This window comes from Ziziphus jujuba, chromosome 9 (assembly GCF_031755915.1).
Source record: "Ziziphus jujuba cultivar Dongzao chromosome 9, ASM3175591v1".
Lineage (NCBI taxonomy): Eukaryota > Viridiplantae > Streptophyta > Magnoliopsida > Rosales > Rhamnaceae > Ziziphus > Ziziphus jujuba.
The window spans coordinates 3,890,052-3,962,140 of record NC_083387.1 but is presented as its reverse complement, the minus strand read 5'-3'; the positions used below and the strand labels follow the sequence as shown (position 1 = coordinate 3,962,140).

The 72,089-nt window shown below is 35.5% G+C and overlaps 4 protein-coding genes and 1 pseudogene across 4 annotated transcripts in view; all 5 read right to left on the bottom strand.

Annotated features, from left to right (window-relative positions):
• Window positions 1–990: 990 nt before the first annotated feature.
• On the bottom strand, window positions 991–2,338 carry LOC112492799 (uncharacterized). The gene is made up of 2 exons (XM_060811634.1): window positions 1,957–2,338; window positions 991–1,682 (listed from the first exon to the last, which is right to left on the bottom strand). The coding sequence occupies exons 1-2, from the start codon at window positions 2,152–2,154 to the stop codon at window positions 1,092–1,094; spliced, it is 789 nt and encodes a 262-aa protein (XP_060667617.1). The 5' UTR covers window positions 2,155–2,338; the 3' UTR covers window positions 991–1,091.
• Window positions 2,339–5,149: 2,811 nt separating this feature from the next.
• LOC132805417 (probable 26S proteasome regulatory subunit p28) lies at window positions 5,150–5,698 on the bottom strand. Its single transcript, XM_060820342.1, has one exon. It carries the CDS (start codon window positions 5,696–5,698, stop codon window positions 5,150–5,152), a length of 549 nt encoding a protein of 182 aa, XP_060676325.1.
• A 31,587-nt stretch (window positions 5,699–37,285) lies between these two features.
• On the bottom strand, window positions 37,286–51,853 carry LOC107425861 (uncharacterized; annotated as a pseudogene).
• Window positions 51,854–56,347: 4,494 nt separating this feature from the next.
• LOC107434288 (ankyrin repeat-containing protein ITN1) lies at window positions 56,348–57,327 on the bottom strand. Its single transcript, XM_048467090.2, has 2 exons — window positions 57,282–57,327; window positions 56,348–57,102 (listed from the first exon to the last, which is right to left on the bottom strand). The coding sequence occupies exons 1-2, from the start codon at window positions 57,306–57,308 to the stop codon at window positions 56,494–56,496; spliced, it is 636 nt and encodes a 211-aa protein (XP_048323047.2). The 5' UTR covers window positions 57,309–57,327; the 3' UTR covers window positions 56,348–56,493.
• Window positions 57,328–71,529: 14,202 nt separating this feature from the next.
• Window positions 71,530–72,089, bottom strand: part of LOC107425936 (ETO1-like protein 1) — a 4,935-nt gene continuing 4,375 nt past the window's right edge. The window contains 1 exon segment of the mRNA XM_048467210.2: window positions 71,530–72,089. This exon segment is cut by the window's right edge and continues 561 nt beyond it. The gene's annotated coding sequence lies outside the window, so the exon portion shown is untranslated.

Genomic DNA, 72,089 nt, shown 5'->3' with positions numbered 1-72,089 from the left:
TTCCTGAAAAAAGTTTCGAACGAGCTTTAGATCTGCAATCGTTTTACATAATTGAAAATTCTGTTTCAATCGCCTTTTTTTTTTTTTTTTTTGGTCCCCCCGCTCTCTTTAATTACTTAACAATGTTCGAATTCAACTTTTATTATCTCAGTTAACCTCTAGGTAAGTTTTCTTGTTTTATCCATTATTAATTTGAAATGTCCAATTGAATTCAATAACTTAGAGAGAAAGCACAGCAAAAAAAAAAAAAAAAAAAAAAAGTTAGATGGTAAACAGATCAAGTGCTAAATCATTCACATTGATGTTGATAAAGTAGAAGTTAGTTTACCTTTTTATTTACAGCATAGCTATACTTAGCTCACCTCATCAAAGTTTCGAGATCCAAGTACTTTTTGACTGAAGAACCAGAGAAGTGAGAAGAACTGTTTAGCAACTACCAAAAAAAAAAAAAAAAAAAAAAATTGTTCAATTTAAAAATATCATTTATTTTAAAAAATATAAAACAATTTTATTCGAAATGAGCTTGATTTACATTGTTGAGTTCTATTCCTATCCGCAACAGTATATGGGATAGAGGATGATTTTACATATTATTAGTCTCATGACCAAAGGGACTTGTCCTCCATTGTTTGGATTAAGTTGAATTGTTTTTTTTTTTGAATTATTTGGCTCCTGTAACGCCCAGTTTCTAGCTAATGGTCAAACTAAAGCTATACTTGCTAGAAAAGATTTCAGAGCTATTTGCCTAATATACTAACTCAAATTTCTTTCAACTGAATTCCTTGCAGATATGTGCTATCTAAATATTGATAATATTGAAAAAGTGGAAAATGAAATTCATCTGAAACTATCGCAACATAGCATAAAACTATTGAATCATAAAACTCTGTTTCAAAATACATCAAAACACAAATCTTAGACTATAATCTTTGTTTTCTCTTTTTTTTTTTTTTGAGATCATTTTAGAAAATAACTTATTTGGTAAAAAATTTCACCCAAAAAAAAAAAAAAAAAGAACAACTTATTTGGTAACAAATTAACTTATTCCTCTGCATGTTTAAGCTTGCAGCTGGTGCATTTAATATTTTGAACTAACGGTAATCAAACCGACTCTTGAAATTAGTCCGGAGAAGATCAAGATACAACGGAAGCTGGGCAACGGCGAAGATGGAAATGGGAAGGCAAGTCGCAGCATAAACTGGAAAGATGGCATATCTGAATTTATCTTCTGTCACCAAAGAATATCCAGATGAAAATGAAACCAAGACCGCTCCAATGGAAATGAAAAGCGAAGTCAATCCTAGTAAGAGCTTCACCGGAAGGTCTCTGGCGAAATCCCTTTGTTGGAACCGAGATGTGAGGATGGCCAAGAACATTGTTAACGCCGTGACCGAGAAGCAGAGGGCCACCAACGAAGAGATGGCGAAAATTTCAAAAGCTGTATGTTGTTGCAGTTTTGGTTTGCCAGTCATCTCGTCGATACCGCCTGGGATGGAAGCAGAGGTAGCTAAAGCAACAGCGGCAATAAGAGCCGCCACAACGGAGCACGACTCTGAGGTTTTGACAAGCCATTCCGCACCTTCTTTCACCAGGGTTGTGTGGGTTTCAGTGAAGATCTCCTCTGCACTTTTTTCTTTATTGTTGCGTCGAAAGGAGACGCGAGGCATGGAGTATTTCACATACTAAAATGTAACGACACAATATGTTAAAATAACACATCAAAAAATATACACCTTAATGAAATTTTGATGTAAATTCACGCTTTTATTTTATTTTTTTAAATATTATGAAAACAACTTCTATCCTTAAAGAATACATGTGAATCCGCACCAAAAAACTCTATTAACATATCCTGATGATGAGCGATTAACCGTAAAAGAATATGTATTTGTATTATATTTATATATATATATATAAATATGATATTTTGTTAAAAATTAATGAATTATTAATTACCTCGAACCATTTGATTTCCCACTGCATTTGTGCTGCAGCACCAGGAATTGGCCAAAGTTTATCTTTAGAATAGACTGCGGCTACGTGCAAAGCACTGTTCCCTTCATCATCTATTTTCCGAACAGTGCTTTCTCTCAGGAAATTTTTCCTTCTCAAGAAGTTAAATAAATTCACATGCCTATTCGCCGCTGCCAACATTATTATATTCTTCCTAGATGCATCCCTGTCATTAATGGCCACCGGATATTCTTTAAGGATTTCCTCCACTATTTCTATTATCCCGTGTTTGGCTGCAACTATTATTGCTGATTCACTTGCTGCTGATTTCCTCCGTTTGAGCTGAATCACCTCCTCCTCCTCTGTGTTAAACTTTTTTTTTGGATTTCACCTCCTCTTCTATGAGGACTGCATATATAATATTATCATTATCAAAGCCAAAAGTTATTGGTGTATATATATATATATATATTGATCAGCAGTAATTGTGAATTTTAATTACCACCTTTTTGAATAGCTTCAAATGGGATGCCTTCGTTTTCATCGAGTACTTGTTCGGGGTCCCATTTGGACCTGCAGTGTCTACGTACTCATAGATAGTAGCCTTACTTAGGATCTTTTTCATGATTTCAACACTCCATTTATGCTTCTTTTTAATTTCTCATTTATCATTGTATATGTAGTTCCTACTCAGACATTAATTAACAAAGTAAAATGAGGAAGATTGTTTATATGTTCTAGTTATATTTATAGTTATTTATATTAATATAAAAATGCTTATAAGGCGCATCTATATCCTTACCTAGTCCAATGAGGTTCAATGTTGATTTGGTACAAAGATCGATAAAGTCGCAAAAGATGGAAGTCTGTGCCTTGAGTCTAGAAATATCTGTGCACAGAAGATACATTATAATTTCCACTAGTTTCATGTTAATAAAATACCAAATTCTAAACAGAGTAGGAAGAGTTACGAAACAGAGGACTGGAATTGTTGAGCTTTACCATGTTTACCGCTTCCATTATCGGATTCTTGGAACCTCTTTACATCATCTGTGCAAACAGATAATCAATTAATATGAGTAAAAAATCATCTCTAAAAGCATCTCCAACCATGCAAATAAAGAGCATAATTTTCAAAATAAAGATTATCTTCAAAAAAATTTAAAAATAAAGAATAATTTTTTTTTATTCAACTTTAATAGCACTTTCTATAATTAGTTTTTGTTTTGCATTTACCATAAACAATTATGATTTACGTTTTCTCATTTTTTTTCCCTCAGTATTTAAGGAAAATTAAATAAATAATTACTATTAATAAATATAATTATAATTGTGTATAGAAAATTGTAGATTAATAAAAAAAAATATGTTAAACGATTTATATAGACAGTTTGTTTGGCTCTTTAAATATAAAGAGCCAAATCCCATTCTTTAGTTAATTTTTTTAATTTAAAGAGTTATCAAAATAATGCATGATATTCTGAAATATAGAATATAAGGGTTTTAAAGAGTTTGTTGGGTATATATTCTGATCACATTATATATATATATATATATATATTTTTTTTTTGACAATAAATCACATTATATAGTTAAAATGATCCTCATTTTTCTTTTATTATTTTTATAAAAAAAGGCCAGAAGTTACATCCAAAAATAGATAAATAAATAAATTACTCTATGATTTCTCACACGTTTGGACTGTTATTTACTTATTTATTTATTTTGTGAAAGCACTGTTAATTTAATTGTTCCCTGAGATTATTTTTTTCTTTTATTATTATCAAGGTGAGAGATTATTATTTTGGAAAAACAGTGCCTCTCGCACTAAAATATGTCTAATTAGTTTTTGGACACGACTGTTTATAACTATTTGTGAGCATTTCTTATTAAAAAAAAAAAACTATTTCTTGGTCGTCGTGAGATTAATGTGTGAAATTTAATATAACTCCAGCATCATTAAAAAGATTATGTTCAACTATCATATTTACATTCCTAATTCAGGAAAAAAAAAAAAAATCATACTTACCTTCGTAAGATCTGATCTCCACCTGTAGTTCCAGCTCATCCGTCGAAAGAACTTTCCAATAATCATAAAAAATTATGATGTGATATAGGTGTAAAAATTAAAAATGTTAATTGTATAAAGCCTGCCAAATAGTGTGTATAGATGGCTAAAATTACAATAATGTATGACCACAAGTTTTATACTTGTTAGCTAGTCTTCATATGTACTTTTTATAATGCTCTTTTATCTCTCCGTTGGCAAAGATACAACTCAATTGGGAATAATCATTGGTGATTTGAAAAAAAAAAAAAAAAAAGAATCTCAAAAAAATAATATTCTTAAAAGAAACACATATTCCTCTTATTAAATTTGAATTTTTATGCATTTACACATTTCTGTTGTTCAAATTACCATCATTACTTTTTGGTGTGTTGATTATTTTTCAAAACCACAAACTACCATTCATGTTTGTGTATTTTCAAAAATTTTATGATATTGGAAATCAAATATCATATGGTATTTTTTTAATTGCAAACAAATCTTTCAATATAGTAATAAGTTTGTAATTTAGCGAAACTAAGGGTGAAATTGATAATATTGTATTGGAATTGGAAAACTAAAAAAATTTAAGAGTTTGGTTAATTGTTTTGACTTTTGACTTTGATTGACCAAAAGATATCAAATATTCAAAAGAAAATTTCAAAATGTTTTAAATATAACTATGTCCTTCAATTTAAGACATAAAATAGGCAAAATTGATTCAGATCATGAGTCATTTAATTACTTACAGCGATAAATAAATCTATTCAACCATCCAAGTTTGTTACCACTTGGGAAAGCAGCAGGCTTAGTGGCCAGAATATGGAGGGGAGTATAACCTTTCTCATTTACAGCTCCAACAAGCTCTTCATAATTATCAATTATCTTATCTGCCAAATCTGCATTTCAACATTAATATGCTTTCAACTTATCATATGTAGTTTTCCAAAATTTTGCTATGTATAAAGGGCAACCTTGGTGGAAATCTAACTCATAACGGATTACATGTTATTGATTTAGATTATATATCTTATAAATTAGACCATGCAAATAAATAATTATTTTCTAAGTTGAATTAAGTAATTAATTCGTCCGTTATAATAGAATTATATATATAAAATAACAGATAGCGAATTAAATTGGATTAAATTAAACAGTGCTAGAGTCGTTACCCAGATGTTCCCCTGCTATTGCAGCGTGCAGAAAAGTGTCACCATCTTTCCTTCTGGCATAGGAATAGCCATAACTAGTGCCACAGACATAGTGTAAGTAGAGAAAAATGCTAGCTTTTCCATGTAAAGCGGCCAAGAAGAGAGGGGTTTCTCCTTTCTTGTTCCGAACACCGATTAGAGAAGGGTCAGCGTTCACCATCAAACGGCAAATAACCTCATTTCCCGTCGATGCTGCCACATGGAGAGGCGCATAGCCTGCATCGTTTTGAATTGCGAGCACTTCTTTTGGTAAATTCTTTTCGGTAATCAGCTGCACAAATTCTTTAACAGTGTAAACTTGATTTTCACCGACCGCTACATGCAGCGCTGTGGCACCTGATTTTGTGATCTTCAATTTTAGACGTCGGATATCTTCCTTGCAAAGATTCTCGACTTCTTTCCATTCACCTTTCATGGCAATTGTGAACAGATTTTTGTTGTTGCTGCTCGTCTCCTTCTTCTTACTCTCATTGGAAGGTGCTGCCATTATTGTTTTTTCCATCTATTCTATTCTTTGCTAATAGTGCATTAATCTGTAATATTTATAAGCGATTTTTTTTCTGCTGGTACAATTTGAAAGTGAAACCCTAGCTATTTATTGTTGAGGACATTCGACTATGCATGCTTGCTGATTAAATCATTTGATTTAATTTTCAGGTGCCATTGCCTAATTTCTCGCTAAATGTAATTTATATTTTTAGCAATTTTTGTTCACTAAATTTATATGACCTTATTTATTTCCCCAAAAAAGAAAAGAAAAAAAGAAAGTTAGAGAGGCTTTGATTTATATATAACGTTAATTTATGTCCTTTTTTTCATTTAAAATATGTTATAAAGTTTCACAAACTTAAATCCTACTCCAAAGCCGTTCTATGCTTAGATTAGATGACAATTATTCGATTTTAAACTCCACATGTTTGACGACTATATATATTCTTATAAAAATAAAAAGAAGAAAAAAAGAAAAACTAAGAGAGGGTATATCTTTTATTTTAATTTTTCTAAGAGGAAGATAGCAAGCGCATGCAATATTGACTTTGCTTAATGGTTGATATAAGCATATTGCAATCATTACTTTTTTATTTTTTATTTTCCATTTTATTTACTTTTTAATTACTATTTTATTATTTTTTTCCATTTGATTTGTTTTTAAATTATTTGTTCCTTTCCTCCAGCATGTGAAAAGTTAATGAAAATCAGACTATTTGGGAATGTAATCAATATTAGGTTAATTAAGAGGGAAAAGAATAATTACTATGCATGGAACATATATATGGAACTTTTGGGTTGAAGGGGAAAGGGATAATTTTGCACTCTAATAACAAAGAATTAATTATTGTTGCATATGTACAAATGAGTTTTCATTCATTAATTAATTAGTGGATGGAGACGGGGCCATGGAGACAAGAGGATCCCCATTCTTTATTAAGTTTTTATTTTAGTGTTTTTAATACTTTAATTTGTTTAACATTTTGTTTTTGGGTGGCCTTATTGTCACGGCATTTTGTCTTTTGCCACGGTATTTTACTTTGCAATCTCAATTTTACCCTTTTAAAAGTTAAATAATAATAACAAAACGATAAAACTTTATTGGTCACTGACTCTGTTGCCTATCGGGACAGAGCTTTTTATAAAAGAAAATTTGAGATCTGCTACTCTTCCATGCCAAAGTTTTGGCAATCTGTATGCGATTTATTGGGTTTTTCATCTCATCTCCTCTCCTCTCCTCTCCTCATCTTTTTGTTTTTATTTCTCAGTTATCTCTACTGGTTTGCAACCAAACTCTCTATTTATTTTTACTCGGTGATAAGGCTGACATGAAATAGAAAGAGAAAAAAATAAATAAATAAAAGTTAAATGTTAAAAGTGCCAAGTAGAGATGAAGATGGAGGTACGATTTAATTTATGTGGGTTGGGATATTTTTGGTATGTGAAGAAACAGTCGCGTATTTGGTTTTATTTGATTATTGTACTTGTGTTTTGACTTTGTTTTTTTTTCCTTTCGTGTTTTTGGTACTTTTGATGCCTTGGCTGGCTATGGCTGCTGAAAAAATGGGAAAGTTCAAAAGCTGGATAAATCAGTTTTTGGCCTTTCAGAATTCAGTTAGATGGGTCATGGGGTGGTAAGTTTAAAAAAAAAGAAAAAGAAAAAAAAAAAGGTTAAAATTGTGATTGCAAAATAAAATACCGAGGAAACAGACAAAATCCTCGCCAACTGTTGTTTAATCAAACTTCAGGGTCATAGACCTAAAACAGAACGATATCAATATAATCATTGCAAATTAACTAATGCTGTCAGATCGAATAATCATCTTATAATCCTTTTTCAAGCACGTATGACTTCTTAATTTTCACTCTGCGCACAGGGAGACATTAATTACTATTAAAATTTGGTCAACATTTTTGTTTTAATCAAACTTGGGGATAAAAGACCCAAAAACAGAAAACATTATTATATTCAACGCAAATAACTAACTAATGCCCTACATCTTTTTTGAATGCCAGGCCTCACCTTCAAGACGAATAAGAAAAGAAAGGAATGGGGGAAATTGGCTGCTTGGTGGCTAGGCTTTGCCGGAAGTGAGCTTAGAACTTAGAGGAAGGAAGATCCTGACATCGATAATTAAATTGCATTCTTAAGTTTAGTCTAGGCAGCTGAAGGGCGGTGAGTCCTAAGGGATCTAACGGATGAGGAAGGATTAGAACCAAGTTCAGTTGAAAAATAAATCAAACGATCCATAGTATTTTAATTTCTCGTTATAGATTCAACTAAGATCCGATGCTTTTAGCAGAAGAAACCAAAAAAAAAAAAAAAAAAAAAAAAAATAGCACCCAGAGCTATGGCAATATTTTTTTAAAAAAATAATTTTTTTCCCTTTTGATCTTTGAATAAAAGAAAAGCGTTTGGTTGAATGGAAATGAACGGAAGAAACTAACGGCAAAAGAAATTAAATGAGCTGTAGAATTTTTATATGATATGGCAAACATTCATTGGAGGCACCGGCAATTATTATTATTATTATTGTTTGTAGGGAAAAAAGAAGAAGAAGAAGAAGACAAGAGTACATATTGATGTTTATAATAAATTTCGGAATCAAAAGAATATACATCATAATTAATCAAGTGGCTGTAGGCAAACAATTATTTACTTAATAATGCTATCCATCCGCAAGTAAACTAAACAATTTAATTACTTGTATTGTTGCAAGTGGTGAAAAGGATTCTTGAAAGCAACCCAAACAAGATCAAATTAGAGTGGAAACTGAGCTGCAGCGAAAATGGAAGCAGGAAGACATGTGAGGGCATATACTGGAAAAGCTGCGTATTTAAGTCTATCTTCAGCCATTAAGAAGTGGCCTGCGCAAAAATAAAGCAGCATGGAGCCGATGGAGACGAAGAGGAAGGTTAAGCCCAGCAAAAGCTTCCCCGGCAGGTCGTTATTGAAATCTTTTTCCTGGAAGCGAGACGTGATAATGGCCAGTAACATGACCAAGGCAGTGCATGAGAAGCAGAGGGCGATCAGAGATGCCATGGAGAAGATTTCGAAAGCCGGTCGTGTTTCGAAGATTGGTTTGCCACTGGTGTGCACGATACCTCCTGGTATGACCGCCGACGTGGCAAAAGCGACACCGGTGATTAATGCAGCCACCACAGAGCAAGATTCCAAGGTTTTTATCAGCCACTCTCTTCCTTCTTTGATGAATTCCTCGTGGGTTCTTGAGAAAACTTCTTCTGCGGTTTCATGTTTGTTGTTGCGGCGAAGAGAGACATTCGATATAGTCTTTCACAAACGGCAATGCATATATGTACTTACATATAATATTCCATATTTATAAATATATGCATACATTTTCTAAGATATACGCACACATACATGGTTATTCTCTCATTTACAAGATTCAGATAAATTTTGTCCGGAAGACTTCGGTTTTCATGTAATCAAGCACCAATTATATGTAACAAGGCACCTAGTTACATGTCGACTGAGGCCTTTCCGGACAAAACTTGTCCAGGTTTCCATTAAAATGTTTACTATATGTAAATGAGAATGGAAGTTGCTAGTTCTCTTTTTGTTTACTTGTTGATTAATCTATTGCCTTCCTCCCAGCAAGTATCTTTAGTATCTGTAGCTTTAGCGTTCACAAAGTCTAGTTACTTAACATGTACTATAAAAAAGTAACAAAGTACGTATGTTTCAAAATGTAAAAATACTGCTTGTGAATGATAGAACACTTATCATCTAGTGATAAAATATTGTCCTAATAATGTTAGTTGTTGTATGTATATCTTATTTTACGTGTAACTTATCTGCTATTAAGATTGTGTACAGCAAGTTGTTAGGAGTTGTGTATTTATCTCTTGTAACTGCACCTTATGTAAATTGTATTTAAACACTGGCTTTTGTCATTAATAATATTGCTTTTTTTTTTTTTCCCTCTAGAGTATCACATCTGTTATATCTAGGTTGTTTCGTTTTGATTTTCTCACTATAAAAGTATATGTGTGTGTGTGTATATATATATATATCTATTAGATAAATATAAAATTGGAGTACTATAATATAAAAAAGGAGTTACAAAATTATCAGGCCTCGCCAAGCTAACAATATTAGACCTATCACCTATAAAACTGTCAGATAAATAAATTCTAGTTGAATATTCAAAATTTTTAAAATTTATCATATGATAAATAATTCTCGATTACAGCTTGTTAATTCAAATGATAAAATTAATTACTATGTGTCAATATTAATTTTATTTTAAGTAGTATAAACTTAGAAGCAAACATGTAATAATAATATTTTTATATTTTAATGTAAAAATTTTAAGCTTTTTTTAATATTAATTTTTTTTTTGTACTAGTAACCAGTCCACATGAGTGATTAATAACAAAATTTAGTTATACTCAAATAAAAATTATATACTAGATAAAAGATCGTATACAAGTCCAACCAGATTTTTTTTTTTTCTTTTAGACGAAAGAGAGATTCATATATAACAGTAGTTCTTTAAAATTAGAGTGGCATTCCAAATTATTCCTTCCTTGCCTTCAATCCAAAAGTTACATATCCATGCATAAACTTCCTTGCTTTCAAAAAAAAAAAAAAAAAAAAAAAGAAAAAAGAAAAAAAATTGTTCTTTTTCCCCTTAAACCCGATAGACGGATTCCAAACAAACTTTATATTTTCAACTTTTACAAGAATCTAATACTTTAATGTTTGCCACATGGATGGAACAAACAAAGATTAAGGATTTTGTTGCATCTTGCTACCTCAATTTTTAGTGTCTTAAAATTTAGGCAAATGCGAAACTGGGCAACATTGTCATAGGTCAACAAATTAAAAATATAATAATACTTTTATATTTTAATTTAAAAATTTTGAGCTTTAATTATTATTATGATGATGATGATATAGACCACATAAGCGATTAATAACAAAATTGAGTTCCTATTTAAGTAAAAATTAAATACTGAGTAAAAGCCCGTGTAAAAGTCCAACAACCATATTTATTTATTGTTTTTTTTTTTTTTGGGAGATGAAAACGAGATTCATATATAACAGTAATTCTTTTCTAAAATAAGAGTGGCATTTCAAATTATTCCTTCCCCCGGCTTCAATCCAAAAGTTACATGTTCCGTGCGTACAAATTGTTCATTCCTTGCTTTCAGAAAAAAAAAAATGAAGAAATTATTCTTTTCCTTCTTAATCCAATGCAGATATTCCAAACAGGATTTATATTTTCAACCTTCACAAGAATCTAATGCTTTAATATTTGTGATGAAAGGCACAAGTCAATTGGATTTAAGTCTGACTTATACAATTTTGCAATTTAGGCAAATGTGAAACCAACCAACAATTTTGTAGGTCAACAAATTAAAAATATAATAATATTTTTATATTTTGATGTAAAAACTCTAAGCTTTTTTTTTTTTAGACTACACAAGCGATTAATAATAAAATTTAGTTCTACTTAAATGAAAATTAACCATTCAGTAAAAGTCACTATAAAAGTCCAAAAGCCAGATTTTTTTCCCCCCCCTTCAAGAGGAGATTCATATATAACTATAATTCTTTAAAATTAATAACCAAATAGACACAACCAAAAAGTCCTACCATTCTCAGCTAAAGTCAATTAGCTGTGTTGTTGCAAATGGTGACAGGGATTTTTTAAAATTGGTCTGAACAAGACCAAAGTAGATTGGGAAATTAACAATAAAACTCCTATAGAGGGCCTACTTTGTAACTGTGCTAGGAACTTTCACATAAAGAGCCCATAAAAGATCAAAGTACAACGAAAATTGCATAATGGCGAAGAAAGATACAGACAGACATGTGATTGAATAGATAAGAAAAGCCACGTATTTAAGCTTATCTTGGAGCACAAACAAAATGGCCAGCGCAGAAAGAAACACGCATGGAGGTAATAGAGACTAAAAGCAAGGTCAAGCCTACCAAAAGCTTCCTGGGTAGGTGACTTGCGAAATCCATTTCTTGGTACCGAGAAGTGTGGATGGCCAGGAACATCACCAGCAACATCATCGAGCAGCCCAGCGCTATCAGCGATGCGATTGAGAAAACTTTGAAAGCCAGTTTGTGTTCTAGGGCTGGTTAATCGTTGTTCTCGTTGGTACCCCCTCGAATTGCAGTAGAGGTTGAGAAATCAACGGTGGCGATCAGTGCAGCCACCACGGAGCAAGAGTCCGTGGTGTTTGCGAGCCACTCGCTGTCTGCTTTGACAAGATCCGTATGGGTTTCAGTGAATATCTCTTTTGCAATCTTCATCTGGTTGTTGTAGTAAGCAAAGTAGCATGGTGGCATGGAGTTTTTCACAAACTGCGATTGCAAATATAGCATTATATATTCATGCACAACAAAATAAAGATAATAAATAAATTAATGCATGAATATTAATTATTTGAAATAAAAATTAATATATATTTGCTTACCTCATACCATTTGATTTCCCACTGCATTTGTAATGCTTGTTGTGGTTCTCTGACCACTTTAGATAAGAAATTTGAGAAGAAAAATAAAAATTAATTCTATTACTCACTTGGAAATAGATTACAAAACACAAACTTCTCTCGTGGAACTTCTCTCTACACTGTCAAATTCTCTCTGGAATTGCTCACTTTTCTCTCAAGCTCTCTCTGGAACTTAAACACTACTCTCAACACTCCTCACTTGGGTGATATTGAGATTGCACCGCTTGGCTTTGCTTGCATGCAACGGGATGGAGCCTATTTATAGGCTCACAAATTCGGGCATGTCCTCCATTTTCAACCTCTTCTGACATTCAGCACTGGCCTTCTGACATTGCCAACAATTGTTGAGTAAGTTGGAGTTTGGTGTTAAATGCAGCAATGGCCATTGTCAAAAATGGTGAGCTGCTGTTTCACACTGTCGGTGCAGTATGGTGCGGGTGGACTTCACAATTCTCCCCCTCCAGCCGCATTTAAACTGATGGTCATCTGCCATCCATTCCAGCTATGTCTCTGCACTGCTTCAGCTTCTCTTGCTCAACAACTTTTGTTAACATGTCTGTTGGATTCTCCTTTGTGTGGATCTTCATTAGTTTCAGCAACTGTTGATCTATTACTTCGCGTATCCAATGATAGCGGATGTCAATGTGCTTTGTACGGGAATGATACATTGAGTTTTTGTGTAACACCCCGTCCTGAACCATGTCGGAATTTTTGCACGTTGATCGAGGTTGACTGTTGACCGTTGTTCGAAGGGGTCAAAAGTTGACTTTTTGATCCGGTTGGAATTCTAGGTTGACTGAGGTACCGTTATGGAGTACACGTTGGCACGAGTTCGTAGACTGGTAGCACGTTGAAAACGGAGCTACGGTTTGAAAGTTATGAGCAAAACAAGTTGAGGTTCAAACTGTCCAAGGGGTGCCGGAGTTGACTTTTTATTCATGCAAGGTTGAGCGTTGACTCATGCATGGTTGTGAATTGCTCGTCGATACGAGTCCGTAGACTAGCGGCACGTCCGATTTGGACATGTGGTTTGAAAGTTATGGACCTGTAAAGTTTTTCAAATACCGTATTATTTTAATATTATTTTTACACGCATAACGATGTGCCACGTGTGACTTAATGAAGGTGGCCATGTGTCACCATGGTGAAATGCCACATGTCAACCATGTTTAAAAATCAAATTATTTTTATTATTATTTTAAATAATAATATTATTATTAATATTATTTAATTATTTCTTTCTTTATTTCTTTTTCTTTTCCTTTTTCTTTTTCTTTTTCTTTTCTTTTCCCCACGTGGGAAAACACCTGTTTTTCTTTTTTTTTTTTTTTCTTTTCCTTTTCTTTTCTTTTTTCCCTTCGTCTTCCCCGAAACACACACACACGCACAGTACCTTTTTTTTTCTCTCCCACCGGCTGTCTCTCTCTCCCCCGTGTTTTCTTTTTCCGGCCACCCATACTGTACACGCACCAGCCAGTGACGTGCAGAAGGAGGAGGCGAGCTCGGCCGCCAAGTTTCATGGCCAGACGCCGCCGGACGCGCGCCGATCGGGCCGGAGAAGCCGCCGGCCGCCGGATTTTCTCTCTCCGCTTTTCTTGTGTTTTCCGGCCAGCCCACTCCCAATTGAGCCTCCTATCCCCCTATTTTGGGTCCTCTGAATCCAAAAATGGCCTCCAATCTCAAAAATTCGAAGCGGTTTGCGAGATACGAGGGATTGAAAACCGGCCGAAACTTCCCGACCAAATTCCGGCCACCTCTAGCGGAATTGGGGTCGATGGAGACCGGATTGGTGATCCTCGTTCCACGAGCTTCGATTCGGTATATCATTCGACCATTTTGGTTAAAGTTTGTGTTTTGACCCCCGAGTACCGGGTATTATTTACCCGAATAAAATATTAATTTATTTGACTGTCTGTGAATTTTGTTCTAGGAGCACCGGTGAGTCGTAGAATTGATCCCGTGGTGGATCATGGGTTAATTGCGTGCTCCAGGTGAGTGACCCACCTTTAAAAATATTTTTGGGGTAATTAATTGTATTTATGTGATATTAATTTGATATCTGTAAATTGTGCTCATGTGGTGTATTTTAAATATAATCGGGAAAAATATTATTTTATATATATAATTATCCATTGGTACTAAATGAAATTTTGGGGTCATTAAGAAATTCCCGATTATTATTTTATTGTGATTAAATGGTATTTATTACACATGAACAAGTATTTTCAGTAATTAATGGCGTCTGGATTTTATATCGTTTTTGGGCAATTAATTATGTTTAATTGGTATTTAAATTGGTATTTAAATTTGAGCTCATGTGGTGTGGTTTAATTATGGTTTTACTGTGGTTTAATTTATTTATTATGCATGAGCAAGGTGTATTTTGGTAATATTTGTATGTGGTTTTAAATTTGATTTTTCGGGCATAATTGGGTTAAATATTTTACGAAAATATTGGTTTGAATTTTATAAATTATGCCCGCGGTATTTTTATGGTTGTATCTCGTATTTCGAGGAAGTTGTGATTTGTTGGTTATCAATGTTTCGTACCGGGTTATTGGATAAAATATGTGGGATGGTGTTTTGTGAAATTTTGGTATACTTCCCACGGTGGTTTTTGGAAAAACGGTACGGTTGGTTGTTTATGTTTATTTTTAGACGCACTCATACAGTATTGGTGTTCTGATGTATGGTGTATGGACACGTGGTTTAGCGTGCGGTTATTACTTCACCCGTGAGTTGCCATTGGACCGTGGGCAGGCAAGGTTATTGTTGCGCACAGCCGCCCCCCTCCTTGGCCGGGTGATGGTTTTTAGCAGTCGGTACTGTCGGGACGCCGAAGTGACCGCTGCAGGTTTCTCTCTTTAACCCCCCGCCAGTCGGTGCTCGGGACGCTGGGTATCGGAGGGCATCACCGGTATATGGTGTGGTGCGTCAGGTGTAATTGTCGGTGTAAATTGCAATTAAAGTTTAAAACCCCAAAGGTGTTCAAAAAATGACTTATTATAATTTATTGCAGTTTATTTATATTTGGGGTATTTATTTGTTTATTTGTTGCTTATTAATTTGTTGGTTCCTTGGTTTTTGGGAAGTACGTACAAGGGTTTTGTGAAAATGTTTTAAAAGGGGAACTTTTCCAACTGAGAGAATTGTAAGGGTTTTGAGAGAAATTATTATTTTCCAATTAATTATTATCTATCTACTGTATTACCGTGGTATTATATTGTATAGTAGATAGGGTCACTCACTGAGATGATTAGCATCTCACACTCTTAAATTCCGTTCCTCTAAGTACCAGGTTGTCGGTGTTCATCCAGAGCGGACTTGATCTTCCTCGCTGCCTTAGTTCGTGAAGTACCCTGTTATTCTTTTATTGCAGTTGTACTATTTCTTTCACTCTTGTTGTATTTATTTTGCACTGGATTACTGTATTTTTATTTTGAAGTGCTGAAATTTGTGTAACCAGTTTGTAGTACTGTGGGAGGAATAAGGGGACAATTATAGAAGTGTGTTTTCAGTGCAGGGTATTTTGTGGTAAGTCCATCCCTTAGGGGAGGTTCTGCCGGATTTTCCGTTGGAGGGTCCGGTAGGGTTTCCCTGGGATCAAGGCTTGTCTAGGGTTCCGGGGAAGGAATTCTGGACGGGTCCTGACATTTTGCTTAAATCCATAACACTTTGATTATCATAATGTATCTTGTAGTCTTCTTGCTTGATGCCCAGTTCTGTGAGAAAACGCTTTAACCACAATATTTCCTTACTCGCTTCCGCTGCGGCAATGTACTCTGCTTCAATAATGGATAAAGCAACACACTTCTACAATCTTGACTGCCATGACACAGCTCCCCCCGCAAAAGTGTAGAGATAGCCTGATGTAGATTTTCTATTATCAGGGTCTCCGACCATATCTGCATCTGTATAGCCTTCTAAGATTGGATCACCTCCCCCGTAGCATAAACACAACTTCTATGTACCTTTAAGATACCTGAGAATCCATTTGACTGCTTCCCAGTGTTTCTTTCTAGGATTTGAAAGAAATATGCTCACAATACCTACTGCGTGAGCAATGTCTGGTCTGGTACACACCATTGCATACATCAGACTTCCTACCGCTGAAGAATATGGTACTGAAGCCATCTCCTCTATCTCTTCTTTGGATGAGGGGCACAATCTCTTGCTCAACTTGAAATGATTTGCAAGTGGAATGCTGATCAGTTTGGCTTTATCCATGTTAAATCTCTTTATCACCTGTTCAACATTCTTCTCTTGAGATAGCCATAACCTTTTATTTTTCCTGTCTCGGATTATTTACATTCTCAAAATTTGTTGAGCTGGTCCTAAGTCTTTCATATCAAAGGACTTAGACAATTCTTTCTTCAGCTGACTAATCTTCATTGCATCTTGTCCAATGATCAACATGTCGTCCACATATAGCAAAAGTGCAATAAAGTTTCCACCTGAAAATTTTTGAATATAAACACACTGGTCTGCTGTAGTCCTTTTATAGCCTTGACTCACCATAAACGAGTCAAACTTCTTGTACCATTGTCTTGGTGCTTGTTTGAGGCCATACAAGCTCTTCCTCAGCTTGCATATGAGGTTTTCTTTCCCTAAACCTTAAATCCTTCTGGCTGCTCCATGTAGATTTCCTCATGTAAATCACCATGAAGAAATGCTGTCTTCACATCCATCTGTTCAAGCTCTAGGTTTAGACCTGCTACTAAACCAAAAATGACTCGAATTGAATTCATTTTTACCACTGGTGAAAAAATCTCATCAAAGTCAATTCCTTTTTTCTGAAGAAATCCTTTGACCACCAATCGGGCTTTGTGTTTCACCACCTTTCCTGTCAGGACCTGTCCAGAATTCCTTCCCCGGAACCCTAGACAGCCCTGATCCCAAGGAAACCCTACCGAACCCTCCAACGGAAAATCCGGCAGAGCCTCCCCTAAGGGATTTACTTACCACAAATTACCTGCACTGAAAACACACTTCTAACAACATCCCCTTATTCCTCCCACAGACTACAAATTGGTTCCACAAATTTCAGCACTACAATAAAAATACAGTAATCCAGTGCAAAATAAATACAACAAGAGTGAAAGAAATAGTACAACTACAATAAAGAAGAACAGGGTACTTCACGAAGTAAAACAGCGATGAAGATCAAGTCCGCTCTGGATGAACATCGACAACCTGGTACCTAGAGGAATGGAATTTAAGAGTGTGAGATGCTAATCATCTCAGTGAGTGACCCTATCTACTAAACAATATAATATCACGGTAATAAGTAGATAAATAATAATAAATTGGAAATAATAATTTCTCTCAAAACCCTTACAATTCTCTCAGTTGGAAAAGTTCCCCTTTTAAAACCTTTTCACAAAACCCTTTGTTCGTATTCCCCGAAAACCAAGACATCAATTAATTCACTAAATATCAAATAGAATATAATAAGTCAAGCATCCAAAAATTATAATTTAAAGGAAATTAATTTATTGAATAATTAAGTAAAGAGAAAATTAAACCAATTTAAGATCCCCAACCAAATAAATACCAGAACAGTAATAATTATATTTTTAATTCCAATACAGTTTCAAAACATTTTATTTTTAAAACACAGTTCGGAAAATCATTTGATGCACCCACTATATACCAGTGGCGCCAACAGTACCCAGCGTCCCAAGGTACCGCCAGACAGGGGGTTATAGAAAGAAACCGGTATACGGTCGCGTGGCGTCCCACTGCGCCGCTGCTAACCTGGTGTCCCGGCCATGGGGGGTGGCCTACCCTCATCCGATGGCAACCATAGGACAACCTCATAATATCAACCGCGCACTACTCACACTCACCTGTGCGCTAATCACAACCGCGCGCTACTCACACCCACCTGCGCGCTAATCACAACCGTGTGCACACTAACCATATCACATATAAACAGAACACCAGTACGTGCACGGTGCATCTAAAAATCATAAAATTTACAAATTTAATTTATATAACAAATTTCACATTTTTGCATAAACACAGTGGGCATAGTCCATCCGCTTGAACCCGGAAATCCTCCGTAATTTCTTTTTAATCAACACCATAAATTCTATGATTTTCAAATCCACCAACTCCCAAATCCACCAATTCAAATATCCACATTTTCCCAATAGCATAAATAATTTCTCGAAATATCATAATCAAATCTCATAATATTTCATGGGCATATTTTATAAAAATTGAAATCACCAACATAACCAAATATTTTCCTTAAAATATTTGAAAATCAAATCATGCCCAATTTACCATTAAAACCACACCAATTTCAAAATCCTTAAAACCATAAAATAATTTGCACATGGCATAAATTTGTAAAATGCACATTTTCTTAAATCCAATAATTTCACCAATAATTCCATAATAAATCAAATAATTATTTGGCACATAGGAATTAAATTCCAAATGTTTAAATCACACTTAATATATTCACCAATTAAATTCCCAAAATTAATTTGAAGGTGGGTCACTCACCTGGAGCACGCAATTAACCCACGATCCGCTACGGGATCAATTCTACGACTCACCGGTACTCCTAGAACAAAATTCACAGACAGTCAATTAAATTAATATTTTAATCAGGTAAATAATATCCGGTACCCGGGGGGTCAAACACAAACTTTAACCAAAATGGTCGAATAATATACCAAATTGAAGCTCGTGGGACGAGGATCACAAATCCGGTCTCCATCAACCCCAATTCGGCCGGTTTTCAATCCCTCATATCTCGCACACCGCTTCGAATTTTTTAGATTGGAGGCCATTTTTGAACTCAGGGGACCCAAAGTAGGGGGAGAGGAGGCTTAATTGGGACTGGGCTGGCCGGAAAACACAAGAAAAGAGGAGAGAGAAATTTTGCCGGTCGGCGGTTTCTCCGGCCCGATCGGCGCGCGTCCGACGGCCGGTCACCGTGAAAATTGGTAGCCGAGCTCGCCTCCTCCTTCCGCACGTCACTGGCCAGCGCGTGTACTGTATGGGTGGCCGGAAAAAGAAAACACGGTGAGAGAGAGAGGGACGGCCGGTGAGAGAAAGAAAAGTATGCGTGTGGGTGTTTTGATGCTCGGGGAAGAAGAAGGAAAAAAGAAGAAAAAAAAAAGAAAAAAGAAAAAAGAAGGGTGTTTTCCCACGTGGGGAAAAAGAAAAAGAAAAAGAAAAGGAAAAAGAAAAAGAAAAGAAATAAAATAAAATATATATAAAAAAATAATTAAATACTAATATTATTATTTAAAATAATAATAAAACAATTTGATTTTTACACATGGTTGACATGTGGCATTTCACCATGGTAACACATGGTCACCTTCATTAAGTCACACGTGGCACATCGTTACGCGTTTAAAAATAATATTAAAATAATACAGTATTTGAAAAACTTTACAGGTCCATAACTTTTAAACCACATGTCCAAATCGGATGTGCCGCTAGTCTACGGACTCGTATCGACGAGCACTTTACAACCATGCATGAGTCAACGATCAACCTTGCATGAATAAAAAGTCAACTCCGGCACCCCTTGGACAGTTTGGACCTCAACTTGTTTTGCTCATAACTTTCAAACCGTAGCTCCGTTTTCAATGTGCTACCAGTCTACGAACTCGTGCCAACGTGTACTTCGTAACGGTACCTTAGTCAACCTAGAATTCCAACAGGATCAAAAAGTCAACTTTTGACCCTTTCGGTCAACGGTCAACAGTCAACCTCGGTCAACGTGCAAAAATTCCGACATGGTTCGGGACGGGGTGTTACACTTCCGCTGCCATCTTTCTTGAGTTTGAACACCCATTTATTCTTTAGTGCCTTCTTTCCTGTTGGAAGCTCAACCAACTCATAAGTATGATTTTCTGCAAGGATTCCATCTCATCTTGCATTGCTTGCAGCCATTTTTCCTTGTCTTGATGAGAAACAGCTTCCTGGAAACTCTCTGGCTCCCCCTCTTCAGTAAGTAGAATATACTCAGATTCTAGAAATCTCTTTGATGGAATTCGGCCTCGCTCAGATCTCCGAACTTGTAAACCACTGGTTTCAGGAGGTGTACCATCATTTGACCGCTGTGATGGCCTTGCAGCTGCTTGAGAGGATTGATTCTCCCCCTACTCAATATCCCTTTCTTCCTCCTGGTCTGCTTCTGGTATATCTTCATGCACCTCATTATCCTCTGTGGCTATTTGTGCTGGTGCTGGATTAAGACCAAAATTCTCGGCACTAGAACTACAATTAGGAGACATTCTAGGCTTTTCAATGTCTTCCATTGTCTGGTTTTCATGGAATACTACATCCCTGTTTCTAGTAACCTTCTTTGTTTTCGGATCCCATAACCTGTATCTGAATTCTTCATCTCCATATCCTATAAAGATGCATGGAGTAGATCTTGCATCGAGCTTCTGTCTGAGCTCCTTGGATACATGTACATAAGCTAAACAACTAAACACTCTTAAATGAGAGTAGGAAGGAATCCTACCCGACCACACTTTCTCTGGAATTTCAAAATTCAACGGTACTGACGGTGATCTGTTGATTAAATACCAAGCGGCACCAACAGCTTCTCCCCAGAATGGCTTTGGTAGCTTACCATACTGATCATACTTCTGACCTTTTCCATAATGGTTTGGTTCATTCTTTCAGCTATTCCATTATGTTGTGGGGTGCGAGGGACCGTCTTCTCATGTCGAATGCCGTGTCTTCTGCAGTAAGCATCGAACTCCTTGGAAGTATACTCTCCTCCATTATCTGAGCGGAAACATTTCGGCTTCTTTCCTGTTTCACACTCTACCATGGTATGAAACAGTTTGAAATAATCTAGTACTTGGTTCTTTGTCTTTAAGAAATATACCCATACCTTCTGAGAAGCATCATCGATGAAGGTCAGGAAATACTTGTTGCCACCTAATGATTCCATCTCCATGGGACCACAAACATCAGAGTGCACCAGACTGAGCAACTCTGATCTTCTCGATGCAGAGGAACTGAAAGAGACTCTATGTTGCTTACTAAACAAGCAGTGACTACAAGGATCTAGCATAGTATCCTTGCAAATAGTGATAAGCTTCTTCTTGGCCAAAGTAGACAATCATTTTTCACTCATGTGACCAAGTCTCTGGTGCCACAAATTTTGAGATGCCTCTCCTTCTGCAATATTGAGGCTATCTGCACATATCTTCACATGAGTCTTGTACAACGTTCCACAAATATGTCCTCGGGTGACAATTATGGCACCTTTCATCATTTTCCATGTGCCTTTGCTGAAGTAGTTGTCATAGCCTTGCTTGTCTAAGGCTGCTCCCGAAAATAGATTAAGCCGATGATCTGGAACATGACGGACATCTTTGTAACACCTGTCCCAAAGTACAACAGAAAATTTTCAACTTTGACCGAGGTTAACCGTTGACCGTTGACTTTGGCCGTTAACCGTTGACCGAAGGGGTCAAAAGTTGACTTTTTGACTCGGATGAAATTCTAGATTGACTAAGGTACCGTTACGAAGTACACGTTCGCACGAGTTCGTAGACTAGTAGCACGTTGAAAACGGAGCTACGGTTTGAAAGTTATGGGCAAAACAAGTTGAGATTCAAACTGCCCAAAAGGTGTCGGGAGTTGACTTTTTATGGTTGTAGAATTTTGCTTTGACTTTTATATGGTTGTAAAGTGCTCATCGATACGAGTTCATAGACTAGTGGTACGCTTAAATTGGACATCTGGTTAAGAAGTTATGGACATGTGAAGTTTTCCGAATATCGTAATATTTTAATGTATTTGGCTTAAAAAATGAATAGTGACACCATGTGTCGACATTTGAGAGGTCCACATGGGTGAACAGTGTCACCCACGGTGGCTTTTATTTTGGCAAAACGCGTGAGCCTGCCGGGGAGAGGAGAGAGAGAGAGAGAGCTAGAGAGAGAAACCAACCGGCCAACCGTTGTTCACCCACTTCTGGCCACCGGAACAGTACACGTGCCACCCCACCTTGAAGCCCACCTAAAAACCGGCCGGCCAGCCAAAAATCACGGCCAACCGACTGCCGACGTGCCCGGATCGAGGCTTTTTCTGGCGGCGGTGCCGATACCTTCAAACCCCGATTTCTCCCTATTCCGGCCACCGTTTGCCTCACTGCCAGTTCCATTGAGTTACGCATCACCAGATCTACCTTCCCACCAAAAATCACGGCCAGTGGCCACCGGACGCGCCACCGGCGGTGGCAGATTCCGGTGACCATGGTGGCTCGCCGGGAAATTGACTTTCCGGCGAGTTTCCAGCTGCACCGTCCCTCCTTTCCCACTAATTCTGACCCTCTGAACCCAAATCCAGTGTCGCCTTTCCTCAATTCTCAACGGATTGAAAGAATCGAGGACTTGAAATCCGTGAGCTTTCCGGCGAGATTCCAGCCACCACGGGTCCGATCTCCAAGAGGTAAGCCTCAATCTGTGATCCTCGTTCCATAAGCTTCGATTCAGTATATTATTCGTCAATTTTGGTTAACGTTTGTGTTAAACCCCCCGGGTACTGGGTATTATTTATCTGAATAAAATATTAATTTATTTGAGACGTGTGAATTGTTGTTCTAGGAGCACGTGTGCATTGTGGAATTGATCCCATGGAGGATCTTGGTTTAATTGCGTGCTCCAGGTGAGTGACCCACCTTCAAATTAATTTTGGGAATTAAATTTGTGAATATTTTGTGTGAATTGAATATTTGAAATTTATATTCTATGTGTCAAATATTTAGTTGATTTATATGTGGAAATTTTGATGCCCATATTTGAATAAATTAAATCATATTTTGATTTTTGACAAATTATGGAAATTTGGATTTTATGGAAATTTGATATATAAAGGCATTGTGATTTTGATATTAATTGATTTATTGTGGAAATTATTGGTGGATTTATTCTGATTAAAGAAAATATACATTATATAAATTTATGCAATGTGGAAATTATTTTATGGTATTGAGGATTGTGGAATTCAATTATATATGAAATTCTTGTGGTTTTAATATTATTTTTGGGCATGATTTGATTTTTAAATATTTCAAGCAAAATATTTGTTTAAGTTGGTGGTTTCAATTTTTATAATTATGCCCATGGAACATTGTGTGATTTAATTTATTATATTTCAGAAATATTTATGCCATTGGAAAATTTGAATATTTAAATTGGTGGAATTGAGAGCTGGTGGATTTGAAAATTATGGTATTTATGCGATGAATTTATGACGATGACTATAAAGGAATTGTGGAAAATTTACGGGTTTAATTGGATGGAATAAACCCGGTATGTTTATGGAAAATTTGAAATTTTGAGATGTGTTGATTTATGATTTTTAGATGCACCATACATGTACTAGTGTTGTGTATATATGGATGTGATTAGTGCGCACATGGATGTGATTAGCGCGCATATGGGTGTGAGTAGCGCGCAGGTGATTTATGGGGTTGTCCTGTGTTTGCTATCGGATGAGGGTAGGCCACCCCTCCATGGCCGGGACACCTGTTTACAGCAGCGCGGTGGGACGCCACACGACCGTATGCCAGTTTCTCTCTATAACCTCCTGTTTGGTGGTACCTCGGGACGCTGGGTATTGTTGGCGCCTTTGGTATATAGTGGGTGCATCAAGTGATTTTTAGAACTTGGATTTCAAAATAAATATTTTGAAATTGTATTTAAATTAAGATTATATTTTATGTTGTTCTTATTGTTTATTTCAAATGGAGGTTCTAAGTTTGATTTAATATTTTTCCTTTACTTAATTTTTCAATAAATCGATTTATTTTCATTATAAATTTTGAATGCTTGAATTATTATATTTTATTTGATATTTAGTTGGATAATTGATTCCTTGGTTTTCGAGGAATACGAATAAAGGGTTTTGTGAAAATGTTTTAAAAGGGAAACTTTTCCAACCTAGAGAATCGTAAGGGTTTTGAGAGAAAATATTATTTCCAATTAATTATTATTTACCTACTTAATTATCATGGTATTATAATTGTTCAGTAGATAGGGTCACTCACTGAGATGATTAGCATCTCATATTTTTTTAAATTCCGTTCCCCTAGGTACAAGGATTGGGAGACGTTGATTGTCCGGGATGAGCCCGATGTCTCAGTTCATTGCCGAAAGTCCAAGAAGTATTTCCTCCCTTTTTCCTCTCCATCTTGTATTGCTTCTTTATCTGTCATTGTATTAATTCCACATTTATTTGTATAATACTCTGTATACTGTATTGGACATTTATGTATTAATTATGCACTGGATTATTGTTATTCATTTGGAGTGCTGCAAATTTGTGGAATTATATTGCAGTAACGTGGGAGGAATAAGGGGATGTTTATAGAAGTGTGTTTTCAGTGCAGGAAATTTTTGGTTAGTCCTATCCTTAGGGGAGGTGCTGCCGGATTTTCCGTTGGAAGGTTCGGTGGTATTTCCCTGGGATCAGGGCTTGTCTAGGGTTCAGGGGAGGAATTTTGGATGGGTCCTGACATCTTTCAAAGTGATTATACAACCAACATTTGTTTTTACCTGAATATCACAAGTTCCCACAATCTTTGTGAAACTGGAATTTCCCATCTTTACCATACCAAAGTCTCATGCTTTGTACGTTTTGAAGAAATCTCTGTGTGGAGTGACATGGTAGGATGCTGCAGTATCGACTACCCATTCAACATCTTGGGTTGATATATGAAGGCATGTCTCTTCTTCGGTGGAGCAAAACGCCACTTCTCCTGTAACAGTGACTAGTGTCTCTTCATCCTTCTTCGGCTGATTACCTTGGAGTCTCTGCTCTCTCAACAACTTTCTGCAGTTCCTCTTCATGTGACCCTCCAAGCCACAATGATAGCACTTATATGATGATTTTCTAACGTCTGTAGATCTGCCTCTGCTCTTGCTCCTGCCTTTCTCGACCACCTCTTTGCTGTCTTCCTTTCTATGTGACGAGGGCGTGTGACTGATCCATGCCAATGTCCTTTCTCCTGGCCTCTTCATTAAATAGGGCATCCTTAACCATAGACATAGTAAGTTTGCCATTCGGGGCCGAATTGCTGAGAGAGACTACTAATGCCTCTTAACTGTCTGGAAGAGAGCTTAGAAGTAGGAGGGCCTGATCCTCATCCCCTAGTTGGTAATCCACAACAGATAGTTGATTTACCAAGCTCTGGAACTCACTGGTATGCTCGGCTACAGAAGTTCCACTCTGTAATTTTAGATTTACCAATTGCTTAAGCAATAGGGCTTTGTTCTGAGCAGTCTTGGCCTGGTACATGTCCTCCAATTTTGTCCAGAGGGCATATGCATCCGTTTTCTTCGCTACATGATGGAAGACATTGTGGTTGATTCATTGCCTAATCTGACCGATCGTTTTCTTGTTTAATTTCTTCCATTCTGCTTCTTTGCTGAGATCGGGGTTTTCTCCTTTAGCTTCTATAGGATCAAACAGATCCTTACAATTGAGGAGATCTTCCATTCGAGGTCTCCAAAGCGTATAATTTGTGGCAGTGAGCTTAACCATAGCTCCCAAAGATGATTCTTCCATTGACATTATGGCTTGACAAAAAATGGAGCCGAATTTGGCAAAACAGAGTTAACCATTGCGTCCAGAAAGGCCGAAAATGGTGGACTTGACTCTTCCAGGGTCGAAATATAATTCCCAGAATTTTTAGGGCAAAAATGTAATTTTCCAAAAATTCTGGGTCAACCTGTAAATACAGAAACTATAGGGGTTAATCTGTAATTTCCAACAATTCAGGGGTTGTTCTGTAATTTAAGAAACTTTTGATGACGTGTCAGATCGTGTTGACATGTCAACACGTGGCAGATGATGTGGTAATTGCATGGCTGACAATGTGTCAGGTCGCATAGATGATGTGGCTATTGACGTGGTCGTCTTCAACCTCCAGACGGTGCGTGCAGCACGTGAGGCGCGTGATCTACTGCATAAAATTTTAAGCGGCGCGTGAGGGTGCGTTAGGATCTTTGTTTCTTTCCAACGAACTTGGTTGTTCTCGTCTCGTCAAGTAATTTCACCTGGTATTGTCAAATTATTGATTTGAGCAACTTTTTGAAACACTAACTTGAAGAATAGAGGCTCTGTTTCTTCAAATTTTGAACCCAAGCTCTCGACCTGGAGCTCTGATACCACTTGTTGTGGTTCTCTGACTACTTTAGAAAGAAATTTGAGAAGAAAAATAAAAATTAATTCTATTACTCACTTGGAAATAGATTACAAAACACAAACTTCTCTCGTGGAGGATTCTCACGTGAAACCTCTCTCTACACTGTCAAATTCTCTCTGGAATTGCTCACTCTTCTCTCACGCTCTCTCTAGAACTTAAACACTACTCTCAACACTCCTCACTTGGGTGATATTGAGGTTGCACCGCTTGGCTTTGCTTGCATGCAACAGGATGGAGCCTATTTATAGGTTGAGCAAGTTGGAGTTCGGTGTTAAATGCAGCAATGGCCATTCTAAAAAATGGTCAGTTTCTGGTTTCGCACTATCGATGTAGTGTGGTGTGGCTGAACTTCACAATGCGACGCCAAGATTCAGCCACCGCTTATAATATCCAAGAGTTGCTGCAAGATGCAAAGCATGATAGGATAACGTAGTAAGCTTAATCTCATGTTATCATGTATACTTTCTTGTGTATGTTTATCTGGTTGTTATAGGTTACCTTTATCTGGTTGTTATAGTTGGTTCCTACGTGTATATATGTTGACCTTCAGTATCATTAATAATATAACCTAAGATTGCAGTCCCTCACTCTGTTCATCTCTGTTTCTCTTACGTGGTATTAGAGCACCTTTAAAACTTAAACCGATGGCCTTCTCCTCTACTCCTTCATCTTCTTCATATGGAATTCAAATAACCAATGAAGCAACCTTTGCTAACCGAACACTTGTGGTTATCAATGTTGCCACACAAGTCCTTCTGAAATTTATAGAAACTACATATTTTCTATGGAAACAACACTTTGATGCTTTGCTCATTGGCTATGATCTCTATGGATTCATTGATGGAACATTACCTTATCCTCCACCAATTCTTTCTGATAGGGAAAAATTGCCTAATCCGGATTTCACTTTCTGGGTTCAACAAGATTCTCTTCTCTTAAGTGCTATCCTTGCTTCTTTATCCAAAGATGTGTATCGTTCTGTTTCTTTGGTTGAAACTTCATGGGGGGGCTTGGCAAAAATTGGCCCTCACTTTTGCCGAACCATCTCGACCAAGACTGATGCATCATAGAGAATGGCTCATCCGCCCACAAGGTTCTCATTCAATCCATGAATATTTGAATGATGTAAAACATGCTGTGGATGAACTAGCTCTTATTGATCACCCAGTCAATGATGACGACCTCACTCTCTATATCATAAGCGGTCTCTCCTCTGAGTTTGAAAACATATCGGCTGCTTTTTGATCTCGAGACATATCCATCTCCTATGAAGAATTATATGAAAAGCTTGTTGAACATGCAAACTATAAAAAATGGAATGAACTATGGACTGATGATACATCCATCACAGCACTTATTACAAATCGGTATTCCAATTTTCATGGTCGTTCATCTAATATTAGACCTCCTAACCATCGTCTACCATCTGCAAATGCCTTATTTTCTCACTGTTCCCATTCTTTTTCATGTGTTCCTCCATCTCCAGGCTCTTCTCGTTCTGCGGGACTCTCCAGGTTGTGAGTTATGTTTTGTCCAAGGCCATTCTACCCGGTTTTTCCCATTGCTGCAACACCAATGGACATTCACAACTTAACATCAGCCTTCTTTTCTAAAGCATCCACAACCTCAGGCATATCAAACCAGTTCTATTCTCGGTCCTGCACCATCATTTCAGTCTAACAATAATTCCTGGCTTGTTGATTCTGGAGCTTCACATCATGTAGCTTCTCATTTGAGCAATCTCTCTCTTCACAGAGACTATGATAGACTCGATTAGATAGCTGTTGGCAATGGTAATAAACTCCCTATTACCCATACTGATACTACCATTCTAACTGCCCCTTCTTGCAATTTCAATTTAAATGATGTCCTATGTGTTCCTGCCATGAAACGAAATCTCCTTTCTGTTTCAAAATTTTGCTAAACAAATAATGCATCTATTGAATTTTTCCCCACTTATTTTCTTGTCAAGGATCTACGGATGGGTGTTGTGCTTCTCAAGGGGCCCCTTAATGGCGGAACATACTAATGGCCAGTCTCCTTTTCTGAGTCTCCTACTGTTTATTCTAGTGTCAAGACAACTCTTCAGGACTAGCACAATAGACTTGGTCATCCTTCCATTAGAATTCTTAATCATTTAGTCTCACATTTTTCCCTTTCTATTTCATCTAATTCTTATTTCCATTGTAATTCATGTCAGTGTAACAAAACTCATGATTACCTTTTGGTGCTTCATCATTATCTGCATATCAACCTCTCCAACTTATCTACTCTGATGTTTGGGGTCCTACCTCAATCTCATCACTTTATGGCTTTACTTATTGTGTTATTTTTGTAGATCACTACTCAAAATTTATTTGGTTCTATCCTCTTAAACGTAAGTCTGATGTACTTTAAACTTTTATTAATTTTAAAACACTTTTGGAAAAATATTTTCAGCTCCTAATTATTTCTTTCTATTTTGACAATGATGGTGAATTTCAAGCTTTAAAACCATTTTTTCAAAAACATGGCATTAATCATTTTTCTCTACACCATATACTCCTCAACAAAATGGTTTTGCTGAGAGACATCATAGACAAATACATGAAACCGATCTTTCTCTCATGTTGGCCTACCAGCTCAATTCTGGACTTTTGCTTTTTTCACAGCAACTTATCTCATTAATAGACTCATTATGCCAACTTTAGCAAATAAGTCACCTTATGAAATTTTATTTAACAAACCTCCAAATTATAAGTCTTTTAAAATATTCGATTGCTTATGTTACCCGTGGCTAAAACCATACAATACTCATAAATTAGAATCTCCGTCCAAACCATGCATTAATCTTGGTCCTTTACAGTCTCAAAATGGTTTTTTTATGTTTTGTCCTCTCTCTAAGTCCTTCTATCACTCACGGCATGTCATTTTAAGGAAAATATTTTTCCCTCTAAAAGTCAAAATTATTCCAGTTCCTCATCATCTCCTAGAGAATCTGATATTCCACACACGCTTATCTTCCTTTTAGAGTCCCAATCCAACATAACTTCTTTTCCTTATCCCTCTCCTCCTCTCCACCTACATCTAGATCACTTTTTTCTTCCTCTCGTAGTCTCTCTTCCAAATCCTTATCCTCCACACCATCATTATCATTATCCATATCTTCACCGGCCATCTCATGTTCTCTCCATGCATGGGCCCCATGTGAACACTCCACCTAGGTATGTAATTCCTCAAATTCCTATCCTACTCCTCACATCCTTTCACCCCTTCCCTTACCTTCCCGCCACACACACACAATGAGAACCCATGCCCTTAATAATATTTTCAAACCAAAATCTTTCACTGATTTTTACCCAGCTGAAGTCTCTCCTCCACCTACTGAACCATAAAATGTTCATCAGGCCTACTTTCCCCAGAATGGCATCATGCCATGCAAGTGGAATACAATGCCCTCATTGCCAACAATACATGGGATCTTGTCCCTCCTTCTCCAAGCCAAAATGTCGTTGGGTGCAAATGGGTTTTTTGCATTAAACGTCGTTTGGATGGCATTGTGGAACACTATAAAGCCTATCTTGTTGCGAACGGATTTCATCAAAGGCCGGGTATTAACTATTCGGATATGGTCAACCCTATTGTTAAAACGGCCACAATTCGAGCAGTACTCTACCTTGCATTAATGAAGAATTGGCCACTTCGTCACATGGATGTAAACAATACCTTCCTTCATGGGACACTCACAGAACACATATTTATGTCTCAGCCTCTTGGTTTTATTAGTGAAACCACACCATCTTATGTGTGTCGGCTGAACAAAGCCTTTTATGGACTCAAGCAAGCCCCACGGGCTTGGTTTAATGAGCTGCGACATTTTCTCCTTTAATATGGCTTCACCAATTTATCCTTTGATTCTTCCTTATTCATCCTTGCTAAGGGCACAACTCTGCTTTACCTGTTAGTATATGTAGATGACTTGGTTCTTACTGGTAATGACAATCTTCTTCTTGATCGGTTTGTCACTTCATTATCCAACCGTTTCTCCATGAAGGATTTAGGCCTTTTACACTACTTTCTGAGCATTGAGGTGCTTCCTATCTCCATAGGACTGTTTCTTAATCAACAAAAATACCTTCTGGAATTACTCACCTGAACCAAAATAGACAGTTCTTATGAAGTCTCCACCCCCATGTCTATCTCTTCATCTCTCTCTTCCATCGGTGACAAACCTTGTTATAGTCGGAAGCCTATAGTATCTTACCTTCACAAGGCCTGACATTGCCTTCACAGTGAACAAGTTGTCTCAATTTATGCATTGTCCGATAGAATTACATTGGGTGGCTGTCAAAAGGCTCCTTCGATATTTGAAAGGTACTCTCTCATATGGTTTATCTCTCCACAAACATTCCCTCCTCATCCTCCATGCCTTCTCCGATGCTGATTGGGCTGGAAACCAGGATGATTGTACTTCCACAACAGGTTACATCGTCTTTCTTGGTTCTAATCCTATATCTTGGTCATCACGAAAGCAGAAATCAATTTCTCCGTCCTCTACGGAAGCTGAGTATAGAGTTGTTGCCCATAACATCTGAAGTTTGCTGGCTTCTATACCTTCTTCAAGAATTGCATGTTCCGCTGGTTTCATCTCCAATTATTTACTGTGATAACCTTGGTGCCACCTATGTGTCAGGACCCATTCAGGATCCTTTGTCGGCACCCTAAGCAAATTTTGATCCTAGGGAGACCCTACCAGATTGTCGTATGGAAAATCCAACAACATCTCTCCCAAGGGTAGAACATGCTCCAAAATTTACCTGTATGGAAATACATTTTCCTATTATACCACCTTATCCGTCCTACCTTACTACAATAATTTTCACTATTTACAGTACTTCGATATAAACTATATAAAATATATACATCATAGAAATGAACTAATATGTAAAGAACAAAATTATACCTTTAGATGTTCACGTCCGCCCACACCACCCATTTAGTACTATTTTACATGTTAATATCGTTTTAAAACGTTCCAATGCACAACGTAAGTAGGAGAAAATAGGACAATATTTATAATGGTAATATTCATAACAATAACACCATAACTTGCCCGTAGGCTTCCACACTTGCTCATAAGCTTATCCACTTGCCCGAATGCTTACACACTTGCCCGAAAGCTTACTTATAATATCAATAATAATAATAATAATGATAATAATAATAATTAATAACAATAAATGATAATAATAATAATAATAATAACAAAGAATAATTGATAACCATAATAAAAATATTAATAATAATAATACTAATCACAAATACCAATAATAAAAGTAGTAGCAACCATGATAATTAATGGTAATACTAATGATAACAAATAATGAATTTAAAACTAAAAATAATCATAATGTATAATAATGACAATTACAGTAACAATACTAATAATAGCAATATTAATAACAATAAACATAAGATTAATCATAATAATAATAATAAAAGCAATGAAGCATAATATTAGAAAATCCATTATGAATATATAAGATAATATAAGGTAAAATAATATTTTAAAACTAAAATCATATTATAAAATATACACCCGCATCGGAGGTACGAACGATACTCCCCTAATATGCTGTGCGATCCATGCATCTAGTTGTCGTCCGTATCTTGCTACCAATATAGTCCGGGATGGTTGCCTAAATTGGCCACCTAATTCCCTGAACTCGTAGACAACATAGTTACGAGGCTAGCTCTATATGGATCACATTGGATCGTCATCTCTGTACGGTGTGGTATATACAAACACAATATAATATAATATAATATACCTATATACATAAAAAAAAAAATACTTGATGCACCATACTATATACCAGTGATGCCCTACGATACCCCGCGTCCCAAGCACCGTCTGGCAGGAGGTTAAAGAGAGAAACTTGCATACAGTCACTTCGGCATCCCGACAGTGCCGTTGCTTAAACTGTCATCCCGGCCATAGAAGGGGGTAGCTTATGTGCACTATATAAAACTTGTCTGCCCTCAGGTCTATGGCAACTCACGAGAGACATTACAACCTGTGCGCTTATCCACATATACAGTACAGAACATCGATACGTGTATGGTGCATCTTAAAAACTATAAATTTTGTAATATTATAAAATATTAAGATTTGATAAAATATAATTGGATTCACATACCTTTATCAAATACTCAAATAATAGTAATTAATAAATAATTAAATGTACAAATATATTCTTGATCACAATAATTTAATATAATTATTTCTCTCGAACCTTCAATTCAATTTATACCAAAAATATTATCAGTGAAGCCACATAAAAAGTTATATATAGCTAAATACATAAGATTAAATATTATCTAATAAATCATATATTTTCAAATATCAAAATCTCATAAATACAGTTGGATTAAATACTTTCTCTAAAATTTATATAATCCACATTTTTTTTACACCATCATCATAACCTTGTCACTTAAAATTCATCAATGCACATCTATTAGTAAATCAATAAATAAAAAACAAATGCATAAATACAAATTTTCAGCTCAATAATTAATAGAAATGTTTTCATAAATCTTCTTGAAATTTACTTGCACACAACCTCATTTAAATCGCATAATAAAATACATGCACATATTTGAATTCATGGGTAACATTCTAATTTACAGAACATTTCAACAATGATTTGGCCGTCATGCATATATATATATATTGGTAAAGCTTTGGGTGTATATATATATATATAAATCTATACACATGCTAGCTATAATTTTCATATAATAATTCCAATCAACATAACAAGTAACCTCATAAAAATCTATAACAATCCTTTTACGCCTTCTGCTTAATATTATCAACATTATCCACCCTAATTTGATAAAATACAGGATGAACCTGTATGGCCTGAACTGCAAATTTGGGATTTTTCAGTATCTTGACAATTAATTCAAATTAATCATTTCTTTAACTCCCAAAAATCATCAATAACTTAAATCTAACAACAATTAGTAAAAACTTGTTCAATTTCTATCTAATTTCAACATAAACATAAATCCTAGCTCCATCAATGGAAACTTTCTAAATATTCAACTACAATTCACATTCTAAGTACCAAATTGAAGCTTATGGTGAGAACATCAATAATATACCTTCAATTAGTCCAACCGCTGCCGAAGGTCACCGAAATCCTACCGTGAAGTTTCTGCCGAAAGGGGCTCTTGTCATATCTCGCAAATGAGCAAGATCTGAGCCAATCCGAGCTTGGAAACAGACTCAGGGGGCCTAAATTTGTGGAAAAGGACCCGTCACATGACCGGTAGCTGCCAAAAAATCGGTCGACAGGGAGGATGCCGGTTGCCGGTGTTGGGCGCCAATCTCAGCTCGTCTGTCGGCCAACAGGCTGGAGATTCGATGGCCCGGCTCACTAACCATAGGCCATCTGTCGCCTGGCATGTGTGGCCCACCCAAAGGCCGAAAAAGATGTAGACAGAGAGAGGGACCGACGGGAGGGGGAGAGAATGTCAAAAATGCTATAAAAGACATATAATTGCATTTTTAGAAATGTCATGATAGACCATGTTATAAAAAATCCAATTTTTTAATAGCATTTTTGAAATGTCAAAAATGCTATGAATAATCATTTAATAGCATTTGTCCTATACTATTGTGTGTTTGAAAATAGTTATAAATGTTATATTATGGCATTTAATATGCTATGTTAAGTATATTTTATAGCATTTAAAAATGCTATTTTAAATAGATTTCATAGCATTCGGAATTGCTATATCACAATAACGAAAAAAATAAATTTATGACACTTTAAAATGTTACTAAAATTATACTATAGTAACATTTAATTAGCTAATGATAATCATTACAAATATTATTAAAAATTATAGTGACAATTAAAAATATTTCTAAAAAAACAAATAATGACATTTGAAAATGTAAGAAAAATGATTAATGATATTAAATTGAATTTTAAATATTAATTTTAATATAAAAATTTAAAAGTACCAAAAAATATGATTATGCTCGTTCTCAAATGTTACTAAAAAAATATTATAATAATAATAATAATAATAGTAGTAGTAGTAATAATAATAATAATAATTTAAATCATTTTAACTAAAAATTAATTTCATTATCTATAAGAGGATTTCAAATTATAATTTTAATAATACTTTTACAACATTTTATTATCTTTTTTTTTTTTTTTTTTGTGGGTTAGTGAAGGTTATCTTAAATTTAAAGTTGATAATAATGAAAAACAATAATTTAAAAAAATAATAATAATAAAAATTTATAATTGATTTTTTTAATAGATTGTTATCAACCATTCAAAAGATAAAGAAAAGTATATATGATAATCCAAATCATCTACAAATATGAGAGAGAAAAAAAAAAAAAAAGATTTACACAACCAAGTTTCTTTCCTACATCTGCAACAAAACGATCTTTCAATCTTGATCTAGGAACCCAAATGACAACAACAATTGCAAAAAGATAATTCTCATTAATGATTCAATCTTTTATTGCTCTTCTTAGAAAACCTGCAAGTAACAAAAAAAACCAAAGCTGTCCTATAAACTTTAGAATTGGAGAGGCAGAGAAATACAGAGGTAAAAGCAGAGAGCACAGCAAGAGGCAGAGAAATACATAGGTAAAAGCAAAGCACAGCAAATAAACAGAACAATCCACGAACCCTGCAAATGTATAACATATACTACTTCTTGGCACCAAAACCTTTCCCATATAACGTTTCCAAAGAGCTTGCCATCCCCAGCTGAATATATCAAAATTCCATAAAAATAAAAAATAAAAATAGAAATATGATAATTATATATATTTTCAAAATTTCTTTAGAATTTTGAAAGAAAAAAAAATCCAAGTAAGAAGTTTATTTAAGAAATGAGTACCAAGAGAACCATAGTTGAAGCCAACAACGACAGTGGTAGAATAGAAATGACATTATTTTTAAAATTTTGGAAAGAATTTTGTTTAAATAGGAAAGAATTTTGGATAAAAAATTTAAATTTTTTGTTTAGGATAATTAACAACTTCAATTGATATTATTTTTCTTTTTATACAACTAACAAGATTAAAAAGAAAAACTTTGTTTCAAAAATTATAATCGAATGACACTTTAAAATATTATAAAATAATTTATTTAATGACATTTAATAAATCAGTAACACTCATAGAAATAATATAAATATAATGTAACTAAAGGATTGATGAACATATTTATATTAAAAAAAAAAAAAAAAACCCAAAGGGTTGAAGAATAGATAGACAAATTGAAAAAGAAATTTGACTCTTTAAAGAGTATAAGAGAAGATATTAAAGTAGAGGTAAAATATGTAGAGAGTTTGTTACAGAAAATATGAATAAAGTATATAGGGTCTTATGTTGTTTTATTAGAGCTCAAATTACAAACCAAATATTATATTTATTATTTATTCTATATATATATTTGTACTCATTTTATTCTCCTCCTTAGTGATATTACTCCATCTTAATTTTTTATTTCATGCTGAAACAGATTTAGAGAGGATAAATTATTATCAGTTATGAAACTTTAAAATTAGTGTGGACTCATTTGTATTTTCTTATGGCTTATTCAAATTTGTTATTAATATTTAATTGGTGACATGTTGGATTAAATTGATGCTAAAATAAGTGTCAATGTATTAGGATTTTCTTGTATAGTAATCAATTTAATAGCAACTATAAATTATATATGTTAAGTATATTTGATAGCATTTAAAAATGTTATTTAAGTATATTCATAGCATTTGAAAATGCCATAGATTTCCATAGCATTTGAAAATGTTATGAAAAATACAATTTTATCCAACACATTTTACCATGTAAAAAATTGATTAAAAATGCTATTGTTTTATATTAGTAATAGCATTTTTTTTAAATGCTATAATTGTAAGCTATAAAATCTCATATATGTTGTAGTGATGGAAGGAACAAATAAAGATAAAGGATTATATTTGCACCTTGCTATCTCAACTTTTAGTGTCTTGAAATTTAGGCAAATGCGACACTGAGCAACATTGTCGTAGGTCAACACATTAAAAATATAATAATAATTTTATATTTTAATGTAAAAGTTTTAGGCTTTTATTATTATTATTATTATCATGATGTAGACCGCATAAGTGATTAATAACAAAATTTAGTTCCTATTTAAACAAAAATTAAATACTGAGTAAAATTCCCTAAACAAGTCTAACAACCATATATATAATTTTTTTTTCTTTGAGATGAAAGTGATATTCATATGTAACAGTAATTCTTTAAAATTAGAGTGGCATTTCAAATTATTCCTTCCCCCCCCTTCGATCCAAAAGTTACATGTTCCATGCGTACAAATTATTCATTCCTTGCTTTCATTAAAAAAAAAAAAAGAAAAAAAAAAGGAGAGAAATAATTCTTTTAGAATCTAATGCTTCAATATTTGCCAGATGAAAGGCACAAGTTAATTGCACTTAAGCCAGACTTGTAAAATTTTGCAATTTGGGCAAACGAGAAACCAACCAACAATATTGTAGGTCAACAAATTAAAAATATAATAATATTTTTGTATTTTAATGTAATAACTTTAAGCTTTTTTTTAGATTGCATAAGCAATTAATATTAAATTTTAGTTATACTTAAATGAAAATCAAGCACCGAGTAAAAGTCTAGAAAAGTCCAAAAACCATTTTTTTTTCTTTGATAAGAGATTCATATATATATATATATATAACTGTAATTCTTTAGAATCTAATAATCAAATTGACACGACCAAAATGTCCTACCATCCTAGACTAAAATCGATGAGCTGTGTTGTTGTGAATGGTGGGAAATTAACAATGAAACTCCTATAAGGGTGCTACTTTGTAACTACGATGGGGAACCTTCTTATAAGTAGCCCATAAAAGATCAAAGTACAACGGAAATTGCGCAACGGCGAAGAAAGACACAGGCAGACACATGACTACATAGACGGGAAAGGCCGCATATTTAAGCTCATCTTGGAGAACAAAGAAATGGCCAGCGCAGAAAGAAACAAGCATAGTGATACAAAACAATTGAAATTCGCACTCTTCGAGTCAGTGCCCAACTCTTTTCAAATGGTTTTTCTTCATTCAACAGCATGTTTACAGAATGCTTCCTTCAGACTATATAGTTCCACCTTACACAAATTTTCAAATATTTGAAATTACAAATAATAGCAAAATAACAGAAATCAAATAACAAAAAGCGATTATGAGCTAAGGCTTTCCGCAAAAATCTCAACTCTGCCTTGGCATCACAAAATCGTTGAGCCAGCGTGGTTTCACACATTTCCTAGCCTTCTGAAGTGTGTCTGCCTCTCCTCAAAGCTTCTTCCGATTTTCAACAGCTGCCTCTTTGATCCCAGCTTCAAAACGACCCCTTGTTCCCTTCATTTCATCTTTAGCCTTGACTTGGGTCTTTTCCCTTTGGGCCTCAATTCTAGCCCACTTACCCATCTGTTCCTGGACTTGGTTGCTGTCCAAAAGCACTTCAGCATTACTAACACTTCCCCCTCCCTAAAAAATGATATTGTCCTCAAGGTTGGGCACCTTGTACATCTGACTGAAGGTATGGAGATCCTCCCAAGTAGCATCTTTAAGTGAACTATGAGATCATTGCACCAAAACTTCTGGTAGAGGATAGAATTGAACAGGAATGTTTCCTTTGAAGGGCTTAAGCAAAGATACATGAAAAGTTGGGTGTATCTTGCTTCCTGTAGGCAGTGCCAAGGTGTAAGCCACAGGTCCCACTTCTGCCATGATGGAAAAGGGCCGAAATATCGGCGACAAAGTTTAGAATTGAGTGGTTTGCTACTATAGACTGCCGATATGCTGAAGCTTCACTAAAACCAAATCCCCAACTTAAAATTGGAGGTCTTGACTTTTCCTGTTAGCGAGTTACTGCATTCGATTTTGAGCTTGTTCCAGGTTCCATTTCAATTGCTTCAGAAGAGAGTCACGATTCAACAAATCTTCCTCTACTGCTTGTATGGAAGTGGCACCTCTAACATAAGTTGGAATGGTGGGAGGAAGTCTGCCATAAACAGCTTGGGAGGGAGTCATGCTGATGGCCAAATGGTGAATGGTGTTATAATGATGTTCAGCCCAACCAAGAAATTGGCTTCACTGCTTTGGCTTGTCTGCTGTGAAAGCTCTTAGGTATTGCTCTAAATACCGATTTGTCACTTCTGTTTGACCATTGGTTTGAGGATGGAAGGAAGAACTCATTTTCAATTTGGTTCCCATTGGTTCAAATAGTTTCTTCCAAAATTGGCTTGTAAAAATAAGATCTCGATCCGAAACCAATGTATGTGGCACACTATGTAGCCTTATTACCATTTGAGTAAAGTGTTCGGATACCTTTGAAGCTGTGTAATGCACCTGTAGAGCACCAAAGTGGTCATATTTTGTGAGTCAATCTATGACCACGAGTATGGAAGAGTTGCCTTGTGAATTTGGCAGATCGACAATGAAATCCAAGGCTAGGTCTTCCCACACTCTCTCAAGCATCTCAAGGGGCTGTAGTACACCTGTAGGAGCTGTAGTGGAATACTTAATGGTCTGATAGGCAAGGCATTTGATGACAAAGTCTTTCACGTCCTTCCGCATTCCCTAAAAAAAAAAAAACTGGCACTTAGTGGCAAATAGGTCCATTCAACTCTAGCATGACCTCCTATAGGAGTTTCATGAAATTATTGCAGTAAGAGAGGCTTCAAGTTGAGTCTTTGCTGATCATTAGCCGATTTTAGTACAACAAGAGACCATCCCTGTATACTGTAGTTTGAATCAGCCAAGGTTCCATCAAGTAGTCATTGCTGTAACTCATGGAGATCTGGACATGCCTTATTCTCTTTTCGCAAAGCATGCAAGAAATCATACCTCCCAGCGAAAATGGCTGCAAGGAGCAAAGGATAGGAATTTTCATGGCGGCAGGACAAGGCATCTACTACGGAATTCTTAGGGCCGGCCTTATATTCAATTGAAAAGTGGTACCCCAACAATTTCTGAAGGAAGTGTTATTGTTCCGGAGTCTGGATAACTTGAGCGAGGAGTTCCCGTAAGCTTTTATGATCCGTACGGATCACAATTGCTGCCCTAATAGGTATTGCCGCCACTTTGCAACCGCTTCGACCACAACGCGTAAGTCGCACAGGTAGGCGGACGAGCCCATTAAATGCGGACTAAGCTTCTTGCTGAAGAAGGCCAAAGGGTGGCCATCTTGCATTAAAACCCCTTCTATTCCAACATTAGAAGCATCGGTTTCCACTACAAATGTCTTTGTAAAATCCAAAAGCCTTAAAACAGGAGTTTCGGTCATAACCATTTTTAAGCGCGCAAATGCTTCGGTAGCTTCGGCTGTCCATTTGAAGTTGTCCTTTTTTAGTAGTTCGGTGAGTGGAGCTGCAATGGCAGCATAATGTGCAACGAAGTGACGATAGTACCTCGTGAGGCCTAGGAATCCACATCACTGCTTGAGGTTCTGCGGTTGAGGCTAGCTGGTCATTGCTTCAATTTTTGCTGGATCTGCTCGGACACCTTCACTGGAGACTAGATGTCCCTAGTACTCAATCGAGCTCTGAAAGAATTGGCATTTACTTCCCTTGACCAAGGAGTGATTCTCCAAGAGACATTGCAGCACCAACTTCAAATGTTGAACATGATAATGATTCTCCAAGAGACACTGCAGCACCAACTTCATATGTTGAACATGATATGTCTGACTTTTGCTGTAAATAAGTATGTCATAAAAAAAAAAAGATGACAAGTTGATAAAGGAAAGGCTTGAAAATCTGGTTCATGGCTGCTTGAAAGGTGGATGGGGCATTAGACAAACCGAAAGGCATCACTACAAATTCATAGTGACCCTTATGGGTTCTAAAGGCGATTTTATGCACGTCCCGACGATCCATTCTAGTTTGATGATACCCGAATCGGAGATGAGTTTAGAAAACACTTCTTCCCCTCCCAATTCATCCAAAAGTTCATCAATGGTTGGAATCAAAAATCGATCTTTGATAGCAATCCTATTAAATGCCCTATACTCAACACAAAACCGCAAAGAACCATCTTTATTTTTCACCAACAACATCAAAAAGGAGTAAGGATTGTTACTATGTCTTATAAACCCACATTCGAGCATCTCTTTGACCAAGGTTTCCATGATGTCTTTTCGAAAATAAGGATAACGATACGGTTGAACATTTATTGGAATGGAACCTGGTTGCACATGAATTCGATGGTCAATGTTGCAGACTGGTGGTAAGTGCTTTGGTTCATCAAAAGCCTTTCGATATTACTGTAAAATGCCCTTCCCTGCAGCTAGTAGGGCTGCCTTTAACAAAGCAATCTTGTCAGTCCTTGACGGTTGCTCTGCCACTGCTGAATCCGTAATGGTGGTCAATCGATAGACACCTCTCACATCACCTTCTAAAAGCATTGTTTTGAATTGAGCAAAAGTAACTTGGCGGGGTGTGAATTGATAATCGCTAGCTAACTTCACCTACTGCCCTTTCCAGTTAAACTCCATAGTCAGTGTATTATGATCATGTAAACATGGCCCTAGTGTTTGCAACTACTGCATTCTGAGCACAACATCTAGGCCCCACATCGGCAGTACAAACAAGTCTACCTCAAAATGGTGACCTTGCATCTCAAGCTGCACGCCTAAGCATTGTTTGTGACAAACCAAATGCTATCCATTTCCCATGTATAACTTAAACCTTTGAGTCTCCTCCCACTTGAGGCTTAGTTTTTCGACTAAAGGTTTTTGAATGAAATTATTATTACTGCCTGTATCTATGGTGACTTCCAAAGTTTTAGTAGCATGCTTAGCTAGTAGTCGAAAGATACAGGGGTTTACAGAGTTTGAAAGAATGTTAAGACTTACCTCGAGTTCATCCTCCTTTGTGACACCTTCATTGGTCGGTGCGACTACCTCTGGACCAACTGTATCGTCATCTTCCACATACATAAGCATCACTCTATTCTTGCATTTGTGGTTGTTGTGGTACTTTTCATCGCAGGTAAAACATAGGCCCTTCTCCTTCTTTTCCTAAATTTCTGTCGATGTCAAATGTTTTATCGGAAATTTGGAGTTCCCGAGTTGAGAAGAACCAGCTTAATAGGTAAGAGACGTATCTTTAGGCTCCGGTAATGCTGGTTGGTATCCAACGGATGAACCAATTGGAAATTTGGAGTTTCCACGTTGAGAAGAACCAGCTCGATAGGTAATAGGCGTATCACTAGGCTCCTGTAATGCTGGTTGGTATCCAATGGATGAACCAACCATTGTACCACGCGGAGATGACTCTAAGGGGCAATAGCCTTCCTGTCGGTGACATCCAAACAGATCCTCATTCCTATTGTCAAACAATTGTGCTTTCGTCATAGCATCGGCCAAATCATATGGACGAACCAACAAAATTTCCCTACAGATATCAGATTTCAAACCCCAAATAAAAAATTAAGAAACATAGACTTGAATACACCTGTAATTTGAGTCATGAGTCCTTCAAATTCCACATGGTACTGAGACACCTTGCCGTGTTGGACTAATTTAGAGATGCGACCCAATGGATCATCATATATGGAGGCACCAAACCATTTACGCAACTCATGAATGAACACATTCTAGGTTGGAAGAGCTCCACCTTTCTCCGTCACTGGTACCATATTGATGATTCACCATACAAGTGAAAAGCCACCACTGCCAGTCGCATAGCCGGATCTACGTGAAGCAAAGAGAAATTTTTTTCGATTTTATAGATCTAATTCTCTACATTTGCGCCATTAAACCGTGGAACATCCACCTTCAAAGTCTTAAGCAACCATTTGATGTTTGCCGGAGGAATGTCGGTTGTGTTTTGAGGATTCCCAACCTGGATATTGTCAGCACCAAGACTGAGTAAGCTGGATGTGAACTCCGGTGATGAGCCCCTTTCTCGTCGCATCTGTGACAGCTGATTAAGGCGCTGGTAAGTGGCCATCATATGCTGTTCCAGTAAAGAAGAAAATTTGGCAAGCTAATCTTTAGCATGTTGTTTGAAGCTCGCCTCCATGGTCTTCATTATTTCAACAATGTCTTCGTTCCTCATGACCTCTCTTAACAAAAGCACCAGTTGATACAAAACAATTGAAATTTGCACTCTTCAAGTCAGTGCCCAACTCCTTTCAAATGGTTTTTCTTCATTCAACAACATGTTTACAGAATGTTGCCTTCAGACTATATAGTTCCACCTTACACAAATTTTCAAATATTTGAAATTACAAATAATAGCAAAATAACACAAATCAAATAACAAAAAGTGGTTATGAGCTAAGGCTTTCTGCAAATATCTCAACTCTACCCTGGCATCATAAAATCATTGAGCTAGCATGGTTTCACATGTTTCCTAGCCTTCCGAAGCGTGCCTGCCTCTCCTGAAAGCTTCTTCCCATTTTCAACAGCTACCTCTTGGATCCCAACTTCAAAACGACCCCCTGTTCCCTTCATTTCATCTTTAGCCTTAACTTGGGTCTTTTCCCCTTAGGCCTTAATTCTAGCCCACTTACCCATCTGTTCCTGGACCTAGTTGCTATCCAAAAGTACTTTAGCATTACTAACACATGGAGGCGATGGAGACGAAGAGTGATGTCAATCCCACCAAAACCTTCATGGGCAGGTCACTCGCAAAACCCATTTCTTGGTATCGGGAAGTGAGGATGGCCAAGAACATCACCACGCCATCACCAAGTAGCACAGCACGATCAGCGATGCGATTGCGAAAACTTCGAAAGCCGGTTGGTGTTCTAGGGTTGGTTTACTGTTGTTCTCGTTGGTACCCCTTGGAACTGCCGTAGAGGTTGCGAAAGCAATGGTAGCGATCAACAGAGCCGGCATGGAGCAAGATTCCAAGGTGTTTGTGAGCCACTCACCGTTGGCTTTGACAAGATGCTTATGGGTTTCGATGAATATCTCTCTTGGAGTCTTTCTCTAGTTGTTGTAGCGGACGAAGTAGTGTGGTGGCATGGAGTTTTTCACAAACTGCGATTGCAAATATTATTCACAACAAAATAAAATAATAAATATTTGAAATAAAAGGTAATTTATTTGGTTACCTTATACCATTTGATTTCCCACTGCATTTGTAATGCGGCGCCAGGAATCAGCCATGGCTTATAATCTCCAAGAGTTGCTGCAAGATGTAAAGCACTGTTCCCATCTTTATCTAATTTCCGAAACACACTGTCTCTCAGGATGTTTCTCTTCTGCAAGACCTTATAAACATGAGACTGCCTATTTTCCACTACCAATAGTACTATGTTCTTCTTTTTTGTGTTAATGTCGTGGATGGCAACTGGGAAAAGTTCAAGGATTTTCTCCACCATTTCTGTCACTCCATTTTTTGCTGTGATTAGTATGATCATTTCCTTGTTTTCTATTTCGGAGGTTTCCCTCTCCGGTTCCCTTGACACATCCATATAATTAACTTCTTTTTATCTTTCTATGGTGCAGATATTGACTGGTTTTTAACTTGCCAATACACATTAGCCAACATTAAAAACTTGCCATAAAAAAGACTATATATATCAAATTAAGTACCTCCTTTTCTATTAGTACTATTCTTTTGGTTATCATTGCTCTGTGTGTTGGTTGATCTTGAGGAATCAGCAGAGTTAGGAGGAGTAAATGGTTGGACATCAGATTCAAGCATGCCTTTTATAGCTGCAACATCTGCAGCATATATACTTACGACTTCTTTCCATTCGCCTCTCATCGCCAATTTGAACAACTCTTTCTTCCTGTTCTCCAACTCAAAACTCAAACTGGTTTGCATGGTAGAACCCTGCATGTTTCTTTCTTTCTATTGTTTCCCTCTAAATTACTTCTGGTAGAGTTGGAGACTGATGCTCATATCTGCGATTTAACTGTTTTTCCTATTTATATTCATAATTCATATACTCATTCTAGTGACAAATAGTCTAGTTCTATTTTTCAAAGATGATAAGGAAAAAGATGGAAAAAGGAAAAGTTGTGATATCCTTAGAAACGTCTTCCAGAATCCCCCTTTGTAAAAGTTGCATTGTGAACTCTGCTTTGCATACCATATAATTTCCAATTCTAGAAAACACAACCGCTGATGCTTTTGTTAACAAATAGGCCAACTTTCAGAAATTTTAAAGAAATAATATTAACTTTCATAAACAGAAATATTGGAAAAATTTTTAAAAAATTTAGAAAATATTAGGATTCTACTAAATAGTTCTATTTCTATAGGCATAAAAACATTAAAACACATCATATACATAAGATAAGTGATAAGAGAAAACTCAATATGAGTTAAGCAATAATTTAATTCTTTGGCTTTAAGATAATATTTGCTTCACAGTGGTGTTGAACAGTTTTGTAAATGGCGAATGTCTTCCATATTACAATGACTTTCTTATGAGAATATCAGCATTTCAAATCCCCATAAACAATTAACAAATTTTGTACACACTCTCTCTTTATGCAGATAAATGTACATGAATGAAACCAATTATTTTTAGTGTCTCTCTATATTTTAATTGTAGAAACAGTCATATAAATAAATAAGATTTGCACCTATTGGTGAAGCAGTACAAGGCTTCATGTTACAAATGTAAGGAACTTTTTTATCTTAAAGTTGTCTTCTGCTATAAAAATATTGTTTCCTACTTCAAATAAATAACCCAATTAATTGACAACCAAATAATTAATCAAACATAATAATTTCTATTAACATAAAATTCCTAAAAAAAAAAAAAAAAAAGCTATTTAATTATTTGATGTTAGATTCATTATATAAACCAGGAGTGTTTTTCTAAGACTTGGATTTGAAGTTATGTATATCCCCAATATTCCCATGCGGCATGTTTCACACTAGAATTTAAATTTTGTTTACTCGTGTATATAAAAGAAATATTCTAAAATCATAATACAAAGGGAAAGAGAAGACAGTACTTCTTTAAGAATGCAAAAATAAAGTAAATGATGGAGAAAAAGTAAGTAATGTAGAGAGGATGACAAAATCTTTCTTTTCCTTTCTTTGTTTTTTTTTTTTTCCCTTCTGAATATCTCTTTTTTTCACTTGAGTAGTCCACAACTTCTATGTTCAGCATTTCTTTACCTTTTTCTTTTGGGGTGGGTTCAATTCTCTCTTATCCTGTGGAGGTGTAAAAGAAATAAAGGCATATATTATCCTTGTAATCATTTCATAACAAAGCAGGGTTTCATTTAGCTTGATTTTTCCTGAACAACGTTTTGCACGAGCTTTTAGTTCTGCAATCGATTTACATAATTGAAAATTCTGTTCCAATCGCCTTTTTTTTTTTTTTGGCCCCCCCTCCCCTCTCCCTTTAGTTACTCGACAATATTCGAATTCAACTTTTATTATCTCAGTTAACCTGTAGCCAAGTTTTCTTGTTTTGTCCATTATTAATTTGAAATGTCCAATTGAATTCAATAACTTAGAGAGAAAGCACAGCAAAAAAAAAAAAAAAAAAGGTTTAGATGGTAAACAGATCAAATGCCAAATCATTCATATTGATGTTGATAAAGTAAAAGTCAGTTTACCTTTTATTTACAGCATAGCTATACTTAGCTCACCTCATCAAAGTTTCGAGAACCAAGTACTTTTTGACTGAAGAACCAGAGAAGTGAGAAGATATAGCTTGTTTAACCGAATATAAAAACTGTTTAGCAACTATAGAAAAAAGAAAAAAGAAAAAAGTTCAATTTAAAAATATCATTTATTTTAAAAAATATAAAACAATTTTATTCAAAATGAGTTTGATTTACATTATTGAGTTCTATTCCTATCCGCTACGGTTTTTGGGATAGAGGATGATTTTATATATTATTAGTCTTATAACCAAAGGGACTTGTATTTTATTGCTTGGATTAGGTTGAATTGTTTTTTTGAATTATTTGGCTCCTGTAACGCCCAGTTTCTAGCTAATGGTCAAATTAAAGCTATACTTGCTGGAAAAGATTTCAGAGCTATTTGCCTAATACAATAACTCAAATTTCTTTCAATTGAATTCCTTGCAGACACGTCCTATCTACATATTGATAATATTGAAGAAGTAGAAAATGAATTTCATCAGAAACTATCACAACATAGCATCAGAAACTATCACAACATAGCACATAAACATTGAATCATAAAACTCTGTTTCAAAATTCACAACACACATATCTTTAGACAATAACCTTTTTTTTTTTTTTTTTTTTTTGGAGATCATCTTAGAAAATAACTTATTTGGTAAAAATTTCACCCAAAAAAAAAAAATTGTTTGGCAACAAATTAACTTAGTCCTCTGCATGTTTGAGCTTGCGGCTCACGTATTTAATCAAACGGATTCTTGAAATTAGTCCGGAGAAGATCAAGATACAATGGAAACTGCGCAACGGCAAAAATGGAAATGGGAAGGCAAGTCGCAGCATACACGGGAAAGATGGCATATCTGAATTTATCTTCGGTCACCAAAGAATGTCCAGATGAAAATGAAACCAAGACTGCTCCTATGGAAACGAAAAGCGAAGTTAATCCTAGTAAGAGCTTCACCGGAAGGTCTCTGGCGAAATCCCTTTGTTGGAACCGAGATGTGAGGATGGCCAAGAACATGATTAAGGCCGTGACCGAGAAGCAAAGGGCCACCAACGAAGAGATGGCGAAAATTTCAAAAGCTGTATGTTCTTGCAGTTTTGGTTTGCCAGTCTTCTCGTCGTTACCGCCTGGGATGGAAGCAGAGGTAGCGAAAGCAACAGCGGCAATAAGAGCCGCCACAACGGAGCACGACTCTGAGGTTTTGACAAGCCATTCCGCACCTTCTTTCACCAGGGTTGTGTGGGTTTCGTTGAAAATCTCCTCTGCACTCTTTTCTTTGTTGTTGAGTCGAAAGGAGACGCCAGTCAGGGAGTATTTCACGTACTAAAATGTTTGGACACAATATGTTAAAATAACACACAAAAAATATACACCTTAATGAAATTTTGAGGTGAATTCATGCGTTTTATTTATTTATTTATTTATTTATATTATGAAAACAACGTCTATCCTAAAAGAATACATGTGAATCTGCACAAAAAAAAAATTCTATCAAGATATCTGACGAGTAATTAACCATCAAAGAATATGTATTTGTGTATATATATATATATGATATTTTGTTATATATTAAAGAATTAGTTACCTCGAACCATTTGATTTCCCACTGCATCTGTGATGCAGCACCAGGAATTGGCCAGAGTTTTTCTTTAGAATAGATTGCGGCTAGGTGCAAAAAACTGTTCCCTTCATCATCTATTTTCCGAAGGGTGCTTCTCTCAGGAAATTTTTCCTTCTCCAGAAGTTAAATAACTTCGCATGCCTATTCTCCGCTGCCAACATTATTATATTCTTCCTAGATGCATCCCTGTCATTAATGGCCACCGGATATTCTTCAAGGATTTCCCTCACTATTTCTACTATCCCATTTTTGGCTGCAACTAATATTACTGATTCACTTGCTGCCAATTTCCGCTGTTTGAGCCGAATCACCTCCTCCTCCTCTGTGTTAAACTTTTTTTTAGATTTCACCTCCTCCTTCTCTATGATGACTACGTATATAATATTATTATTATCAAAGCCAAAGGTTATTATGAGTTTTATATATATATATAAATATTGACTAGCACTAATTGTGCATTTTAATTACCACCTTTTTGAATGGCTTCGAATGGGATACCTGTTTGATATAAAAATATACAAAATAAGCCCACATCCTACTAAGTTAAGTTTTTGGGATTAATGGTAATTCAACGTATCAGAGTTCAAATTTCTAGAAACCTAGATTCAAATCTTACCACCGTCACATTACCACCCATTTAAAAAAAGTAAGTTGATACTTGTGAGGACAAAAAATAGAAATGTTAGACATAAAAATATACATAATAAACTCACATCCAACTAGTTAAGCTTTTAGGATTTGGACATGCATTGTCTAGTTAGTCATAAATATATATAATAAATCCACATCCTACTAGTTTAAGTTTTTAGGATCAGTGGTAATTCAACAGTACCTTCATTTTCATCAAGTACTTGTTTGGGATCCCAATTTGGACATGCAATGTCTATGTAGTCATAGATAGTAGCCTTACTTAGGAGCTTTTTCATGATTTCCACACTCCATTTATGCTTTTTTTTAATTTCTCGCATCTCTTCAATGTAACCCTTTATCATTGTATATGTAGTTCCTACTCAGACATTAATTAACAAAGTAAAATTAGGCAGATTGTTTATATGTAGTTATATTTATAGTTATATTAATATAAAAATGCTTATAAGGCGCATCTATATCCTTACCTAGTCCAATAACGTTCAATGTTGATTCGGTACAAAGATCGATAAAGTCGCAAAACATGGAAGTCAGTGCCTTGAGTTTAGAAATCTCTGTGCACAGAAGGTACATTATAATTTCTACTACTTTCATGTTAATAAAATATCAAATTCTAAAAAGAGTAGGAAGAGTTACGAAACAAAGTACTGGAAGTGTTGAAATATTGTTGAGCTTTACCATGTTTACCGCTTGCATTATCGGATTCCTTGAATCTCTTTACATCATCTGTGCAAACAGATAATCAAATTAATATGAGTAAAAATGTCATCTCTAAAAGCATCTCCAACAATGCAAATAAAGAGCATGACATTCAAAATAAAGATTACCTTCAAGAATTTTAAAAAATAAGGAATAATATTTTTTTATTCAACTTCAATATCACTTTTTATAATTACTTTTTATTTTGCATTTACCATAAACAATTATGATTCACATTTTTTCATTTTTTTCCCTCAGTATTTAAGGAAAATGAAATAAATAATTACTATTAGTAAATATAATTATATTTGTGTATAGAAAATTGTAGATTAATAAAAAAATATATTAAACGATTTATATAGAGAGTTTTTGTTTGGCTCTTTAAATATAAAGAGCCAAGTCCCATTTTTTAGTTTAATTTTTTTAATTTAAAGAGTTATCAAAATAATGCATGATATTGTGAAATATAGAATATAAGGGTTTTAAAGAGTTTGTTGGATATATATTCTGATCACATTATATATATTTTTTTTGACAATAAATTACATTATATAGTTAAAATGATCCTCATTTTTCTTTTATTAATTTTACAAAAAAAAGCCAGAAGTTACATCCAAAAATAGATAAATAAATGAATTACTCTATGATCTCTCACATGTTTGGACTGTTATTTATTTATTTATTTTGTGAAAGCACTGTTAATTTGTTGTTGCCTGAGAATATTTTTTTCCTTTTGTTATTATCAAGGTGAGAGATTGGAATTTCTAATTATTATTATTTTGGAAAAACAGTGCCTCTCACACTAAAATATGTCTAATTATTTTGGACATGACCTTTTATAACTATTTATTAGCATTTCTAATTAAAAAAAATATTAGTTCTTGGTCATCGTCAGATTAATGTGTGAAATTTGATATAACTCTAGCACTATTGAAAAGATTATGTGCAACTACCATATGTAACTTTGTAATTCACCCCAAAAAAAAAAATAAAAATTCAAATTTACCTTGGTAAAATCTTATCTCCTCCTGGAGTTCCAGCGATCTCTTCGTCACCTGGGGTTCCAGCTCATCCGCAGATAGAACTTTCAAATAATCATAAAAAATGATGAAGTGATAAAGGTGTAAAAATTGAAAATGGTAATTGTATAAAGCCTGCCAAATAATGTGTATAGATGGCTAAAATTACAATAATATACGACCCCACAAGTTTAATTTATACTTGTTAGCTAGTTTTCATATGTATATTTTATTATGCTCTTAAATCTCTCAGTTGGCAGAGAGATAACTCAATTGGGAATAATCATTGGTGATTAAAAAAAAAAATCTCAAAAAAAATAATATTCTTAAAAGCCACACATATTCATCTCATTAAATTTGAATTTTTATGCATTTACCCATTCCGTGGTTCAAATTACCATCATTACTTTTTGATGTGTTGGTTATTTTTCAAAACCACCAATTACCCTTCATATTTGTGTAATTTAAAATATTTTACGACACTAGAAATCAAATATCATATGGTATTTTTTTTAATCTCAAACAAATCTTTCAATGTCATAATAAGTTTGTAATTTAACAAAAATAAAGGCAAAATTGATAATATTGTATTGTAATTAGAAAACTAAATTTTTTTGAAGAGTTTGGTTAATTGTTTTGACTTTGAGTGACCAAAGGATGTCAAATACTCAAAAGAAAATGTCAAAATGTTGTAAATATAACTTTATCTTTCAATTTAGATATAAAATAGACAAATTGATTCAGATCATGAGTCATTAATTACTTACAGCGATAAATAAATCTGCTCAACCGTCCAAGTTTTTTACCACTTGGGAAAGCAGCAGGCTTAGTGGCCAAAATATGGAGGGGAGTATAACCTTTCTCATTTACAGCTCCAACAAACTCTTCATATTTATCAATTATCTGATATGCCAATTCTGTATTTCAACATTAATGTGCTTTCAACTTATCATATGTAGTTTTCCAAAAATTTGCCATATATAAAGGGCAAGCTTGGTGGACGCCTAGCTAATGGCGGATTACATGTGATTAATTTGGATTATATATATCACAAATTATATATAATTGAATGTTAGATGCGGATCATACATATAAATAATTTTCCTAACTAAGATGAATCAAACAATTAAATCGTTCATCATAACAGGACTATATATATATATATATATATAATAACAAATAGCAAATTAAATTAGATTAAATTAAACAGTGCAAGATTAGTTGGTACCCAGATGTTCCCCTGCTATTGCAGCATGCAGAAAAATGGTCACCATCTTTCCTCCTGGCATAGGAATAGCCATCGCTTCGGCAACAGACGGAGTCTAAGTAGAGAAAAATGCTAGACTTTCCATGTAAAGCGGCCAAGAAGAGAGGGGTTTCTCCTTTCTTGTTCCGAACACCGATTAGAGAAAGGTCAGCGTCCACCATCAAATGGCAAATAACTTCATTTCCCGTCGATGCTGCCACATGGAGAGGCGTATAGCCTGCGTCGTTTTGAATTGCAAGAACTTCTTTCCATCCTTCCTCTTGGGTAATCAGCTTTACAAGTTCTTTAACAGTGTAAACTTGATTTTCACCGACCGCTACATGCAGTGCTGTGGCACCTGATTTTGTGATCTTCTGTTTTAGACGTCCGATATCTTCGTTACAAAGATTCTCGACTTCTATCCATTTACCTTTCATGGCAACTGTGAACAGATTTTTGTTGCTGCTGCTATCCTCCTTCTTCTCAATCTCATTGGAAGTTGTTGCCATTATTGTTATTCCTTCTCTTCTATCCTCTGCCAATACTGGCATTAATCCATAAGATTTGCAATGTGAGAGTGAAAGCCTATCTATTTATTGTTGAGGAAGTTCGACTAGAACTAGTGAATGGATGCATGCTTGCTGATTAAGTCATTGATTTAATTTCCTTCAAGTTTAATTTTCAGGGTGCCATTGCCAAATTACTCGCTGAATGTAATTGATATTTTTAGCATTTTTTGTTCTCAAAATATACATGACCTTATTTACTTCCCCAAAAAAAATAAATAAATAAATAAATAAAAATAAAAAATAAAAAAAGAAAAAGATAGAGAGGCTTTGATTTATATATAAAAGTTAATTGATGTCGTATCTTTCTTTTAAAATATGTGACGAAACTTAAATCGTACTTCAAAGTTGTTTTATGCTTAGAGTAGATAACAATTGTTGGATTTTGAAAACTCGACATGTGTTTCACGATCATATATTCTTTCCTTAAAAAAAAAAAAAAAAATAGAAGAAGGTTTATGTTTTATTTTGATTTTTCTTAACAGGAAGATAGCAAGCACATGCAATATTGACTTTGATTAATGATTGATATAAGCATATTGAAATCATTAGTTTTTTATTTTTTATTTTTTATTATCTTTTCCATTTGATTTATTTTTTTAATTATTTATTCCTGTCCTTCAGCAAATAATGCTGCATCAGATGCCTGTGAAAAGTTAATGAAAATCAGAATATTTGGGAATGTAATCAATATTAGGTTATTTAAGGGAGAAAGAATAATTACTATGCATGGAAACATATGGAACTTTTGGGTTGAAGGGGAAAGGAATAATTTGGCTCTCTTACAGAGAATTAATCATTCTTGCATATATACAAATGAGTTGTTATTCATTAATTAATTGGTGGATCGAGAGGGGGACATGGAGACAAGAGGATACTCATTTTTTTTTTTTTTTTAATGTTCTTAATATATTGATTTGTCTAACATTTTGTTTTTGGTGGCGTTATTGCCACAGGGTTCTGTCTTTTGGCACGGAATTTTACTTTGGAATTTCAATCCCTTTTAAAAGTTAAAACTTCTGTTTTATTGTTCACCGTCTCTATTGCCTATTGGGAGAGAGAGCTTTTCATAAAAGAAAATTTCAGATCTGATACTCTTCCATTCCAAAGTTTTGGTGATCTGTATGTGATTTATTGGGTTTTCAATCTCCTCTCCTCATCTTTTGTTTTTATTTCTCAGTTATATCTATTGGTTTGCAACGAACTCCCTATTTATTTTTATCCAGTAATAAAGCCGACATGAAATAGAAAAAGGAAAAAAACTAAAAAATGTTAAATGCAAATGTGCTAAGTAGAGATGGAGATAGAGGTACGATTTGATTTATGTGGGTTGGGGTACTTTTGGTATGTGAAGAACCAGTCCCGTATTTGGTTTTATTTTATTATTATACCTGTGTTTGATTTTGTATTTCTTTCTTTCTTGTTTTTGGTACTTACGATGCCTTGGCTAGCTATGGCTACTGAGCAATGGGAAAGTTCAAAGCTGGATAAATCAGTTTTCGGCCTTTGAGAATTTAGATAGATGGGCCATGGGCCGTAAGTTAAAAATAAATAAAGGTAAAATTGATATTGTATAAATTTTTATGTATACGTGTTTTAAATTTTTTTTTTTTTTTTTTAATCGTCTATCCTCTCTTGCCTGTCTACTAATGAATACTTGCCACGTAATTCAAAATTTTTTACCCTTATTTATTTGACTTAACGTTCCTTTCTTCCGTCTTCTATTTCAATAACCTTTTCACTTTCCTTGTTGAATGCGAGGCCCCCAATTGAAACCGAATAAGAAAAGAAGGGATTGGTGCGCTAAATGCCTACGGTGAATCTGGTAGATTTCAATTTAGCACTGGCAACATGAGAGAGTTGTTTGACTTTTTTTCTTCTTTTTAAGAAAATTTCCTCATTATTACGTCTTGTTTGGACATTTTTATTCACCATAGATCCAAAAGGCTAGATGGGCTATTGGGGAAATTGGCTGCTTAGTGGCTAGCCTTTGCTGGAAGTGTGCTTAGAACTTAGAGGAAGGAAGATCCTGGCATCGATAATTAACTAGCATTCTTAAGTTTAGTCTAGGCAGCTAGAGGGCGGTGAGCCCCTAAGGCATCTAACGGATGAGGAAGGATTAGAACCAAGCTCAGATGAGATATAAATCAAACGATCCATCCATATTTTAATTTCTCGTCACATATTCAACTAGGATCGTGGCTTTTAGCAAAAAAACCAAAATAAATAAATAAATAAAATAGCACCCACAAAGATGGCATTTTTTTTTTTTTTTTTTGATCTTTTAATAAAAGAAAATGCGTTTTGGTGAATGGAAATGAAAGGAAGAAACTAATAGCAAAAGAAACTAATAAGCCGTAGAATTTTTATATGACATGGCAAGCATTTATTGGAGGGACAGGCAATGGAACATACGATTGGAGCTAGAAGATCTCGGTCCACTAATAACAATCATTATTGTTATTATTATTGCTGGTAGGAAAAAAAAAAAAAAAAATAGACAAGTGTACACATGGATGTTTATAATAAATTTTGATACAAAACAATATACATCATAATTAATCAAGTGCCTGTAGGCAAACAACTATTTACCTATTCGTAAAAATTTTTTTTTTCTTAAAAAAAAAAAAAAAAAAGAAAAAAAGAAGAAGAAGCAATAGTGCTTTCCATCCTCAAGTAAACTAAACAATTTAATTAATTGTATTGTTGCAAATGGTGAAAAGGATTGTTGAAAGTAGTCCAAACAAGATCAAAGTAGAGTGGAAACTGAGCTGCAGAATAGAAGCGGGAAGACATGTGGGGGCATATACTGGAAAAACTTCGTATTTAAGTCTATCTTCAGCCATTAAAAAGTGGCCTGCACAAAAAAAAAGCAGCATGGAGCCGATGGAGACGAAGAAGGATGTTAAGCCTAGCAAAAGCTTCCCCGGCAGGTCTTTATTGAAATCTTTTTCCTGGAAGCGAGACGTTATAATGGCCAGGAACATGACCAAGGCAGTGCATGAGAAGCAGAGGGCGATCAGAGATGCCATGGAGAAGATTTCAAAAGCCGGTCGTGTTTTGAAAATTGTTTTGCCACTGGTGTCCACAGTACCTCCTGGTATGGCGGCCGAGGTTGGCCAAAGCGACAACGGCAATTAGTGCAGCCACCACAGAGCAAGATTCCGAGGTTTTTATCGCCACTCGATTCCTTCTTTTATGAGTTCCTCATGGGTTCTTGAGAAGATTTCTTGTGCGATCACGTGCTTCTTGTTGCGGCGAAGAGATACATTCGGTATAGTCTTTCACAAACTGCAATGCATATATCCAATTGCATATAATATTCCATATATATATATACATACATTTTCTAAGATATATACAGGCATACATGGTTATTCTCTCGTTTAGAAGATTCAGATAAATTTTGTCCGGAAGACTTCGGTTTTCATGCAATCAAGCACCAATTATATGTAAGAAGGCACCTAGTTACATGTAGACTGAGGCCATTCCGGACAAAACTTGTCCAGGTTTCCATTAAAATGTTTACTATATGTAAATGAGAATGGCAGTTGCTACTTCTCTTTTTATTTACTTGTTGATTAATCTATCGCATTCCTCCCAGCAAGTATCTTCAGTATCTGTTGCTCTAGTGTTCACAAAGTCTAGTTACTTAACATGCACTATAAAAAGTGACAAAATACGTATGTTTCGAAATGTAAAAATACTGCTTGTGAATGATAGAACTCTTATCATCTAGTGATAAAATATTGTTCCTAATAATGTTTGTTGTTGTATGTATATGTTATTTTACGTGTAACTTTTGTGTATAGCAAGTTGTGTATTTATCTCTTGTAACTGGACCTCATGTAAATTGTATTTAAAGACTGATTTTTATTATTAATAATATTGAGTTTTTTTCTTTCCAAAATATCACATCTGTTATATCTAGGTTGTTTCGTTTTGATTTTTTCACTATAAAAGTATATATGCGTGTGTGTATATAGATATTGGATAGATATAAAATTGGAATACTATAATATAAAAATGGAGTTACAAAATTGTCAGACCTCATCAAGCTAACAATATTGGGCTATTACCTATAAAACTGTCAGATAAATAAGTTCTAGTTGAATATTCAATTTTTTTTTTAAATTTATCATGTGATATATATTTTGTTAATTCAAATGATAAAACTAATTACTTATATGGCAATATTAATTTTATTTTAAGTAGTATAAACTTAGAAGCAAACACATAATAATCCAAGTGAAAATTTGTCACAAAAGGACTTCTTCCCTATATTTTATTTTATTTTAAATAGGATGAGGCTAAAAATATTAAGAAAAAACATTGTTTTCAAAGATATAAACTTTAACATAACATAATATTATTTAGTAGAGGTGTTCAATAACATGTGGAAATGGGCTGTCAATAACCAAATCACTTGGACGTATTCAAATGGCAATAAAGCTGCAATATATATATATATATATATATATGTATATATATGGAAATATTCTACTAAGTGATGACTGTCGATTATTTTTAGTCCATGTGAAAAAATGCAATCTTTTGACACCAAAAGACTGATGACGTACAGGATATCCTGAGCTCTATATATGGGTGAGTAGAATATGAATCTCATACTTTGTATCGACTCAAATGTTCAAAGGGATTCTTGAAAGTAGTCCGTAAAAGATCGATGTAGAGTGGAAACTGAGCCGCAGCAAAAATAGAAACCGGAAAGCATGCCAAAGCGTAGACCGGATACGCAGCATATTTGAGTTTATCTCCGATCATGAAAAAATGACCTGTGCAAAAACACACCAACATGGCCGCAATGGAAACAAAAAGGGATGAGAAGCCCAGTAAAAGCTTCACAGGAAGGTTCGTATCGAAATCTTTTTCCTGGAATCGGGACGTGATGATGGCCAAGAACATAACCAAGGCAGTGACTGAGAAACAGAGCGCGAGGAGCGATGAGATGGAAAAGACCTGGAATGCCGGTTGTGTTTCGAAGATGGGTTTGCCACTTGTGTCCAGAGTACCTCCGGGGATGGCAGCGGAGGTGGCAAAAGCCACGCCAGCAATTAATGCAGCCACCACAGAGCAAGATTCAGAGGTTTTGATGAGCCAATCTCTGCCTTCTTTCATGAGATCCTCGTGGGTTTTTGAGAAAACTTCTTCTGGTGTCTCACCGGCTTGGTTGCGGCGAAAAGTAATGCCAGCTGGTATAGAAGCTTTAACAAACTGCAATATTAATAATATTGCCCATTTAAAAATAATTCATATGGAAGAGAGACCATATCGCATATCTTTTTAAATTAGATGATATCATATCAATCATAGGGGGGGAAAAAAAAATTGGAATTGGAAGAAAAAGAATGTATAATTAGACAGATTAATAGGAATTATATATATATAAATACCTCGAACCATTTGATTTCCCACTGCATTTGCAGAGCAACCCCAGGAATGGGCTGTTACGAAATTGGGAGAAAAACAAATAGCAACGGAAACAAAGAAAGCGAAGAACAAACACACAATTAACGTGGAAACCCTTGACGGGAAAAACCACGGGCAGGGAGAAGCAAATCCAATATCGAAAGATTGGTACAAAAGGTGAGCCGAATTGTGCGATACCTTGTAACCCTAATTACAGCCGAAAACTAAATATATATATATAGTACAGAAGAAACCGTAAAATTGAACAGGTCCGTACCCTATCGGCCCGAGATCTCCGCTTCCACCACAGAGCCCCAAATTTTTCTCCAAAATTAGTTTCCCAAAATGGGTCGCACCGCGAGCTTTTCGGGTCGGGTCAACAAGAATTCGGGTCACTAACTCTAACAATCTCCACCTTGACACGAATTCCATATAAGGAATGAAAAACATACAAAACTCCAATCTTCGATAAAAGTTGCCATCCTCTTCCACAAAAGCCCCTAAAGGCAAAGCTCAACAACAAACACCAACCAAGTTCAAGCAATGCTCAAACTTGGCTACTGGAAGTGCCTTGGTCATCATGTCAGCAGGATTATCATGAGTACTCACCTTGCTGACAACAATATCTCCACGAGCAATAACATCACGTACAAAATGATACCGAACATCTATATGTTTTGTCCTCTCGTGAAACATCTGATCCTTAGTGAGATAGATAGCACTCTGACTATCACAATTGATGACCGTACTCTCCTGCTCAGAGCTCAACTCACCTATCAACGCCCTTAACCAAATAGCTTCTTTCACCGCTTCAGCTATAGCCATATATTCAGCTTTTGTAGTTGATAGTGCAACTGTTGCTTGCAAAACAGACTTCCAACTGATAGAAGTATCTCCAAGAGTAAATACATAACCAGTAGTGGACCTCCTTCTATCAAGGTCCCCAACAAAATCTGCATCAACATATCCACGTACACCCTCCTTACTTCCACCAAACTCTAAACAAGTGTTAGTAGTGCCTCTCAAGTACCTTAGAATCCACTTGACAGCTTGCCAGTGTTGTTTGCCAGGATTAGCCATATACCGGCTCACAACACTAACAGCATGTGCAATGTCAGGACGGGTACACACCATAGCATACATCAAACTACCAACAGCACTAGAATAAGGAACATGTGACATATACTCAATATCTCTATCCGACTGTGGTGACATATCAGCAGACAATCTAAAATGAGTAGCTAATGGAGTACTTACAGGTTTAGCATTCTTCATTCCAAAACGCTCCAGAACTTTCTCAACAAAAGATCTTTGAGTCAAGAAAAGTTTACCTGCAGATCTATCTCTCTCAATCTCCATACCAAGAATCTTCTTTGCCGCTCCCAAATCTTTCATCTCAAATTCACCACTCAATTCTGCTTTCAATCTGTTGATATCGGATTTCTTCTTGGCCACTATCAGCATATCATCAACATAAAGCAACAAATAGATAAATGAGCCATCTTCCAACTTCCTAAAATACACACAGCTATCATATTGGCTTCTAGAATAGCCATGGCTAAACATAAACCCATCAAACCGCTTGTACCACTGACGAGGGGATTGCTTCAAACCATACAAGGACCTTTTCAACAAACACACATGATCCTCTTTTCCTTCAACCTCGAAACCTTCGGGTTGCTGCATATAAATTGTCTCCTCAAGCTCACCATGCAAGAAAGCGGTCTTCACATTTAGTTGCTCCAACTCTAAATCATGCATAGCAACTAGCGCTAACAAAGCACGAATAGAAGTATGTTTAACGACAGGGGAAAATATATCATTAAAATCAACTCCCTGTACCTGTGAATACCCCTTCGCTACTAAACGTGCTTTGTACCTCGCATCTTCAACACCAGGAATGCCTTCTTTCTTTTTGTAGACCCACTTGCATCCCACAATCTTCTTACCCTCTGGAGGTAATGCTAACTCCCAAGTGTGGTTTTTATGAAGCGACTCCACCTCTTCCTGCATAGCAATTAACCACTTTGCAGAATCCTCACATGAGATGGCTTCATAATAGTTGCAAGGATCACTGGGACTCTCGATCTCTTGTGCTGCAACACAAGCAAAAGTGACATAGTCTGCTAAACTAGAGGGCTTCTTGATCTCCCTGCGAGGTCTATCCTTGGCAATCGAATGCTCCTGCACCTCCTCAATTCTCTCTTCTTCCACATGAGTGGGTGTCTCAAATGGGCCTGAAACTGAACCATTCTGTGAAGTACTTACTTCCTCCACCCTAAACTCCACCTGCTTTGGCATACTGTCTGAAACAACGAGCTCCTTTTTCGGATGCAGCATTGCCATCTCATCAAACACAACATCCCTGCTAATCACAACCTTAGATGACTTTGGATCAGGAAGCCAAACTCTGTATCCTTTTACACCCTGCGGGTAACCAAGAAATATGCCCTTCTTCGATCTAGGCTCAAGCTTACCATCATTAACATGAACATAGGCAGGGCATCCAAACACCTTCAAATCTAAATAATTAGCAGGTTTTCCAGACCATACCTCTTCAGGAGTCTTGCAATCGATTGCTGCCGATGGAGAACGATTCACCAAGTAGCAAGCTGTAGCAGCTGCTTCTGCCCAAAATTCCTGTGCTAACCCAGAATTCGACAACATGCATTGCACTTTCTCCATAAGAGTTCTGTTCATCCGCTCAGCCACACCATTTTGCTGCGGAGTTCCTCTAACTGTGAGATGTCTAACAATCCCTTCGTTTCTACAAAACTCATTGAAAACACCATCACAGAACTCCAATCCATTATCTGTACGAAGGCGCTTCACCCTTCTTTCCGTCTGCTTCTCTACCAAAGCTTTCCATTGCTTGAAGATAGCAAATACGTCATTCTTGTGCTTCAAGAAATATACCTAGACTTTCCTGGAGAAATCATCAATGAAGGTCAACATATATCTGCCACCACCCTTAGAAGCAGTACGTGCAGGTCCCTAAAGATCTGAATGAATGTAGTCTAGAGTACCTTTGGTTTTGTGAATTCCAGTACTGAAGCTAACTCTCTTCTGCTTCCCAAACACACAATGTTCACAAAACTCCAACTTCGAGATACTCCGATCACCAAGCAAACTCCGTTTGCTCAACATCGCCAAACCTTTCTCACTTATATGGCCCAATCTCATATGCCACAAACGAGTAACATCCGAATCTGACATGGACACTGAAACAGCAGCCGACCCCATTACCACAGAACCCTGTAGCCTGTATAATGTACCAACCAGGCTAGCTTTCATCACCACCAAAGCACCCTTCAGAACCCTCAAAACTCCACCTCCACCAGCAAAAGAACAACCAGACTTGTCCAAAGCAGATAAAGAAATTAAATTTTTAGACATATCTGGAACGTGACGTACCTCAGATAGTGTTCTAATAATTCCATCATGCATCTTCACCCTTACAATTCCAATGCCGATGACACAGCAAGGATGATCATCTCCCATCAGCACAACACCTTTATCCACCGAAACATAAGAAGAGAACCAATCCCTATGGAGACAGATGTGAAACGAACAGGCTGAATCCAAAATCCATCCCTGCTTGCCCGAACTATCCTCAGTCACTGAATAAACATCTCCATCTTCAATTTCCTCATGTGCGACACTGGCTTCGGCATGTTCCTTACTCTTTTCATTATTTTTATTCTGAAGCTTACGACATTCAGTTTTGATGTGCCCCTTTTTCTTACAGTAGTGACAAATAAGGTTTCTGAACCTTGACTTCGATCTTGGCCGACTACCACCATTGTTATTTTGATCTCTAGATGATGTTCTACCTCTAACAATCAAACCCTCTCCTCCGGAACTCCCAAAATTATTGTTATCCGAACTGCTGGTCAACTCCTTATCAAACAACTCTTTAGAATATAAAGAAGCTTTCACGTCCTCCAATTTTAGGGTTTTATTACTGTAAATCAAAGTCTCCCTAAAATTTTTATACGATGGAGGTAAGGAACGCAGTAGCATTAGGGCCTGATCTTCATCATCATATTTAATGTCCATGTTCGCCAGATCCAACAAAATAGTAGAAAAGTCATCTATGTGTGTTTTAATAGATGTACCTTCAACCATAGAAAGGGTGTATAGACGGTGCTTCGCAATCAGTTTCGTTGTGAGATTCTTTGTGATGTACAAAGATTCCAACTTGTCCCATAAGTCCTTTGTTGTCTTCTGATCAAGGACCTCCCTCAAAACTTCATTGGACAAGCATAGCTGAATGGTGGATAGGGCACGCTCATCAACCTCGGCTTTCTTTTCGGCATCCCACAAAGACGGCATCTGCTCCTTGCCAACCAACGCCTTGTGTAAACCGTTCTGTGTCAAAATCGCCTTCATCTTGACTTGCCACATGGAGAAACTCATGTTGCGCTCAAATTTCTCAATGTCGAACTTTGTTGCCATGATCGAAAGAAAAAGAAAAGAAAAAAAAATTCCCAAATAGATCGACGCGGCTCTGATACCACTTGTTACAAAATTGGGAGAAAAACAAATAGCAACGGAAACAAAGAAAGTGAAGAACAAACACACAATTAACGTGAAAACCCTTGACGGGAAAAACCACGGGCAGGGAGAAGCAAATCCAATATCGAAAGATTGGTACAAAAGGTGAGCCGAATTGTGCGATACCTTGTAACCCTAATTACAGCCGAAAACTAAATATATATATAGTACAGAAGAAACCCTAAAATTGAACAGGTCCGTACCCTATCGGCCCGAGATCTCCGCTTCCACCACAGAGCCCCAAATTTTTCTCCAAAATTAGTTTCACCAAAATGGATCACACCGCGAGCTTTTCGGGTCGGGTCAACAAGAATTCGGGTCACTAAATCTAACATGGGCCAAGGTCTATCTTTCTTATACGTTGCTGCAGCATGCAATACGTTATTGTCGTTTAAATCCACTCTCAAAAAGGTGGTCTCAGTGAGAATATTTTTCTTTATCAATAAATTGTATACATTGGGATGCCTGTTCTCAGCTGCCAATATAAGTATATTTTTCATTTCTGCGCTCCTATCATGGATGACCGCAGGAAATACCTTCAGAAATTTCTCAATTATCTCCACCACCCCATTTTTCGCCGCCATTAATATGATGTTATCAGCTTTTGCCATTTTTTCGGGTAGCTTCTGTAACACCCCGTCCCGAACCATGTCAGAAATTTTTGCACGTCGACTGAGGTTGATGGTTGACTGTTGACTTTGACCGTTGACCGTTGACCAAAGGGGTCAAAAGCTGACTTCTTGACTCGATTGGAATTCTAGGTTGACTGAGGTACCGTTACGGAGTACACGTTGGCACGCGTTCGTGGACTGGTAGCACGTTCAAAACGGAGCTACGGTTTGAAAGTTATGGGCAAAACAAGTTGAGGTTCAAACTGTCCAAGGGGTGCCGGAGTTGACTTTTTATTCATGCAAGGTTGAGCTTTGACTCATGCATGGTTGTGAAGTGCTCGTCGATACGAGTCCGTAGACTAGCGGCACGTCCGATTTGGACATGTGGTTTGAAAGTTATGGACCTGTAACGTTTTTCAAATACTGTATTATTTTAATATTATTTTTAAACGTATAACGATGTGCCACGTGTGACTTACTGAAGGTGACCATGTGTCACCATGGTGAAATGCCACATGTCAACCATGTGTAAAATCAAATTATTTTTATTATTATTTTAAATAATAATATTTTTATTTATTATTTAATTATTAAATTATTTTTATTTTATTTCTTTTTCTTTTTCTTTTTCTTTTTCTTTTTCTTTTCCCCATGTGGGAAAACACCTGTTTTTTTTTTGTTTTTTTTTCTTTCTTTTCCTTTTCTTTTTTCCCTTCTTCCCCGAGCCCGACATACACACACACACAGACTTTTCTTTCTCTCCTGCCCGTCTCTCTCTCTCTCCCTGCCGCACTTTTTCCGGCCGCCGGAACCACGTACGTGCCGGCCACCGGTGTAGCCCGCCACCTCGCGACCTCAGCCACCAAATCTCCCGGCCAGCCGCCGCCGGACGCGCCCAGATCGGGCCGGCGAAGTCGCGGTGGCGAGGTGAAATTTTTCCGGCGATTCTCGCCGTTTCCGACCAACCCAGCCCGTCCCATACCTCTATCCCACTATTTTCGACCCCTCTGAGTCCATTTCCGGGGTTAGATTGCCCAAAATTCCCACTGTTTGAAAGATCCCCTCAAGATCAAAACCGGCCGAAGCTTCCCGACCAAATTCCGGCCACCTCCGGCGGAATTGGGGTCGATGGAGACCGGATTTGTAATCCTCGTCGCTCAAGCTTCGATTCGGTATATCATTCGCCTATTTTGGTTAAAGTTTGTGTTTGACCTCCCGGGTACCGGGTATTATTTACCCGATTAAAATATTAATTTATTTGACTGTCTGTGAATTTTGTTCTAGGAGCACCGATGAGTCGTAGAATTGATCCCGTGGTGGATCATGGGTTAATTGCGTGCTCCAGGTGAGTGACCCACCTTCAAAAATATTTTTGGGGTAATTAATTGTATTTATGGGTATTAAATTGATATCTGTAATTGGTGCTCATGTGGCGTATTTTAAATATAATCGGAAAAAATATTATTTTATATATATTTACCCATTGGTGCTGAATGAAATTTTGGGGTCATTAAGAAATTCCCGATTATTATTTTATTGTGATTAAATGGTATTTATTACACATGAGCAAGTATTTTCAGTAATTGATTGTGTCTGTATTTTATATCATTTTTGGGCAATTAATTATGTTTAATTGGTATTTAAATTGATATTTAAATTATGCTCATGTGGTGTGGTTTAATTATGAATTATATTGTGGTTTAATTTATTATACATGAGCAAGGTGTATTTTGGTAGTATTTGTACGTGGTTTTTAAAATTGATTTTCCGGGTATAATTGGGTTAAATATTTTACGAAAATATTTGGTTAAATTTTATAAATTATGCCCGTGGTATTTTTATGGTTGCATCTCGTACTTCGAGAAAATTGTGGTTTGTTGTTATCGCTGTTTCGTACCGGGTTGTTAAATAAAAATATGTGGGATGGTAAGTGTGAGAATTTAATGTATTTCCCACGGTAATTTTGAAAAATGGTACGGTTGGTAGAAATGTTTATTTTTAGACGCACTCATACAGTATTGGTGTTCTGGTGTATGGTGTATGGACACGTGGTAGCGCGCAGTTATTATGTGGTTTAGCGCGTGGTTATTACTTCACCCGTGAGTTGCCATTGGACCGTGGGCAAGCAAGGTTATTGTTGTGCACAGCCGCCCCCCTCCTTGGCCGGGTTAATGGTTTCAGCAGCGGTACTGTCGGGACGCCGAAGTGACCGTTGCAGGTTTCTCTCCTTAACCCCCCGCCAGTCGGTGCTCAGGACGCTGGGTATCGGAGGGCATCACCGGTATATGGTGTGGTGCGTCGGTGTAAATTGCAAATAATATTTTAAACCCCAAAGGTGTTCTAAGATTATTTATTATAAATTGTTGCAGTTTATTTATATTTGGGATATTTATTTATTTATTTATTTGTTGTTTGTTAAATTATTTGGTCCCTTGGTTTTTTTTTGGGAAGTACGAATATCGGGTTTTGTGAAAATGTTTTAAAAGGGGAACTTTTCCAACGGAGTGAATAGTGAGGATTTTGAGAGAAATTATTATCTCAAATGTTTATTTATTTATTTATTCGGTATTGATTAATTAAATCCTTTTATTTGGTATATTATTATATTAAAGGTGTTTTGTAGATAGGGTCACTCACTGAGATGATTAGCATCTCACACTCTTAAATTCCGTTCCCCTAGGTCCAGGTTGGAGACGTTGTTTGTCCGGGGCGAGCCCGACGTCTCAGTTCGTTGCCGAAGGTTCAAGAAGTTTTTCTTCCCTTTTTCCTCTTGAACTTGTATCGTTTCTTTATCTGCCATTTTATAAATTCCACATTTATCTGCATAATGCTCTGTATACTGTATTAGACGTGTAATTGTTCTTTATGCACTGGGTTGTTGCTGTTGTTGTTATTTGAAGTACTGTAAATTTGTGGAATCAATTTGTAGTTTGCGGGAGGAATAAGGGGATGTTTTTAGAAGTGTGTTTTCAGTGCAGGTAATTTGTGGTAAGTAAATCCCTTAGGGGAGGCTCTGTCGGATTTTCCATTGGAGGGTCCGGTAGGGTTTCCCTGGGATCAGGGCTTGTCTAGGGTTCCGGAGAAGGAATTCTGGACGGGTCCTAACAGCTTCTCCTCTGCTCAATTTGGCCAATATTATATATAAATCATACTAATACAATTCAGATCCATACATTTTAATTAGTAATTATTATTATTATTATTTACCTTCTTTCACTAACTTGAAAGTTTCCTCCATATCATCGTGTTCGTCTTCTTCTTCAAATGATAGTTTTCCCTTTTTAATTCCACCACCTATGTGTTAGTATATAAATTTGGAACGTTTGAAGAGTTCATTCATGACTTGAACTGACCATTTATGCTTCTTTTTCAGTTCCTGTAGCTCCCGTACTGTTTTTATTATCCTCTTTGTTCCTTTCAACATAAATTAATTAGTTGGAGAAAGAAGTTAGTTCTATATAAATATATAAAAATTTCCGCAATATCAAATCCTTCATTTATTTTTATTATTATATTGCTTTAAATGCTAAAATTTTTAAAAATATATTAGAAATTTATATCAATCCATAAAATACATTTTGTCCTCCTCCAGTTTATATTTTATCAAGCTCTATAATCTACAAATATATTTTCAAATCTCAATTAAGGCAATTCAAAACCAATAACAAAGATTGTAATGGTTTTTTATTGGAACCATCTAATTGATAAGGGGGAAAAAAAAAAAAAAAGGGCATAAATTTATATACAAATTTGATTCAAGAAAACTATCCCCCAATGTATAATAGGATAACTGTTTTTCACGGATCTATATACATATTAGATGGGGATATTAACATCAATGTAGAGATTTAAACCCATACCTACTCCAAGAGTGATTAGCACTTTGATGAATTTGTCATAGCTAGCCGGAAATATGCCTTGCTTTCCCAATTATTTGAGTGACTTGAAGAATAATTTCTCAATCATGTCCCACCCCAAGGACCCATTTCATTCACGCCCCTAATCAAAATCCTTTTCTTTCTAATCCTATTTTGTCTCTTCTGGTTTGAGTGAGCCTCTTTTGCTTGTTTTTATTATTTTTTTTTTTATCATCCTTATTTTATGTCTGTTTTTTAATCCCAATATGATTTGTCAATACAACCGATGATATAAAATCATTTTATAAAAAAAATCATATATGTCATGTATTAAACTCACGCAATCTGAACCTCTTAGTTTTTGTTGCAAGCTCTTCATCTCTTGGATGCTCAGAGGGATATATTGGGCCTTCTTAAGTTCCACATTCACTGGGCCAACTTAATCTTGTGTAGTAAAATATGGGCTTTTTTGCTTTTGACATTTCCCCTTTTTTTTATTTTTTTAGAGTTTTATCATGTGGAACCATCTAATTGATAAGGGGAAAAAAAAAAAGAAAAAAAAAAGGGGCATAAATTTATATATAAATTTGATTCAAGAAAACTATCCCCCAATGTATAATAGGATAACTGTTTTTCACGGATCTATATACATATTAGATGGGGATATTAACATCAATGTAGAGATTTAAACCCATACCTACTCCAAGAGTGATTAGCACTTTGATGAATTTGTCATAGCTAGCCGGAAATATGCCTTGCATTTCATCGCTAGGAATTGTTGACTGGGACCCTGTAGAAGATATACTGATATTAACTAAAGTCCGAGTGTTTTTTATCGGTTCTAATAATACCTTTTGGGAGGTAATTAAAGGAGTTGGCTAACCTGTATCCTCATCGCTGATTGGGATCTCTACATCAGAGGTTAAGCTTCCTTCTTGCTGATTTTTTAATTTGCTAGTTTTCGCTATGAAAACGAAAGGTTATGACTAGGTTGGTTTTGTGGGACAATAAAGAACATATAAGATGGATTTTGGATTTGAATCATTCTCCTATTAATCATAAATTTCTATATTCTATCTTTCTAAAAAATTATTGTTTTTAAAATATTTTTTATTAGTTAACTATTATTAGGATCCATCGATATAAATGAGAATGACTGCTAGCTATTGAATTTAGTTGTTACCTGCTAATAAGTTTCTATATTTTGTCTTTATAAAAAAAATTATTATTTTTTTAATATTATTATTAGTTAATTATGGTTTAAATTCCATCCAAATAAAAATGAGTGCAACTAATTAAATTGATTTACTTTTTTGATAAAATTAAATTGATTTGTTACCTAGAGTACAGTAACCAAAATAATAGATCTAAGAAAATATAAGCTATAACTAATAAAAGAGAGATCTTAAATATAATTTTGATTAGAAATAATGATATATAATTTTCATACAATTTTGATCGACATTCTTCCTATCCTCAGAATGGAGATTTGAAATCAGATCTGCCTTGAGCTCCTTCACAACAATACCTTCCGAAATAAAAAACCAAGCATATAGATCAACAACGAAGATGATGCTGAAATATACATATGTACATATATATATACACACACACTTACATCGATAAATGAGTCTCTTCCATAGTCCGAGGTTATAAGAACAGCTTTTGAAGGCAGAGGACATGGCCAAATAATGGAATGGAGTCAATCCCATCTCATTGACAGAATTAACAAGATCCTCATACAAGTGAATTATTTGGTATGCCAAATCTGTCAATATTAATGAAAGTGCAAGCAAACAGGTCCATCGTATTAATTTGAGATGACAAAATCTCATGCTTAATTATATATAGACTACATCCAAAAAAAAAAAAAAAAAAAACACTATACACAGATTTAAGCAATGTATTCAAAGAATTAATTTAATTACTCACCGAAGTGCTCCTTAGAGATTGCAATATGCAGAATATTGACACCATCTTTGGATCTCCTGGTATAAGAATAGAGATGATGATCTGGCAAACTAGAGACAGAGGTGGCAGAGCACACGGAATGGAGGTAGAAGAAAGCTTCCTTCTTTCCATTAACAGTTGCAATGAATAGAGCAGTCTCTGTGTTGATGGTCCGAACGCCAATCAGTGATGGATCAGCCGCCTCGACGATGTACTTACACATGGTTTTGCTCCCCGCTGAAGCTGCATGGTGAAGAGGAGTATAGCCTATGTCGTTTTGGATTTCAAGTGCTCCTTTGTCAATTTTGGAAATCTCTTGCATTGTCACTCGGTACAAGTTTTCGCTCTCACTTTCAGGCATAGAAGTATCCATTCTAAAATGATATCCGAACCTCCACAATATTGATTTTTTGTTTCTTCCTCCATCCGTTTGGTTTATATATATATATGCATATTGAATTAAACAATCATATTCCTTTTATTTATTTATTTACTTTATCCTATTCCTATACCTTTAAGCTTCATAGACAGTAGTAATTAATTTGTTCTGTTTTTAATTTTTTGGGAACGCCAGCAGGACAAAGGGCTGTTTATAGTTGGGAACAAAATTATTAAATTTAAAAGTTTTGCTTAAGAATGCTTGGAGAGCACACCAAAAATAGAAAAAGGCGCACCAAATAAATGCCCCATATGTAGCTAGTCTTAGAATTACTTCCATAAAATTCTATGAATCTCTGAATTACAAAGCAGAGAATATGTCTTTCAGTTTCGCAATTTCATTCATTCACTAAAAATCACCCATATAAAAGAAACGTTAACAAGGCCTGAAATGTTGAAGCTGGACTAATTAAGAAAGAGTGATAGCGTATTAGTAGTCTTTCAACCGAGGTTTTAATTTTTTATTTTTAAAAACATTGGGTGGAGAATGCCCTGCTTGTAGAACAGAGGAATGAATAAGACTTCTGGATTTTGACATACTCTGTATCTTTAATTAATTCATTTTGAAGGGACAAATTTATAATTCAATTCCAACCTAGATAGTTTGTGAATGATATTGAGTTCAAATCATGCTAGACGTAGGACAAAATGATATGCAGGTCATTTAATTATTTGTATTGCAACTATTGTACACTCCAATTGTTCTTGAATTTGAAAAACAGAGGATTTCTTTCTAAAGAAGCAAGAAAATAAGAGAGGGAAAGAATCTTGTGTTGTAATCGTCCTTAATACAAGTGGGGTATCATATTGATTTAAAAAAGAAATCTCTGCATAACGTTAAAATATGACTCCAACATTAAATTTGAATCCACCTACCAAGAAAAAATGAACTCATTGTTAATATTAGGTTTTAAGCTACTTGTCTTTCTTCGCAATTTATTTTGATTTGTTGGCGCTGCAGCGTGCATCCTCTTCTGATAGTTTCCAGTAGAATTTCAAGCTTTTTTTTTTGCTTTTTGTTCTCTCTCTCTCTCTCTCTCCCCGAAAACAGAACTATATTCTCACTTTTAAAAAGAGAAAGAATAAAAAACTATTTTTTTCTTTAAAAATAGCAAATTTAACTTTATTTAAATGGGAGTGGAATATTTGTCTTTTTTATTTACTTGTTGATTAATCTATCGCCTTCTTTCGGCGAGTACCTTTAGTGTTTGTTAATCTCTGCTGCTTTAATGTTCACATAAGTCTAATTAATTAATAGGTACTAGACAAAAGTGAGGAGATTCTAGGTCATAGAGAAAAAATAATAATTAGTAGTGCTTGGGGATAATTATTCTTTGGTTTAAGCCAGAGAAAGAAATAATTTCCGTGCATAACATGTAATAGTAGAACATTTATTTTCGTTAAGATTTACTCACTATAAAAGGATGTACCTTTTTTTTTAATATATATAAAATTGGAGTACAGGAATATAAAAATAGAGCTACAACCTTGAAACCTTACAATATCTCCAACAGTTATTTCTATTGGAATCTAATGGTATTGATTTTGAAAGGTGTTCATACTTATATGATATTCTTTCCATTTAACAGATAATATTTTAGTCAATTTCTTTCTAATGGATTCTATTTAAAATGTCATTAAATGATAATATATAATTTTTTTTAAATTATATCTAATTAAAAAAATCAAAAACTCATGCAGGAATTTTTTTTTTTAACAAAAATCAATAAAATAAATAAAATGCTGACTCAATATGTCTAACAGAACTTCCAAAAATAGACAGTATCCTTCACAGTTTCTATTTCTTTTGTTGCCACATCAACTTGTCAGAACTAATACACAGAACTATTGGAGAAGATTTTTTTAAAATCTTATCTATTTATCTGATATGGCAAATAATTTTTAAATAGAGAGAAAATCATTGGAGATGCTCTTAGACCTCTATAAATAGACTAATTATCACCAAGCTGTAAACTGAGATAAATGCATTTTAAGTGAATATTCAAAATTTAAAGAATTGAACAATAGTTAAAAACTCATTAACTCCACAAAGCAAATTAGCTACATAATGCAAAAATGATAATTACGTGTATATATATATATATATATAAAGGAGTGTTCGATGTATCAAAATATTTTATCAATATTTTTTTAAATCATCCTGGGACATGATTGGGCTCATCAAAGGATGGATAATTCAATTTTATATCAAAGCAAAGATCACTAGGATTCTAGAATCAAAACTCAATAAGTACACTTACATTAAAAAAAAAAAGAAAAAAGACTATTGGCAAAATAAAATAAAATAAACAAACACATGTAAAGAGCCAAAAATGAGTCTAAAAAATGTTGGATCTACATGTGAGGAGTATAGAGAAAAATTAAAAGAAATGATAAAGCATAAACTTTTCCACTTTTTAAATTTTCTTTTAGTTTGAGAATCAATTTTGGAAAATGGACTGACGTGAAACAAATTGTAACTTGAAAGCTTAATATGAAAACGTTTTAAATTCAATGACCTAACGTGCAATCTAACCAAAATACATATGGTATTAAAATGTTGACATTTGGGGCAGTTTTTTCATTATTATATTGTTATTCATTACTAATGTGATAAAACTTTTATTTAGAATGTGCATTAGCAATGCAACTGAGTGAAAAAAAGAAGTAATCAACTTGCACGTTAAGCAAATACATTATTTTTGGAACTATTTAAAAACACTTGCTCCACAAGTTATTTAAGTTGTGAATTTCCACGATGTTATAAAATTATATATATATATATATATATATATATATATGTATGTATATGGTATATATAGATGCATAATTAAACATGGCCGTGGTTCAACATAAAAATCTAGTACCTACATTTCTCTTACATCGTAGAAGGTAAGTACCACTTGCGAAGGCAGATGACTTAGTGGCCAAAACATGGAGTGGAGTTAACCCTTGCTCATTCATAGAACCACAAAGATTCTTAAACAAGTGAATTATTTGAAAGCGAAATTATTGAATTAAAAGTGAAATTATAACTCATACCAAAAACTCACGAGCGATTGCAACATGTAGAACAGTCTCGCCGTCGGTGAGTCTCCTAGTATTATAGCGGTCAGAAGAGGAGGAGGAGCAAATGATCACTGAATGTAGGCAGAGAAAAACATCCATCTTTCCATGTAGAGAAGCAACGAAGAGAGGAATGTCTTTGTTCTTGGTACAGATTCCAAGAAGTGAAGGATCAGCCTCGGCCAACGGACGCTGCATGATGTAGAGGGGTTTACCCTCTGTCGTTCTCTATTTTCAGTGCTCCGATATCGTTTTTGCAGATCTCATTCACGAGCTTAATAACACTCTCTTGCTCTTCTGCCACTGCCATATG

Bases quoted from the DNA above. Each gene is read 5' to 3' on its own strand.
- LOC112492799 (XM_060811634.1), bottom strand. From the start codon at position 2,154: ATGTTGGCAGCGGCGAATAGGCATGTGAATTTATTTAACTTCTTGAGA. The intron at 1,683-1,956 runs GTAATTAATAAT...GTTACATTTTAG, and splicing joins GGGAAATCAAATGGTTCGAG to TATGTGAAATACTCCATGCC.
- LOC132805417 (XM_060820342.1), bottom strand. From the start codon at position 5,698: ATGGCAGCACCTTCCAATGAGAGTAAGAAGAAGGAGACGAGCAGCAAC.
- LOC107434288 (XM_048467090.2), bottom strand. From the start codon at position 57,308: ATGCAGTGGGAAATCAAATGGTTCGAG. The intron at 57,103-57,281 runs GTATTTATATAT...TTAATATTGCAG, and splicing joins GGGAAATCAAATGGTTCGAG to TTTGTTAAAGCTTCTATACC.